Source organism: Phyllobates terribilis, unplaced genomic scaffold, assembly GCF_046119375.1.
Source record: "Phyllobates terribilis strain yellow unplaced genomic scaffold, ASM4611937v1 Scaffold_12__6_contigs__length_324123572, whole genome shotgun sequence".
In the NCBI taxonomy this organism is placed as follows: Eukaryota; Metazoa; Chordata; class Amphibia; order Anura; family Dendrobatidae; genus Phyllobates; species Phyllobates terribilis.
Genome location: NW_027362772.1, coordinates 26,666,798 through 26,738,886, shown reverse-complemented (window position 1 = coordinate 26,738,886; position 72,089 = coordinate 26,666,798). Strand labels below are relative to the sequence as shown.

At 44.5% G+C, this 72,089-nt stretch overlaps 2 long non-coding RNA genes across 2 annotated transcripts; both read right to left on the bottom strand.

The window, feature by feature from the left end:
- Nucleotides 1-26,997: 26,997 nt before the first annotated feature.
- Nucleotides 26,998-29,764, bottom strand: LOC141172971 (uncharacterized). Its single transcript, XR_012252566.1, has 4 exons — nt 29,494-29,764; nt 28,760-28,827; nt 28,329-28,512; nt 26,998-27,989 (listed from the first exon to the last, which is right to left on the bottom strand). It is a non-coding gene; the product is annotated as an uncharacterized lncRNA (long non-coding RNA).
- Nucleotides 29,765-29,961: 197 nt separating this feature from the next.
- Nucleotides 29,962-52,277, bottom strand: LOC141172970 (uncharacterized). The gene is made up of 4 exons (XR_012252565.1): nt 52,173-52,277; nt 35,372-35,472; nt 34,690-34,836; nt 29,962-32,045 (listed from the first exon to the last, which is right to left on the bottom strand). It is a non-coding gene; the product is annotated as an uncharacterized lncRNA (long non-coding RNA).
- Between the last annotated feature and the right edge of the window lie 19,812 nt (nt 52,278-72,089).

Here is a 72,089-nt window from a genome sequence, read left to right as displayed (position 1 = left end):
TGTTCACCGCTCCGGTGGCCTCACTCTGCTCTACTTGTCTACCGCATCTGTGGTTCTGTTCCTGAGTCCCAGTCTGTACTGGACCTTATCCAGCCTGTGCTCCAACCTGCTAGTGCCTCCCTGTCGGCACTCCAGCCGTGCTTGCCAGTACTCCCTACCTGCATACCAGTCGTGGTTACCAGTGCCCGCCTGTCTGCATACCTGCCGTGCCTGCCTATACCCACCAGTCAGTGTGCCAGCCTAACCTGCCTGTTCCTGTATTCTCCAGTGTGGGTCAACAGCCGTGTCCGGGGTCTGTCCTGGAGTAGCACCTGGTCCCTCTGCTCGGTTCCTCCCTGGTGCACTGGCGTCGTTAGCCGTCGTGCGACCTTGGTCGGATCGGGTAGATACTTAGTTACGCCCCTCCAGGCACTCTCCGGTTCATGGTCCAGTGGGATCACTAAACACGCACACGCCAGTCAGTCCGGGCGTGTACATAACAGTTTGCTCAGGCCATGGTTCCCGTTAAGCCCCACGGCCCTTCGCTCTCAGAGACTTTTTGAATCCGTGTCCTGCGAATCCGTGCATTAAAAAAATAAATAAATAAATAAAATTAAATAAAAAAAAATAATAATTTCTCTAGCTATGGCCCAGGCGATGTACGCACCAGTCCAAATGGAGCTATCAGCACTCTATCCTGCGGATCCGCCACGGTACTATGGGGATCCTAAACAAAGCCATGCGTTTGTGGAGCAATGCATGCTGCAGTTCTAGTTCTATGCTCACCTTTTTCCCACCGATCGGGTTAAAGTGGGATTTATGATGTCCTACATAGCGGGTGATGCCTTGAAATGGATCACTCCCCTATGGGAAGCAAGGGATCCTATCGTCACAGACCTGCAGGCCTTCCTGTTGGCCTTTCTAATGGTCTTCGACAACCCTAAACCTGGGGACTCTGCTGAAGCTGCCCTTCCCAGAGTCCCGGAGCAGCCCCGATGGGTGATGTGTGTGGTTAGCTCACCAGTTCTCCTGCCCGAAGAGACTGCTGCCCACCCAGAAGCCAGACTGAAGATGTTCCCTAAGCAGGAACTCTCCATCTTTAATGAATCTGGCGATACGTCCATCGAGGCGGAGGATACTTCCAAGTCTCTGCACCCCTCTGACAAGGTGGAGGACCTCCAGTTGCCTCCTGAATCCTCTGGGATACCACCTGATGGTAAATGGAGATAGACTTTTCTAAACCCGGTACCCAATACTTCGCCCGCTCTGTCCAGTGAGCTTGACAAAGGGTGCTTCAAAGCAGTGGTTACCCCCGAGTCCCTGCACCCCTCCAACCTGGTGGAGGACCCCCTGTTGTCTCCTGAATCCTCCGGGGTACCACCTGATGGCAAATGGAGAGAGACTTTCCTACACTCGGTAACCGATACTTCGCCCACTCCGTCCAGTGAGCTTGGCAAGGGGTACTTCAAAGCAGTGGTTACCTCCGAGTCCCTGTACCCCTCCAACCTGGTGGAGGACCCCCTGTTGTCTCCTGAACCCTCTGGGATGCTACCTGATAGCAAATGGACAAAGACTTTCTTACACCCTGTACCTGGAGCTTCGCCCACTTCATCCAGTGAGCTGGACCAAGTGCTGTCCGAAGCAATGGTTACCCCTGAGTCTCTGCACCCCTCCAACTAGCCGGAGGACCTCCAGTTGTCTCCTGAATCCACCGGGGTGCTATCTGAAAATAAATGGAGAGAGACTTTTCTGTGTGCTGTTCCCGGTACTTCACCCATTTCATCTGTTGCTGAGGAAGGCTTGATGGGGGGAAGCATCCTAGTTACCAAGATAATGAGACCAGGTTCATTTCCTCTGGTGGACAGAAGAGGTAGTCCTCTTGAAGAGAAGGATTGGCCTCCAAATTCTCTGCGGAACACCCTTGCAGGCTTGAAGAAGAGGGGGCATAAAGGGGGGGTACTGTAGCATACCTGGCGGCGTTCTTGCAAAGGGCACCATCTCCCACTATGCAAGATCGCAAACTTGTTCATCAGTCCAGTCTGGTAGCCTGGCTTCTTTCCATGCTGTCTGTTTGTCTCTGTTCTGACTGCTTAGGGCGGCAGCCCGCTCACTTCCTGTTTCTTGTAACTGCTGTGGGCACACCCCTAATGCGTCCTCAGCCTATTGCTGTCAGTCACTGGATATTTAAACCAGCTTCACCTGGTGGCTGATGCCTGAGCAACGCTATCATTCAGTGTGCTGCCTTACTCTGAATGTGCCAGGTCCTGTTCTGTTCTTGTCTGTTTCCCCCACTCTGGGGACTGTATTACCAGACTGACTCCTGTATCTCTTTCAGTATCAGTTCCTATCTGAACTGTATCCTAGCCTGTTCGTCTCGCCCTCTAGGGGCCGCATACCTAGACCTGTTGTCTGTGTTTTCTTGCCTGTCTGTCCGCCTTCCTGGAGGCTGTATTTCCAGGCCAGTCTGAACACGCTCCTAGCCTGTTTGTTCTGCCTTTTCTGGGGGCCGCATACCCAGACTCGCTCCTGTATCTCGCTGCAGTGTCATTTTCTGTCTGAACACTCAGTTCCTGTCTGAACACTCTCCTAGCCTGTTTCCTGTTTTTCTCTATGTCCTTACCTTCCCTTTTTCTGCAGAGTCTGAACCTGCACCTAACTCCTACTCATTGTCGCTGTACTTCTGTTTGTGAGTTTAGAGTCCACTCGCTACTTCATTGCAAGTATCTTGTGTGTTTCTGGTTCTGCCTTTCCCTTCCAGTCTGTTCCGTGTGAACAGAACCATGTCCCCTCTGCTCTGCCTTGCTCATCGCTCTGTCGGTTTTTGCCTGCTCTGCCTTGCTCACCGCTCCGGCGGTTCTTGCCTGCTCTGCCTTGCTCACTGCTCCGGCGGTTCTTGCCTGCTCTGCCTTTGCTCGACGTTCCTGGCGGTTCTTGCCTGCTCTGCCTTTGCTCGCCGCTCCTGGCGGTCTTGCTCTGCTCTGCCTTTGCTCACCGCTCCAGGCGGTCTCGCTCTGCCCTGCCTTTGCTCACCGCTCCAGGCGGTCTTGCTCTGCTCTGCCTTTGCTCACCGCTCCAGGCGGTCTCGCTCTGCTCTGCCTTTGCTCACTGCTCCAGACGGTCTCGCTCTGTTCTACCTTTGCTCACCGCTCCAGGCGGTCTCGCCCTGCTCTGCTCTTGTTCACCGCTCCGGTGGCCTCACTCTGCTCTACTTGTCTACCGCATCTGTGGTTCTGTTCCTGAGTCCCAGTCTATACTGGACCTTATCCAGCCTGTGCTCCAACCTGCTTGTGCCTCCCTGTCGGCACTCCAGCCGTGCTTGTCAGTACTCCCTGCCTGCATACCAGTCGTGGTTACCAGTGCCCGCCTGTCTGCATACCTGCCGTGCCTGCCTATACCCACCAGTCAGTGTGCCAGCCTAACCTGCCTGTTCCTGTATTCTCCGGTGTGGGTCAACAGCCGTGTCCGGGGTCTGTCCTGGAGTAGCACCTGGTCCCTCTGCTCGGTTCCTCCCTGGTGCACTGGCGTCGTTAGCCGTCGTGCGACCTTGGTCGGATCGGGTAGATACTTAGTTACGCCCCTCCAGGCACTCTCCGGTTCATGGTCCAGTGGGATCACTAAACACGCACACGCCAGTCAGTCCGGGCGTGTGCATAACAGTTAGCGTTGTCGGGGACCTCCAGGGTCATCGTGTCCAACCCCCGAATCAATGGAGGATTCAATAAACCATCTCAGACAGATGTCTGCCAAGCCTCTGGTTGAAGACGTCCATTGAAGGAGAACTCACCACCTCTCGTGGCCGCCTGTTCCACTCATTGATCACCTCACTGTCAAAAAGTTTTTTCTAATATCTAATCTGTATCGTCTCCCATTCAATTTCGTTCCATAGTTTCTTGTGATTCCATGTGTAAATGAGAATAACGATGATCCCTCTACACTCTGACATCCTTTCAGATATTTATAGACAGCTATTAAGGTTCATGTGAGGACACCAAGAAATGTTGGTTTAAACTTGGAAAATCACAAAAATAAATGAGTTTCTTATCCTGCTTAACCTTCATTTTTTTTCACTACAAACCATGCAAAAACTGATGCGTTTTTCCTACTTTTTTGCACTTACTCATTGCTTTCTATGACTGAAAAAAAGTTGCAAAAACGCTGAGAGATTTGACATGCTGCAGTTTAAAAAAAAAACAGTAGTTTACCATTTCAGTCAGGAAAAAGATAACATGAGATTTCTGAAATATGATAGCTTTTCTTGGTACTGTAAAAAAGCAGCTTTTAATTTGCATAAAAAAACTCAGCAAACAAAATGGAGCAAAAGCGCAACATGTGAACAGAGCCTCATTCTGCAGCCAGTATTGTGCAGGAGCAAAAAACAGCCTTAAAAAGCCAAAAGATGTAACATTTTTATTAAAATACAATTGCAAACAATTATTTTTAGCTCAAAGTAGATAAAAATTCTCACAAAGCTGTGCATCAAAGCCCATGACCAAGCATTATAAATGTACACAGCTTCATTGTTATCAAGCAGAGGTAAACACCCATCATATCCATAACAGTCAAGTAAAATTTATTAAACAAAACTGATGCACTTATTGTTATTGAAGACCTTTATGAGTCAATAATTCAAGTCATTGAGGAGTCAAGGTGGGCTTGTTGCCAATGAGTCCAGCCTTATTTATGAATCTTGCAAATCAAATGGGCAAAGAATTTAAATTCATGAGACCTGCGAATTTCTGGAAATTCTACTGAAAATTGGTCTTTCGCAGATCGATAATGCTCAACTTTACAAGTTACCAAACAGGAACTAAGAAGGCAGACAAGGAAGTCCATTCTAATATATAAAGGAGAAATCGATAATGCTCATCTTTACATGTTACCAAACAGGAACTAAGAAGGCAGACAATGAAGTCCATTCTAAGATATAAAGGAGAAATCGATAATGCTCATCTTTACATGTTACCAAACAGGAACTAAGAAGGCAGACAATGAAGTCAATTCTAAGATATAAAGGAGCAATACCTTTGTGTTAGAAATGTATCTACATGTATTCTTTACCATAAAGCTATGTTCATACATCATGTTTTTTTCTGCGTCGATTTTCTACAGCAAAACCTGATCTCTTGCCAGGAGGTTGTTCAGGATTTTTGTTGCTGTTTTATTGCTTTTGGTGCATTTTTTTCACTGTACTTTTTGTCTCTGTTATGCATGTACAGGGTGGGCCATTTATATGGATATACCTAAATTAAATGGGAATGGTTGGTGATATCAATACAAAGGAAATGTATCATCTCTAACTTTAGGCCTTTAAGAGATCATTTCATCTTCAACTTGCTTAACTGTTCACAGTACCAGTAATTTTGACCAGAGGTGTCTAAACTTTTACATGCCACTGAATATCAGATACATTTTAACATGTTTTTATAGTCCAATTTATCAACGTTATACCCAAACCCTTCAACCATATTGTTACTCTCATTTTAATTATATGAAAATAAAAAAAAATATTGGATTTTAATTTATAATCAGCAATTTGAAGTTGGACCCTCTTTGTTCCACGTTACAATGATGTTTGCCAATAGTCCTAAATGTTCTTTGTGTATAAGCTGTGAAGTTACTAAACTAGTCTTACCTGAGACAACAAGAACAGAGATCAGGCAAAGCAAAATGACCAGGTTCTTCATTGTAGATGAACTGATGTCTTCTCAGATGGTCTTCTACTTGTCCTGTTGTCTGTGCACAGGGATGATATAAATACTTTTCAGAAAGGAAAATAAACTATTGAATCATGAGATGGATGAGATCACTTACATTAACATTCCAAGTATCTCTGGCAGGACATTTTCCCCTGAGCAAAGTTAAAGGTTTTTCCAAGTACTGGGGCAATTCAACAATGAAGTGATGACTAACGTTATAGAGACTCCATCAGAATATCTGGTAATTTTCTCCTGCCAAAAGGAGAAAATATTTAAAGGGAATATGTCAGTAAGATCAATCCTCCGAAGCCATCTAATACTTGAATAATAAGATAAATTATACCTTGATACCTGCGATTTGATGTTTTATTCAAGAGAAATCCACATTTTTCTTAATATATAAACGAGTAGGGATGAGTGAGAACTTAAATTTTCAGATGCTCGTTACTTAAACCAAGCAATTTGTAATGCTCAGATGCTCATTTTGAGTAACGAGTATAAGGGGAGACAATGGGAAATCCAAGCATTTTTCAGGCAGACCCTACAAATCAAAATGTTGAAATGCATGGAAAAAGTGCTGAATTGAAGGAGTACAGCATGCGGAAGACCCCTGAAAGCATCTCTAACTCCCAGATTGCTGGTGAGAATAGTCGTGTCACACTTTTACTCCACTTTAAGGACTGACAATAAAATATTCAAAATCAAAGAGAAATTAGAGTTTACAGGAAATAAAATGTTAAGAAACATTGTTCCTGTATAATCACTTGTATATAAGGCAACATTTAAAAAGATTTTAAAAAATAATAAATTAAGTAAACTAAAATAGAAATTTTTGATTAAAGCGTTGGAAATTTCAGTGTAATTTAGGAAGGAAGCAAGAATTGCAAAAAAATTGATGAATAAAAAAAAGGAAAAAGGAGAAAAGAAATGGGGGCGCAGATCTAAGTGTAGTATTTTAGTAATATCGAATTAGAATTAAAAATTGCTCTCACCTTTGTGGTGTCTTGTTATCCAGCATGTAACCCTGTCTTTAGGGAGTGGAGTAGTCGTGTGGATCTGCTGGCCTGCAGCTCAAAAACAGGTAAAACGAGCCCCCTTGCAGGAGACTCATCAGAAAGTGCAAGAAAGAGTTTCCAGTTTGTCAGGGAGCGCTTCCAGGTGATTCATTACTTACTCCAAATCTTTCAGGAATAATCCAGTTTATTTTTATACAAACAACGCGTTTCGGCTATGCATAAAATTAGCCTTCATCAGGTAAAATCATAATTGTCTTTTGGAAGAGGGACTCAGATATACCCTGTATTAGACATAATGGAGGGCCTCATACACATTCTGTTCAAATTGTCATGTAGTGGTACTCCTAGATAGTGTTGAGCCACCCCCGTAGTGTTCGAGTTCGGTTCGGTTCGTCGAACACCCGTGTGTTCGCCGAACTGTTCCTCGAACTGTTCGTCGAACACCTTTGAACACCGTTAAAACCAATGGCAGGCAAACAAAAACACATAGAAACACATAGAAAACACCTTCAAAGGTGTCCAAAAGCTGACAAACTGCTCAGAAGACACAACTAACACATGGAAAAGTGACAAGTACATATAGTCATGCGAAAAGAAAAGAGGTGAAGGAGTAAAAGGAGGGGGAGACACAGATATAGGCATGTCATGCCCTTCTAAAATCCAAAAAGTGAGAAGCCGACACGTTCAGTCCACTCCTGCCCGTGCCACCTCCGTGTCGCCGGGTTTGTGCCAGAGCCGCGGTGGACCCTGACGGCCAGCCCCCCTCTCCCAATACTGGTGCCTGTCCGCTGGTGGGTCGAGCGAGCCCCCCTGTGGTGGAGGCAGCTCTAAGCTTTTTAATTTAAATTGTCTCTCTAATTTGAATGAATACACTTTAAATCCATTTACAAGGATCCATTGGAGGGCAAGTCTCATGCCAGCAGCCGCGTAATTACAGCTCCAGTAGCGTCCACTAAAGCTGCTGCAGTTAAAAAGCTTTTATAAGGATCGAGCTCGGCTGTCCACCGCAAGGCATCCTACTGCCAGTCCCAGCCCCTATGCCTTGGGGTGCCTCCTGATGCTCTTCACTGAGTATCCCGTGGTCCCGAAGCATTTCCTTTGAAAAAATTAAGTGTCCAAACTACAGGTGGTGTAGCTTGCTTAACAGCTGGGATAATCCGCTGACTAGCAGACACTGCTACTAGGCACAAAGTATTTCCTGGGCTAGATGCAGTTAAAAATTTGTAATTAGATACTCTCGTTGGATGCTGAGAAAGCATTCCATAGAGTCTCCTGGCACGCCATATATGATTCTCTTAAAAACCTTGGGGTAGGGGTCTAGGGGACCCTTTTATAGCCAAAATCACAGCCCTGTATTGCAATACGTCACCTAGGCTGAAGATAAATGGAACTGTAGCACCCTGAGGGCTCGGTTGCTACAGAGGTATTGCACCTCACCCAGAGGTGTGATATCTCACTCTCAGGTAAGGATGTAGTGTGGATCAGGACCCGACACCTGCATGCATTACACCACATTGCAGTGGGGCAGGGCGACCAATATGCCCCTGAGATGGGCACGACAGTCCCTGTCCCTGGCTGGAGTGGGGGGAGGGAACACTGAGGAAGGGGAACCCTGTAGTGCAGGAGCAGGGAGGAAGCAGTTCCTGGGGGCATTGAGAAGGGAGTATAAAAGGTGGGCACAATCTTAGTTCAGTGCAGAGAAGTCTGAGCAGAAGTGGCAGGGAGCAGGGGCTCTGCATGAGCTCTACTCCGGAGGCGGGCCTAGTAACAGAGGCCCAGGCCTGGAAGAGGGAGAAGGAAGGAAGAGGAGCGGAGAAGGCTCCAGGAATGAGGAACGAAGGGATCTCAGGGGTGCGGACGGGCGAGTCGCCACCGCACGCCCGAATCCACCTGCGTGGAGGGGTCAGGCCAAAGGGGGAGACCGGTCCCCGAAACTAGTGGAGGCAGGAAACGACCCTCAGCTAGAAACAGGAGGCTGTGACATTTTATGTGGCGCAGCCCCTCGCTACACCCGCTAGGAAGGCACCACATAGGGTCAGGGAAACTGACACCAAGTTTACCAAGAGGAGGCCCGAGGCAGCCAGACAGAAGGGTTGGTAAGAAAGGCCAGACAAAGGACACACAAAGGGGGTCCTGTGAAGCACTCCAAAGTTATTTGGGAGTTGTCTGAGCCCCTCACCTGGTGAGCACAGTACGACGTGGGCAGCCGTTACCTGCAGACGTGGTCTGGATAATAAGAACTGTGAGTAAAGGCCCTGGACTGCATCACTGACTCCGTGTCGTTACTGCTGCTGCCCTGCACCATCACCCCCATCCTCCGCATACACTGCCCTGAGGCTATACTCCTCCCATGGGGAGTTATGCTACTCTCTGCTGCACCCACAACACCAGCCTCAGCGGTCTGCCCTGGAGCGGCGGTTCACTCTGACCGCAATCCACGGGTGGCGTAGTCGGACATTTAAACATCAAAACCACATAAATAGTTCCGCCACTGGTTTGACCGCCCTGAGCCACGGAACCGGGTTGCCGCCACGGAGACTACAGCCACCAGCATCCACCAAAAAGGGTTCGGCTCCGGGTGTCTCAAGGCCCAGGGGGCGCGTCAGAACATTTTCATCACCTTTCACAATCACCAATGGGACAAGGCAGGGATGTTCTCTGTCCCCTCTCTTATACATCCTAGTGACGGAGCACCTGCTCTCATCAATTCGCCATAACCCCAATATTAGGTGGATTGAGGTGGGAGGCACCGAGTACAAGTGCTCTCTATTTGCTGATGATGTCCTAGTATATATCACTCAATCACATATATCCATCCATGCTGTTATGGCTGAAATAGATCACTTTGTTACATGGTCAAATTTTAAAATCAATGCAGCGAAGTCTGAGGCCCTCGATGTCTCCCTCCCCAAATCCATATAGGATTCCATCCAGTCCAACTTTCCCTTTGCCTGGCCCTCACAGGGTATCAAATACTTAGGAATTCCTATTCATAGAGACCTCTCCCATCTATGTTATCTTAATTTTGGGCCCTTTATTGAACAACTCCATACAGACCACGGTTGGCAAGTTAGAACTGTAAGATTCACTACGTGAACCACTGGTGTTTTGTGGAAAAGCACATGTACACTGTGTTCCAAATTATTATGCAAAAAGTGTTTAGGAGTGATAAGGGAAGAATTTGTTTGTTTGTCAGTTAAACTCATTGATGGTGATGTGTGTCAGGGCTCTTTATATCACTGTAAGCAATTGCAGACACCTGTGCTAATTAGTTTGGCAGGTGTGTCCAATGAAAGGCAAGACTACTTAAGAAGGCTGTCTCACATTATTAAGCAGCCTACATTTTCTGCCAAAATGGGAAAGAAAAAGGATGTGTCGGCTGCTGAGAAGCAACAAATTGTGGAGTGTTTAGGTCAAGGCATGACTACAATCAACATTGTGCGATGATCAGGATGAAGTGTCTTGGCAATCAAGAAGTATGTAGCTGATTCACAGTACACACGTGTGCGTGCTGATAAGGGCAAATTGAGGACTCTTTCCTACAGGCAATTACGTCAGGTTGAAAGAGCAGCGGCAAAAAAGCCTTGTCATAGCAGCAGACAAGTTTTTGAAGCTGCTTGTGCCTCCAACGTCCCCCGAACAACAAGATGCAGGGTCCTTCAGAGGTTTGCAGCTGTGCATACGCCATCCTGTCGACCTCCTCTATCCACTTCACACAAGCAGAAACGGCTCCAGTGGGCCAAACATTACATGAAGACTGATTTCAAAACTGTTTTGTTCACGGATGAGTGCCGTGCAGCGCTCGATGGTCCAGATGGATGGAGTGGAGGATGGCTGGTTGATGGACACCCCACGCAAACACGGCTACAGCGCCAACAAGGAGGAGGTGGAGTAATGTTTTGGGCTGGAATCATGGGGAGAGAGATTGTCGGCCCCTTTAGGATCCCTGAAGGCGCTAAAGGTGAACTCCATAATGTATGTGGATTTTCTCAAACAGCACTTCCTGCCATGGTTCAAGAAGAAGAACCGTGTATTTCACAGCAAGATCATTTTTCTGCATGATAATGCACCATCTCATGCTGCACATAAAACATCTGCATCTCTGGCTGATATGGGCATAAAAGGGTACAAACTTATGGTGTGACCCCCATGCTCCCCTGACCTCTACCCCATTCAGAACCTTTGGAGCATCATTGAAAGGAGTGTCTATGATGGCGGGAGGCAGTTCACATCTAAGCAACAGCTCTGGGAGGGTATTCTGTCCTCATGCAAAACAATTGAAGCAGAAACCATCCAAAACCTGACAAATTCAATGGACGAGAGAGTTCAGAAGCTCCTTTCGAACAAGGGGTCCTATGTGAAAATGTAACATCACCTAGAATAAAGTTTTGAGTTGAAAACTGTTTGATTTCAGTTTCTAACAACCTGCTAATGCTTATAATTTCAAAAATGACCATTTTTTTGGTCTTTATTAAAATGAAAAGGTTGATCGAAAAGTTTGGGGGATCTAAGAGTGTGGCAACCCAGTAGTCATGATTACTTCGAATTCTGACAATATGAGGGTCATGCTGCAGGTAGTGCAGCAAGAAGGCACTTATGTGTCTTGCGCATCTCGGAGCCCCAAAATTATTTTCCGGGCTAGATGCAGCTAAAAATTATTATTAATTTTAAATCTGGTGAAGCTTTAGTATAGATGGCCTAATAGGATCAGTGCTGCACACTGCTACAAAGCCCAAATTATTTTCCAGTTAAGATACAGATAAACATGATTAGTAATTTTAAATCTGGTGGAGCTTATTATAGATGGCCTAATAGAATCAGTGCTGCACACTGCTACAAAGCCCAAATTATTTTCCAGCCAAGATACAGATAAACATGATTAGTAATTTGAAAGCTTAAAACGGTTGGTAGGGTGATTTTAACCAATCATCAAGCTTTTACTCTCCCCAGGATGACCCAGGGGTAGAAAAGTCGTTTCGGATCCATGATTTGTTCATCTTTATGAACGTGAGTCTGTCTACATTATCAGTGGAGAGCCGCGTGCGCTTATCTGTCAGCACACCACCAGCAGCGCTGAACACACGTTCAGACAGAACGCTGGCTGCGGGGCATGACAAGATCTCCAAGGCGTAAGTGGCTAGCTCCGGCCATTTATCCAGATTGGAAGCCCAAAAAGAGCAAGGGTCCAGTGACACAGTCATGGCTTCAATGTTTACTTGGAGATACTCCTGTACCATCATCTCTAGGCGTTGACTATGTGTCAGACTTCTTGTCTCCTGTGGCCTTGCAAAGGATGGGCTAAAAAAGTGGTGAAATGATTCGGCAAAATTGATGTTACCAGCAGATACTGTGGTTCTGTTACGGTTTGAGTGCTGAACACTTGACGGTCCCACGGTTGGCAAGTTGGAACTGTGAGATTCACTACGTGCACCACTGGTATTTTGTGGAAAAGCACATGTAAGATTCTGCAACAGTCTCTGCTGATACTCCTGCATGCGTGCATCCCTTTCTATGGCAGGAATAATTTCTGCAAATTTACTTTTGTACCGGGGATCTAACAGTGTGGCAACCCAGTAGTCAGGATTATTTCTAATTCTCACAATTCGAGGGTCATGTTGCAGGTAGTGCAGCAAGAAGGCACTCATGTGTGTTGCGCATCCAGGAGCACCAAGTCCCTGTTGTGTTGGTGGCGAGGTAACAATCATGCTTCCTTCCTCTGTCCTCTCCCCCCAACCTCGCACAACAGAAATGTGATCAAGGTCTCCCTCATCTGATGAGTCTTCCATCAGTTCGTCCTCCACTTCTTCCTGGGCTCCTGCACCTTCCTCACTAGTTTGGCTGCTACCATGCGCCCTGGTAAAACCATCACCCCCACCCTCACATGCCTGCAGCCTTGGTGCTGCCGACCGTCTGGACCTTGCAGATGTTAGCCCTTCCGCATACAACTCCTCCTCCTCTACTTCCTCCACCTCCTCTTGTGCCACCACCTGACTCCGAATTCTGTTTAACATGTGCTCCAGCATGTAAATCACCGGAATAGTCATGCTGATAATGGCATCGTCAGCACTAAACATCTTCGTCGCCATTTCAAAACTGTGCAGAAGGGTGCATAGGTCCCTGATCTGAGACCACTCCTCCAACGTGATTTGCCCCACCTCTGGATCTCGTTGGCCCAGGCTATACGTAAGAACGTATTGCACCAGGGCTTGTCGATGCTGCCACAGTCGCTGCAACATGTGCAGAGTTGAATTCCACCGGGTAGGCACATCGCATTTTAGCCGGTGAAGTGGCAGGCCCAACGACTTCTGTAGAGATGTAAGTCGCTGAGCTGCGGGATGCGAACGGCGAAAGTGAGCACACAGCGACCGTGCCCTCTGCAGAATGCCATCTAGTCTGGGATAGTGGGCTAAAAATTGCTGGACAACCAGGTTCAACACGTGAGCCATACAAGGCACGTGTGTGACATTGCCCCGGCGAAGGGCCGCACCCAGGTTTGCAGCATTGTCGCACACGGCCTTCCCTGGTTTCAGGTCCAGTGGAGACAACCATTCATGAAATTGGTTCTCCAGAGCTGACCACAACTCCTCAGCTGTGTGACTCACATTTCCCAGACATTTCAATGTAAAAACCGCCTGATGACGTTGAGCCCTACTGCCAGCATAGTAAGGAGGTGTGCAGGATCCCTTCTGCGCAGTTAGAAAGCTTGTGGCATGACCAGACAGGCTTTGGGTGCAGGTGGAAGACCGAGAGGAGGTTGAGGAGGCAGAAGCAGTGGAGGAACTTTGAGATAAAGAGGATTGACGCACAACTCGTGGGGGCGGCAAGACTTGGACAGAAGCCCCTTGTCCTGCTGTCACCATAGTTACCCAGTGCCCAGTCAGCGACATGTAACGTCCCTGTCCATGCCTACTCGTCCAAGTGTCTGTGGTGAAATGCACCCTGTCACACACAGAGTTTCTCAAAGAAGTGGTGATGTTGTGTGCGACATTCTGGTGGAGCGCAGGCACACCTTTCTTTGAGAAGTAGTGCCGACTGCGCATCTGGTACTGGGGCACTGCGACGGACATAAGGTCTCGAAAATCCTCTGTGTCCACCAGGCGGAAAGGCAGCATTTCTGTAGCCAAGAGCTTGCAGATGGTGAAATTCAACCTCTTAGCTTTCTCATGGCTAGGAGGAAATGGTCTTTTACTTGTCCACATCTGAGGGACCGAGGGCTGGCTATTGTGCTTAGACGGGGTTGATAAGGGTGTCCCCGGCAAACTGCCGGTCTGTGAGGAAGATGCAGGCGGACATGTTAGGTTGCCTTGATCCAAAGGTGGTGCTATCGATGTCGGACAGCGCTCAACACCAGCTGGTGTTACCACCTCCAAAGAAAATGATGACCTGCCAATCACGCTGGCTGTTGTGGGTAAAGAAGTGGCAGGTCTGCGCCCCAAAACAGGTGTGACTGCTGTCCCCCCAGTCACAGAGGATGAAGAGGCCGCAGATGCCCAAGATATGGCAGACGGTGGTTGGCCCGGCCGGCTAGGCCGCATTGTAGCACACTGAGCTTCCCACTGCAACTTATGCTTCATGTCCATGTGCCGGTTCATGCATGAAGTACTCAAACTATGTATTTTTTGGCCTCTACTTAGCTTTTGCTGACAAATGTTACAGATAACACGAGTTGGGTCATCTTTATCGATCTGAAAAAATGCCCAGGCTATGCAAGGCTTAGCACCCATGCGACCTGAAGAGCCACCACGACTTGTGGTGAGAGGCAGAGTTGTGTTTGAGGATGCAGTTGTTGACGTGCTTCCAGTACTACGTCTCTGTCCAGGAAGGCGCAACCTGACCTCGTCGTCACTAGCATCTTCCTCCACCTCCTCTGCTGACCTCATCTCTTGGCTGACTGTGGGTTGACAGTAAGTGGGATCTCCAACCTCATCATCATCACCCTGTGCGTTATCACACCCGTCGTCCTCAGAGCCAACCTGTTCCTGCCCTGACAAAAAACTAAAGTTGTCGCTCCAATCAGGTATTTGAGTCTTATCATCGTCTTCCTCATTGTCTCCACCAACAGGAGTTACAGTTTGGGAATGAGGGTCTACATTATGGTCAGAACCTTCTGCGTCTGGTCCTGGATCCGACTAATAAAGATTCTGGGCATCAGTGCAGATCATTTCCTCGTCTGGATTCACAGAAGCGCTGGAGTCGACCTCTGATTCCCAGGCTATAGTATGAGTAAACAGCTCTGCAGACTCAACCATCTGTTCTACCTCATACTCAGACGGGCAGCTGGAGATTTGGGAGCTGTGAGGAAGCAAGTGCGATTGGGGTGACACCTTTGAGGACTGGAGTATTTGTGATGTTGAAGTTGATGTGGAGGAGAGCCCACTTAAAGGAGCACTTGATATCCGTTGAAGCACCTGCTGTTTTTGTGCCTCATCTGGAATTTGTAGCGATTGGCGTGGCCGTAAGAAAGGGATCTTATCACATTGTCCGCTAAAAGAAGTAGACATTTTAGTTTGGCTGGAAGATGGTCTTTCTTCTGCAGATGTTACTGTTGCTTTAACACCTACCCCACGGACACAACCTTTTTTCCCCTTTCCAACACGCCTATTCCCCTTTCCACCAGCAGCAGGCCTTTTTCCACTCATTTTGGTGGTTAACTAATTAACAACTCTGGAGTTGTTTGCACAAAAAAACAATGGATGGGAACCGAGCAGAGCTGAGTGGCCAAACTGTGGTATTAGGCCAAAACTATTGGCTGGGTTAGATGCAGAAAAAAATTATATTCAATTTGCAACCTGATGGAGGTCAGCATAGATGGACTAATAGAGAAAGTCCCACACACTGCTAGAAGGCCAAATATTTTTTCAGAGCTAGATGCAGAAAAAAAAATATTCAGTTTGCAACCTGATGGAGGTCTGTATAGATGGATTAATAGAACAAGTCCCACACACAGCTAGAAGCCCAATATTTTTTCAGAGGTAGATGCAGAAAAAAATATATTCAGTTTGCAACCTGATGGAGGTCTGTATAGATGGATTAATAGAACAAGTCCCACACACAGCTAGAAGCCCAATATTTTTTCAGAGGTAGATGCAGAAAAAAATATATTCAGTTTGCAACCTGATGGAGGTCAGTATAGATGGACTAATACAACAAGTCCCACACACAGCTAGAAGCCCAATATTTTTTCAGAGGTAGATGCAGAAAAAAATATATTCAGTTTGCAACCTGATGGAGGTCTCTATAGATAGATTAATAGAAGAAGTCCCACACACAGCTAGAAGCCCAATATTTTTTCAGAGGTAGATGCAGAAAAAAATATATTCAGTTTGCAACCTGATGGAGGTCAGTATAGATGGACTAATACAACAAGTCCCACACACAGCTAGAAGCCCAATATTTTTTCAGAGGTAGATGCAGAAAAAAATATATTCAGTTTGCAACCTGATGGAGGTCTGTATAGATGGATTAATAGAACAAGTCCCACACACAGCTAGAAGCCCAATATTTTTTCAGAGGTAGATGCAGAAAAAAATATATTCAGTTTGCAACCTGATGGAGGTCAGTATAGATGGACTAATACAACAATTCCCACACACAGCTAGAAGCCCAATATTTTTTCAGAGGTAGATGCAGAAAGAAATATATTCAGTTTGCAACCTGATGGAGGTCAGTATAGATGGACTAATACAACAAGTCCCACACACAGCTAGAAGCCCAATTTTTTTTCAGAGGTAGATGCAGAAAAAAATATATTCAGTTTGCAACCTGATGGAGGTCTGTATAGATGGATTAATAGAACAAGTCCCACACACAGCTAGAAGCCCAATATTTTTTCAGAGGTAGATGAAGAAAAAAATATATTCAGTTTGCAACCTGATGGAGGTCAGTATAGATGGACTAATACAACAAGTCCCACACACAGCTAGAAGCCCAATATTTTTTCAGAGCTAGATGCAGAAAAAAATTATATTCAATTTGCTATCTGATGGAGGTCAGTATAGATGGACTAATAAGAATGATGCTATGCCCAAAAGATTTTACTTCACTAGGTGCAGTAAAAAAATTGGTATTCTATACACAGGTGGTATATCTTGCAACACAGATAGGCTACTCCAATGACTAACACACTCTGCAATAGGCCAAAAAGGATTAGCTTTGCTAGATTCAGCCAAATGCTGTGAAACAAACTTGCACAGCACTGGCACAGACCTGCCTGGCAAAAACTGATAGGAACTGATGTAACCTAGTCCTGAAAAGGACTCCAATTACAATTAGTCTTTACTCCCACAATCTATCTATTTAAGAGCACAGACCTGCCTGATAAAAGTCGTAGGAAATGCTGTAACCTAGTCCTTAAAAGGACTGCAATCACAACTATTACCTACTCCCATGCTATCTGTAGATTTGTGCGAAAATTGGCTTGAAATGAACAAGGTATAGTGCATACAGCAACAGCGGTGCCGTCTAACACGCAGCTGCAGCAGTGAGAAAATGGTGGCGACGGGGAAAATGGCTTGGTCTTATAGGGCAAGGACATGTGACATACACTGCCAATGACACATGCCCTTGCTTGTGTGAAAAAAAGCACTTCGCTCCATGTATGCGCTGCTGATAGGCTGACAGATTGCACCTCCCCACTGTAAATGCGGGAAAGAGAAAAAAAAAATGGAGATCTTCATTGTTCCTGCAGAGATCCATCCCCTGCCCCTCCCCCCACCCCGCTGTACACTCAAACTGCGTATTAACATTAATTTTCATCATTACTGAGAAAAAATCCAGTTATGATTTTGGTGCACGAACAGTTATCGAACATAACCTCGAACAGCCGAATTTTTCTCAAATTGTTCCTGTTCGCCGAACGGCTCGAACACCGCCCAAAACAGCTCGAATTTGAGATTGGCGAACAGTTCGAGTAGAACAACGCTCATCTCTACTCCTAGACTCATAAAGGCTATGAATTAAGTGCAAAGCCTTTCAAAAATTAAAAGCAGGGTCATACATACAGTACAGACCAAAAGTTTGGACACACCTTCTCATTTAAAGATTTTTCTGTATTTTCATGACTATGATAATTGTACATTCACACTGAAGGCATCAACACTATGAATTAACACATGTGGAATTATATACTTAACAAACAAGAGTGAAACAACTGAAAATATATCTTATATTCTAGGTTCTTCAAAGTAGCCACCTTTTGCTTTGATGACTGCTTTGCACACTCTTGGCATTCTCTTGATGAGCTTCAAGCAGTAGTCACCAGAAATGGTTTTCACTTCACAAGTGTGCCCTGTCAGGTTTAATAAGTGGGATTTCTTGCCTTATAAATGGGGTTGGGACCATCAGTTGTGTTGTGCAGAAGTCTGGTGGATACACAGCTGATAGTCCTACTGAATAGACTGTTAGAATTTGTATTATGGGAAGAAAAAAGCAGCTAAGTAAAGAAAAACGAGTCGATATAATTACTTTAAGAAATGAAGGTTAGTCAGTGCGAAAAATTGGGAAAACTTTGAAAGTGTCCCCAAGTGCAGTTGCAAAAACCATCAAGCTCTACAAAGAAACTGGCTCACATGAGGACCACCCAAGGAAAGGAAGACCAAGAGTCACCTCTGCTTCTGAGGATAAGTTTATCCGAGTCACCAGTCTCAGAAATCGCAGGTTAACAGCAGTTCAGATTAGAGACCAGGTCAATGCCACACAGAGTTCTAGCAGCAGACACATCTCTTCAACAACTGTTAAGAGAAGACTTTGTGCAGCAGGCCTTCATGGTAAAATAGCTGCTAGGAAACCACTGCTAAGAACAGGCAACAAGCAGAAGAGACTTGTTTGGGCTAAAGAACGCAAGGAAAGGACATTAGTCCAGTGGAAATCTGTGCTTTGGTCTGATGAGTCCAAATTTGAGATCTTTGGTTCCAACCACCGTGTCTTTGTGCGATGCAGAAAAGGTGAACGGATGGACTCTACATGCCTGGTTCCCACCGTGAAGCATGGAGGAGGAGGTGTGATGGTGTGGGGGTGCTTTGCTGGTGACACTGTTGGGGATTTATTCAAAATTGAAGGCATACTGAACCAGCATGGCTACCAAAGCATCTTGCAGCGGCATGCTATTCCATCTGGTTTGCGTTTAGTTGGACCATCATTTATTTTTCAACAGGACAATGACCCCAAACACACCTCCAGGCTGTGTAAGGGCTATTTGACCAAGAAGGAGAGTGATGGGGTGCTACGCCAGATGACCTGGCCACCACAGTCACCAGACCTGAACCCAATCGAGATGGTTTGGGGTGAGCTGGACCGCAGAGTGAAGGCAAAAGGGCCAACAAGTGCTAAGCATCTCTGGGAACTCCTTCAAGATTGTTGGAAGACCATTTCCGGTGACTACCTCTTGAAGCTCATCAAGAGAATGCCAAGAGTATGCAAAGCAGTCATCAAAGCAAAAGGTGGCTACTTTGAAGAACCTAGAATATAAGACATATTTTCAGTTGTTTCACACTTTTTTGTTAAGTATATAATTCCACATGTGTTAATTCATAGATTTGATTCCTTGAGTGTGAATGTACAATTTTACATAGTCATGAAAATACAGAAAAATCTTTAAATGAGAAGGTGTGTCCAAGCTTTTGGTCTGTACTGTACACCCTTGAATCACCAACTGTGGTGTCCCATTCAAATATTGTGAACAAAGTGTAGTTTTGGTACTCCTACACTTATAAAAGCTCTGCACACAGTGCAAAGCCTACCAGAATTTACAATCAGGATCAGCCACACACTCTTGAAGGCATCAACTATATTGCCTCATTCAAATATTAAGAAATTGTCATTGTGGTACTCCGACACTCATAAAGGCTCTGCACACAGTGCAAAGCCAGAAAGAAATTATAAGGAGGGTCATCCATTACACCCTTGAAGACACCAAATAAAGTGCCTCATTCCAATATTAATAAAGTGTTGTTGTGGTACTCTTACACTCATGATGCCAGAAAAAAATATAATGAGGGTCATCCATACAGTGTAGACAGCGTACCCCTGCCTCTGCTGTACCTGGTGTGTCTTCCTCGCATCTCCTCCTTGTTTGGGCAAGAAAGCTTGCCCCCTGCAGCTGGCATTGTCTGATGGGAATTTTTTTCAACATATTTTCCACAATAGCCTTATGGTATAGCACCATTTTAGTAGACGTCTCCACCTCAAAAAGGAGTGATGCAAAGTTCTCCTCGTAGCGTGGGTCTAGCAGGGTGAACAACTGAGGGTCACGGGAAAGGCAACGGTACATAAAGTCTTCCATATGTGCCAAGCTCCTAACAGCCAACACTTCCCTGTCTCCACAATGATGGCTACTTTCCATCTGCTGCAGAACTGCCAGAACGGCGGCAGCTGTAGGCGACTTGCGGAAATGGGCACTAAGGTTGTTTACCTTGACCAGAAGCCTTGTCAAACCTGGGTAGGCATTCAGAAGCCACTGAACGACCAAGTTTGGCACGTGAGACAAGCATGGTATGTTTGTGAGCTTGCCAAGCTTCATGGCTGCCACCAGGTTACGGTCATTATCACGCATGACCATGTGACTCGCCCCCTGGGCCGCGGGGCACTCGGGACCGGGCTTCAGGGCAATGATGGGAGTAGTAGTGGCAACTCGATCCCGTGGCTCAGGGTGGTCAGACCAAATACAGTGGCAGTCTATTTTTAGATGTTTTAGGTTAATGTCCGACTACGCCACCTGTGGATTGCGGTCAGAGTGAACCGCCGCTGCAGGGCAGACCGCTGAGGCTGGTGTTGTGGGTGCAGCAGGGAATAGTACAACTCCCCACGGGAGGAGTGTAGCCTCAGGGCAGTGAGCATAGATGGTGGGGGTTGTGGTGCAGGGCGTCCCAGTACCGTTAGTGCTGGCGCAGAGCTTCCAGCTTCCGGGTGATGTGGACAAAGTGTTTTGAGTTAGGTGCAGGGCAAGAGGCATCTGCACCACTGCCATTGACAGGAGATTGGGAAGCATCTGTCACAGTGGAAGAGGCAGTGATGTTACCCACTGGCACCAATCGTGGACCCAGGTGTTCGGCCCACCGAGTCGAATGCTTAGATGACATGTGCCTGATCATGCTTGTGGTGGTTAGACTGTTGTATAACTCTTGCAGGTCATGTCCCTGCTGATCTTGACATGGCACAGGTTGCAAATGACCATTTTGTTGCCTCATAACTCTCCCTAAAAAGTCCCAGACTGGAAAACACCTAACTCTTTGACAGAGAAATTGACGAGTGTTGGTGCTTTGCGAAAGAGTTCCCTGCTTTTTTTCTCTGGTCACCCCACTGCCTAGAGGCTGCATTCTTGCAACTGTCCCTAAGCTAAATGAAGAATGTATCTGATACAAACAGCAAAGCACAGGATTTGCGATTTGCACTTATAAGGACTGTTATTATGATGGTTCTGAATCAGCACCAGTATCACCACTAGAGGACTCTGATTAGCTAAATTGTGCACACACAGGCCTGGATAACTGCTCTCTTCCGCCAATCACAACTGTCTCTGAACTGTGCAATTGCATCAGTGTGTCGATCGTGGTGGCGCCCGTCCTTTTATAACTTCTGATGAGGTAACGCAACCAGCCAATCACAGTAATGCCACTACCAAGATGGCTATGGCATTACAGTGACTGTCAGGCAATCCCCATATGTTTATTTGCTGTGTAACAGGTGCCAAACATGTGGGGCAGAGATTGTAGCTTCAAATGTTAGCATCAGCCAATGCTCGTCGAGTGTAGAGCACATCCGAGCACCCAAATACTCGAGTGTTATCCAAGTATCACCGAGCATTCATTCATCCCTATATATGAGTTTTTAAGATCTATGGGCCAGGCATAGATCTCCCTGAGAATCTGTCTCCAGAGCTTATTGTAAATGAAAGGAGGTATTCCAGTGTTATCATAGCTGCAGGGTATTGGGGAGACCCATGCGACAATTCAAAATGACATTAACCCTCTCTATGATGCTTCAGCAGTGCGGGAAATGATGCCAGGAATGTTTTTCATTTTTTTCTGAAAACTGTGATTAGAATTTCAAAATGTTCAAATTCGCATGAAACAACAAATTTCAGGAATTCCGACTTTAACTTGATCGATCTTGTTCTTCTCTTATCATTTGGTTTTTATGCTATATTTTCATGCCATTTTATTGCGCATATTTAGTTATATTTATTTAGCAACTACCAGCAACTATACATATTTATTGATCACCATTTTTCTACAGCTACTTTGAAAAGTGAATCTTAGCAAAGTTATTTCATTGCCACACTCACATTTTTTATTGGGTTCAGTAATTTTTTGTTCTTCTAAAATTACTTAGAATTTCCCTCCATGCAGTCACCTTGCATAGCACTCAAACTAAGTAGTCATCTATCAACATCTAGTGGCCGTTATTAGAGTTGTTAGTGCAACATCAACATGGCTTGTGCCCTATCTGTTGTACATATTATATAATGCTGTTTACTTTTCCCATATCACTTTTGTAATTGCATCAATTTCTGAAGACCAGTCTCCCTGCTCTGCTGATTGCAATTGATTTTATGTTGTAGTGTCTAGAGATTAGTGAATCTTTTGAAATTCAATTTTGCCAGTTTTGCTGAATTTTGTTAGGATATTTGATTTGTAGTGAATCAATTCACCATAAATCAAAAGTAATCGAAAGCCTTCAAATGCCCTGAACAGTCCTGTATGTGTCATTAAATTGCAGCAGCACTTTAACCACATTGATCAAGCTAAAAGTAGCTGTCAGCTGTGTGTCCCTCCCAGGCTCTGCGTCCCAGACACAGTTGCTCTACTATCTCTCTCTCTCACTCCTATCAATTAATTCTAAATTATCCTTTTTTTCATCACATATTAATCTTTTCACTGTTGTGTTGTCACGCACATCTGTACACTTTCTTCAGTGCCTTATGGCTTTCTCTCCCTTTCTTTATAGCTTTTACGTCATCTCACTATGCAGATATAGTACAAGATGACTGCTGAATTCCCTGAATCAGATTTATTACAGGCTATTTTATGCCCTCCTTATTGAAGCTACTGGAAGAAGCTGGCAATGAAACGCACGTCGGGGTGAGAAGATGCTGACCATTTCATCTCTATTTTCATCCACGTAATTCAAGCACTACAGGTACAGTGGGGGGATTTGTTTTCTCACTTTGTCTCTCATAGTTGAGGTCTACCTATGATGTCAATTACAGACCTCTCTCATCTTTTTAAGTGGGAGAACTTGCACAATTGGTGGCTGACTAAATACATTTTTTCCCCACTGTATTTTACCTCTTACACACTATGGAGTTATAAATGTATTGGTGTACTCACAGAGTTTATTGAGGTGTATGGTGTACTCCAGCACCTAGATCTATGGCATATAGTTATCTGCCTTACTGTATATTTACCTTTCATCATAGTAATATATTGTTGCATATATAGTGCACAATTTTATACATAGTATACATAAATGTCTTATATAATTGAGTACTAATTCTTTTGGGCATGCATTTACCTTGAGCACTGTCTATCCATACCCACTTGTGGTTACTCCTGATATATACTAAGTTTAATATATTTTAAATCTCTATAATTGATGGGTTTGATAATAATTGATAGGTTTTGCTGAGGCTTTAGTGTGAAGTGCCATCCCTGTTATTGTGGACATTGGTAATTAATGAATTTGCAGAAATTGAATGGCCTGTTTCTCCAAGTTTCTAAACTTTCGACTACAAATTGAGTTTCTGGTCTTGGCCTTTTATCCTAAGTCATGTGATAAGGCTCGTTAAAGGGTCACTATTGACTTCTAGGATTGCTACTTCCTGTAGGTGGTACTAGAGTTCTAGTCCTCTTTCTCTCTGAAGAGACAGTTTGCGTAAAATTTTGACTCAAATTCGATTTGCAGTAAATCAATTTGCTCATTTCTAGTGGTAACTTTTCTAATTTGAATGAACTGATCTTGTCATATACTTTACGCGGTTTTGTGCGTTTCCAATTTATAACAAGTTTTTGTAGGTTCGAATATGTGATACGAATTTGTAATTCTTCACTTTATGCATCTCCTCTCTTTCCAAGATCCAATTTTAATTATAATTTACCTTATTTCTAAAGATGTAAACTCTAACACTTTATGATATACATTAGAGATGTGTGAAACTGCCTAGTTTCGTATTTAGAAGATCAATCGAATATTGAAGAAAAATCCAAATCGAAGGTTCCTAATTATGCTTTGGGGTCTCTACAGGGTTCAGATCATAATAAACATGGGATGAGGGAAAAATAGAAAAATTCACCTTGCTTATATGTCCCATTTCAACAGCTTGCGGTTTGCGGCTCTGGACAGCCTCTTGCATCTTCTTCCGCAGTCTTTAAACAGCACTGGGACTTTCGGAGCTGAATAGGTCTCAGACATCAACACAGCATGACATAAAGTTGCATGTTGTGACATCAAGACATACAGTACAGACCAAAAGTTTGGACACACCTTCTCATTTAGAGATTTTTCTGTATTTTCATGACTTTGAAAATTGTACATTCACACTGAAGACATCAAAACTATGAATTAACACATGTGGAATTATATACTTAACAAAAAGTGTGACACAACTGAAAATATGTCTTATATTCTAGGTTCTTCAAAGTAGCCCCCTTTTGCTTTGATGACTGCTTTGCACACTCTTGGCATTCTCTTGATGAACTTCAAGAGGTAGTCACCGGAAATGGTTTTCACTTCACAGGTGTGCCCTGTCAGGTTTAATAAGTGGGATTTCATGCCTTATAAATGGGGTTGGGACCATCAGTTGTGTTGTGCACAAGTCAGGTGGATACACAGCTGATAGTCCTACTGAATAGACTGTTAGAATTTGTATTATGGAAAGAAAAAACAGCTAAATAAAGAAAAACGAGTGACCATCATTACTTTAAGAAATGAAGGTCAGTCAGTCTGAAAAATTGCCCAAACTTTGAAAGTGTCTCCAAGTGCAGTTGCAAAAACCATCAAGAGCTACAAAGAAACTGGCTCACATGAGGACCGCCAGAAAAAAAAATACAGAAAAATCTTTAAATGAGAAGGTGTGTCCAAACTTGGTCTGTATTGTACGTCTCCCAAGGTTCTGACTAGGCCTCAAGCAACGTGTGTCATGACATCATGGCACATGGCGTGATGTCCGAGGCTTACTCAGATTCCAGAAGTCCAGCGTCAAATGAAGATCACTGAATAAGTCACAAAAGGAGATGCGGACATCAGACAGCAGGATAGGTAAGCAATGAGATGAAGTTTATATTTGCCATTTTGTTCACTGCAATGTGTGCAAAACAGATGAAAAAAGTTTAAATTCTGGAGAATTCAAATTTTTGTAAAATTTGAGGTGAACAGATTCGCTCATATCTAATATTTATATTCTCATCCCATTTCTATTCCCAAGTTTTCGTGAACTTGATCCCATCAAACTTCCTTTTTTAGTTCTCCTCTTCCCATAATTCTTTTTCTCATTTACCAAATTTATTTTATTTCCAATAGACAAATTACTATTTTCTCGACACATACTGTACCTCAATTATTTGTAGTTTTAGTATACTTTTACGATGTATCTTGTATGGCTTGTGCCTTTTATTGCCTCTTGAGTCTAACAATTCGTACGTCTTATGAATTCTCCAGACTTATGTCTTCCACACCTTCTTTTAATGTTCAAATTTGTTTTGAAAATGTAAAAAGAATTACATAAAAAGGTAAATATTAAAAAAAAATGTCTTTTCCCTTTAGTTTATGTCTAAACACAGAATAAATGAAATAAAACTTTAATTGGTATAAGAAAGAAGAGAAAAGACTCAGGATATACAACCATGCACACCCAATATTAGAAAAATGAAAAAATCTTTATTACATGATTACAGACTGACAACACAGAAAAATAAAAACAATTAAAAACAGACAAAGCATAGCAATATTCATAGGGGAGGAATAATGTAGTGTTCCAAAGTAATAAATCCCCCTAAAGCCACAGGTATCATTTAATATAATATATTTACCATCTCATAATACAATAAGGCTTATTGACCAAGCTATGTCACCCTAATAAAGGGTGGCACAGTACCACTAGACCAAATAAGGATAATAAACCACGTACTCCCAAATAATCGGACCATACATAATGATAAATAGATCAAAGAATAGAGGAATGAGTGGAAGTAGTAGTCTGCTTAAACTAGGGGCCCTTGTAATATCAGCGTATGTCAAAACATATCATCCCACCTGGTATACGATATGGGATCATGAATGAAGGCCCTATATATAACCAAGCAGACACTCTTAAGTGGTCAAAGGAAAAGGTCAAAAATAATAAAGTGACATAGTTACCTGTTGGCACCAGAGACCCTACGCGTTACGCTGCTAGACCGCAGCTTCGTCAGGGGTATGTTGTCAGTGGACACATGTGTATATTAAATAGTCTATCCAATTTAGTGTGATTCCCTTCAGGTGAAAATAAATACCCTCACTAAGTCTCTCCAGTATCGTGGCGGATCGAACGATCATTTCCTGTTTCCACAACGTGCGGCCCACGTGCTATGGTATGACACAACCGGAATTGAATAAAACGTCATATCCGGTCGGCGAAGCGCCGCCCCTTCCTATCACTCATGCGTTCCACCCAGACGCCATGGTGGAACGCAACCGGAACTAGACAGGAAACATCATATCCGGTTCTAGGAGCCGCCCCCATTGGGATCGCACGGGACATGGTCCCACAGCCACAAAAAAGAAAACAAAAAACAAGGCGCAAAAAACATATATATATGTAAATAAACACCCCCGGAAGTAGCGCGTCCGCTACAAAAAATGCACCGGTACAGAGACAAGAGGGCTAGCCCTAATCAAGAAAAATGCCTGACTAGGCCAAGAACAAGATGAAAGATGTAATTAGAATCAGAAAGTCACCAAATGTGCATAAGAGTGTGACCAATCATGACAATACAAACATAGACATGAGACAAACCAACCACAAATGAACATAAAACAGACAACAATCATATACAGATTGTGGGCCATTACAAGGTGGCTGATAAAGTCTAATGACAATACATATAATATGCATATAGATGTAAGGGCATGGCATTTGCAATGATGACCAGAGATTAGCTTGTTGTAAAATTAAAATTAAAATTAAGGAGATGCACAAGCCAGCCACACGAGAGGAGATAACCAGAAAAATGGAGGAGAAAGAGAAAGGAAAAAGGAGGAAACCAGAGGGCCCTCAATCCAAAACGGGACTCTAACAGAAAGGATACCATGGGAATTTAAGCCAAGTAACCAGTAAATGAAAAGTCCTCATTTATACCCCTAGGGGCCACTGTATCAAGAACAAAAATCCACCTTGATTCAGATCTCAGTAGATCCTTAGTGTGATCCGGGTTACGTAAATTAGGCCTCATTTTTTGAAGACCCGTAACTCGCATTTTATTAGGGCTACCAGAATGGCATTGGAAAAAGTGCAGGGCCACTGATGAGATGGCTCTGCCCTTTTTCAAATCCTGTTCAGCAAGATGGATGTTAGAGACATGTTGCTGTACCCGTCTACGGAGTTCCTGCGACGTTTGGCCTACATAAACCTTCGGACAGGGACAGGTCAATGCATATACAACATTTGTAGACCTGCAATTGATAAAGTCCCTCAAAGGATATTGATGGTTGTCAGTCGGATTAGTGAAAATTTTTCCAGATGAGAAGAATGGACAAGCAGAACAGTCGCCACAAGGGAATGAACCCTTAAATTTACTACCGCCCGAAGTACTACAAGTGGGGCGTGTATAATGACTATGCATAAGTTTATCCCTTAAATTAGGGGCGCGTCTAGCCGTCAACAACGGTCTCTCTGGTACAATGCTAGAAAGACGACTATCCGTTTTAAGTATATTCCAATGTTTCCGAAACAGACTACCCACTTCATTCCATTGATTATTGAACCTAGTAAAAAATCTAATCTGTGTATCCTCCATATTAACACGCGATTGTAGCAACATCTCCCGTGGCTTGACCAAAACCTTCTGATGAGCCTTGGAGATTACCGCTTTAGGATATCCACGTTCCCGAAAGCGTGAGGTTAAATTTCTGGCCTCGGTTTTGTAGTCCTCCTGTGTTGTACAGTTCCTTTTGGCCCTTGAGAACTGTCCCACCGGTATGCTGTCTCTCAAGTTTCTAGGATGAAAACTTTGGTAGTGTAGGAGACTATTAGTAGCAGTAGATTTCCTATGTAATTTCGATACAAGTGAGTCACCCACTTTCCTGATCTCCAAATCCAAGAAGTTAACTGCAGAGGAAGATATACAGTGGGTAAGATGAATGTTAAAATCATTTACGTTCAGCCTATCAATGAATGCAAGTGCCTCAGTTTCCGTGCCCGTCCAGATAATCAGAATGTCATCTATAAAGCGTAACCATTTAAAGACCCCCCGGTTGTATGCCTGTGAGGGGTACACGTGTGTGTCCTCCCACCAACCCAAGAAAAGGTTGGCAAAGGAGGGCGCACAACGCGCCCCCATGGCGGTCCCAGAGATTTGTTGATAGAAGATATGATCAAACACAAAATAATTGTGAGTAAGAATGAAGTTCAAGAGGTCCACAATAAAAGAGTCATGTAGGCGATTACCTCCACTTGTAGCATTCAGGAAATAAAGAACTGCCGCTATGCCATCTTTATGGGCTATATTTGAATATAGCGATTCAACGTCAACAGTGATGAGTAAAAAGTGGTCAGGTAAACAAAGAGAGGTAAGAGTCCGTATCAGATGAGATGAGTCCCTGAGATAAGAGGGTAAACTGGTAACGAGGGGCTGCAAGAAAAAATCTATGTAAATACATGCCTTCTCACAAATACTTCCTATACCTGACACAATAGGTCGACCCGGTGGACATTCCAGATTTTTGTGGACTTTGGGCAAAATATATCCTGAGTCTTTTCTCTTCTTTCTTATATTATGTAACTATATCAGGTTACTATAGCACCCCATAACATTTATTATTTCATAGCAGTGCCCACCTCCTTGTTAAAGAAAACTTTAATTGGTATCGCCACTCTACCTTTAAAAGTATCACCTTATTCCATCTGTAAAATTATAATGTAAAAAATGCTTTTTCTTCATTTGCATCTAAAAAAAAAACAAAAAACATGCGTGTAGCGAGTAGTGGGGTGATTAAAGCATAACTTTTATTCACTTAAGTTATAAAATTAGTAGACTAAATATAAAACACCACACAGTATATAGATTTGCCTGATGGTGGCAACTTCAAAACATGGCCACAATACCCAATAGAAAAAGCACGCTAGGGGCACCTGTCATACCAAACAGATCAATAGTCTTAGTCAGCAGCCACAAATCAGGGCAAACATACCCAGTAAACAATGCACCACGGTGGCAGTTCTCTTGATAAAGCAGAAAGCAAAACGCGCGTTGGGGTTGCATGGGACACTTCCATCCCTTTCAAACTATGGGTAAGCCATATACTTAATAACTACTAAGTTTTTGCTGCTGACACCCGGATGTTACATATTGCACTTTTTTGTGTACATTCCACTTTACTATTGTGTATTATTTACTTCATATTAACTTATATATATGATCTTTCTTGTGCATATTTTGGTGATATTTATTTTTCTGATGCGGGTGTATTCATTAGCACTCTTGGCTGCTGTATAGTCTGGAGTTAGTCTTGGGTGGATTTCTCCCACTTCTGTTTTCCTCTTTTACTTGAGACCTCTTGTTTACAGTATGTAATGGTTTTAACAAAGTTTTCAATAAAATTTTGGCTTTTACCTGACTTGGTGGTTTATGGTTACTTCATGCTGTCTTTTGTTCAAAACTTTATGGATGTAGACAGGTTCTAGGTTCTTCCTCTTAGTCAGATGGATAACTTGCGCACCAAACATCGAGATCAATGGAGGAATATGCCAGAGTTTCTTCCAACGTGTTTCCTCTCAATGAGTCATCAGGGGAGTCAGCTGGAATAAACAGTAGCATTTCCTGCTACTGGTCAGATCAGGTAGAATTACTAAAGTTTGCGAAGTGTGAGTCCCTGCATGCAACATGTAGACACATGTTCACAATGGCCACCAATAAGACAAAATGCAAGATAAAAACAAAATAAGCAAACGAGCAAAATTTCTATCTTGAGTTTTGTCTGTTTAGTGGCCAGTGTGAACATGCCTTTACACTTTGCATGCATACCAACTTATACTCCAGTTCATCTCTTTAGATTTTTGTTTTAGGTTTTCCACTCTGTGCAAATAAGGGCTTAGCCTTCCTTTTCCTTGAGCTGGACATTATGTTTATATAGCATCCCATGGATGGGTGTCTACTAGTTGGGGGTCTCAGTCCTGCTTGGCTCTTATTCACATTTACATCATTTGACATATGGTAAGGTTTTAATACAAGAGATTAGGACCATCCTGAATAAGGTCACCATGACGAGGTAGGATGGCTTTTATGTTTTTCAGATCAAAATTATGTTAACTAAGAACCCTATGTTATTTTCATGCACTGTTGCTATTTACTAATTTTTTTACTGCAGGGTATTTTCTCATTTTGTTTATATCTTGGGTTTTGTCTGTTCAGTAACCAATGTGAACATGCGCCTACACGTTGGATGCATACCAAATTTATATTTCAAGTCATTTCTTTAGTTTTGTTAATAAACACAATCTAAAATTTACAGAAAGTTAAGGAAGATTTACAGATTCTAAAATATTAAATCCTCTGCTTCTAAAAAAAATAATTCCATAAAATTCCATTAAAACTCTATTTTATAACAGCTGTGATCTGGCCACAACTTCTAAGTAAAGTCTATGTTAGGGTGTCTCTCAGCTCACTGAGAGATCAGATTACATCTGCTGAATGAAATTTATGGAGTTGGAGAGAGAGCAGGAAGATGGAGCTGAGTGAGAAAATATGCAGGATGAGACACTGGCAGGTCTCACCCAGGAGCTACATTCACAGCTAAACTTCTAATACTTCTGTATAAGGACTTCTTTTGAACTGCTACTTTCTAGTAATTCTTTTATCTCACCCTATTGCTGGATTCAGCATTAAATTGCTTCCCACTGCTGAATAATGCATCTTATGCTGCTGCTTCTAAACATTTCCTACAAATTGAATGAGAGCAGGAATCTCTCATGTCTATGTGTGCTGTTTTTGGGAGACATTATAGCAGTCAGTCTCCACTCAGTAGCTCAGAGACAACTAAAAAATTCGAAACAGAGCCTGAAGAGGGGAAAAATAGTAAAAAATGCAACATATAAGTCATATGGTGGACAGAAATGTGTTATTCCTCATGTATACACGCAAGACAGCTGGTCACCTGAAATAATAGGTATGCTTTAAGAGTTACCCTTTTCCTCATCTCAGCACTCCAGTCATTATATATTATATATTTGCCATGAAGTCAGAAAGAGACAACACATTACTTAGTTACATAGCGAGTTTTCATTGATGTGTTCAGATAATCATAAGTTTATTTAATTCTTAAAAAATCAGTTTTTTTTCAGTAGTTTGATCAGTACATGTGTTAATAGTTTTTCAGGTAGACCCAAAAGCTGCAATTTATGGGTGCTAGAATACTACAACCCCCAGTACGACAACAACATTGATGTACTTTGATTTGACTACTCAGAAATAAGCCCCAGCTCCCAACTGAAAAGACAAAAAAATTATTTGGATGCCCCAATGGAAGGCGTTATACAATGTATCCGTCTATAGTATTTGTAAATAAGATAAAGAGCGTTAGAATTGAAGTTGGTTGATTTATTAGTGAATTGATTCATTGAAGATTCCTGGATTATACTGTAACTTCTAACACTTAAGGAGCACCCTCTTAATTTCTTCAATCCCGATATAGCTGTCAAAGTTGTTATGGCAGGCGTCAGAATTAATACAACCTTTAAAAGAATAGTCTTCCACTGTCGCATCTGTAGACACAAACCCAACAGATATCATTAGAGAAAATATCTTATGCGTTCTACATTCCTTGAATGTAGTCTTATTTTGACCGGAGCGGTACCCATTACAAATGATCAAGTGTACACTAGAGTCATATACACAAATCGGAAGACTATTCAAGACCACGTGAAGGTGATTTTTTTTTATTATTTTCCATGCATTGGAGGAAAAACATAATTTGGTTGCAAAAAATATGTACACATCTTTAAGAAAAATGTACTCACCCACATTCCTAATTCTTGCTCTATACTCCATACATCGGTCCATGGATCCAGTGCAGTTCATCTCCTGGTTACCCTTACTTTCCTCCAAAGTGCCGAGACTGAAGGTGGATGGACATATTACACCATTTGGTGTTGGATCTTCTTGAAAAACTAGAGAAACAAATTGAATTAGTGTTTAAATACTTCAACTAGGTCATGGTAAGTTGAATAAAATGATACCTTGATATCTGCTATCCAATGTTTTATTTCAGAGTATTTTACATTTTTCTTAATATGTATCTGTCTCCAGAGCTTATTTTGAGTGAAAGGGAGAGTTACAAGTGTGAGACATGAAATGAAGGACAGTCTGCTCTCCAGATCTACATGTCTCACACTGGTAACTCTCCCTTTCACTCAAAATAAACTCCGGAGACAGATTCTCAGGAGATCTGTGACCAGCCCATAGATTTTAACAGCTCATTTACATATTTAAAAAATGTGGATTTCTCTGAAAGGAGACTTTGGATCGCAGATATCAAGGTATCATTTTATTCAGCTTCCTATGACCTGCAGTGCTGGCCAAAAGTATTGGCACCCCTTCAATTCTGTCAGATAATACTCAGTTTCTTCCTGAAAATGATTGCAATCACAAATTCTTTGGTATTATTCTCTTCATTTAATTTGTCTTCAATGAAAAAAGCACAAAACGAATTGTCCTAAAGCCAAATTGGATATAATTCCACACCAAACCTAAAAAGGGGGTGGACAAAAGTATTGTCACCCTTTGAAAAATCATGTGATGCTTCTATAATTCGTGTAATTAACAGCACCTGTAACTTACCTGTGGCACCTAACAGGTGTTGGCAATAACTAAATCACACTTGCAGCCAGTTAACATGGATTAAAGTTGACTCAACCTCTGTCCTGTGTCCTTGTGTGTACCACATTGAGCATGGAGAAAAGAAAGAAGACCAAAGAACTGTCTGAGGACTTGAGAAACCAAATTGTGAGGAAGCATGAGCAATCTCAAGGCTACAAGTCCATCTCCAAAGACCTGAATGTTCCTGTGTCTTCCGTGCGCAGTGTCAGCAAGAAGTTTAAACCCCATGGCACTGTGGCTAACCTGCCTAGATGTGGACGGAAAAGAAAAATTGACGAGAGATTTCATCGCAAGATTGTGCGGATGGTGGATAAAGAACCTCGACTAACATCCAAACAAGGTCAAGCTGCCCTGCAGTCCGAGGGTACAACAGTGTCAACCCGTACTATCCGTCGACGTCTGAATGAAAAGGGACTGCATGGTAGGATACCCAGGAAGACCCCAATTCTTACCCTGAGACATAAAAAAGCCAGGCTGGAGTTTGCCAAAACTTACCTGAGAAAGCCTAAAACGTTTTGGAAGAATGTTCTCTGGTCAGATGAGACAAAAGTAGAGCTTTTTGGGAAAAAGCATCAACATAGACTGTACAGGAAAAAAAAAGAGGCATTCAAAGAAAAGAGCATGGTCCCTACAGTCAAACATGGCGGAGGTTCCCTGATGTTTTGGGGTTGCTTTGCTGCCTCTGGCACTGGACTGCTTGACCGTGTGCATGACATTATGAAGTCTGAAGACTACCAACAAATTTTGCAGCATAATGTAGGGCCCAGTGTAAGAAAGCTGGGTCTTCCTCAGAGGTCATGGGTCTTCCAGCAGGACAATGACCCAAAACACACTTCCAAAAGCACTAAAAAATGGTTTTAGAAAAAGCACTGGAGACTTCTAAGGTGGCCAGCAATGAGTCCAGACCTAAATCCCATAGAACACCTGTGGAGAGATCTCAAAATGGCAGTTTGGAGAAGGCACCCTTCAAATATCAGGGACCTGGAGCAGTTTGCCAAAGAAGAATGGTCTACAATTCCAGCAGAGCATTGTAAGAAACTCATTGATGGTTACCGGAAGCGGTTGTTCGCAGTTATTTTGGCTAAAGGTTGTGCAACCAAGTATTAGGCTGAGGGTGCCAATACTTTTGTCTGGCCCATTTTTGGAGTTTTGTGTGAAATGATCAATGATTAGATTTTTGCTTCATTCTCTTTTGTGTTTTTTCCTTGCAAGCAAATTAAATGAAGAGAATAATACCAAAGAATTTGTGATTGCAATCATTTTCAGGAAGAAACTGAGTATTATCTGATAGAACTGCAGGGGTGCCAATACTTTTGGCCAGCACTGTATATGCAAATATAGAAGATGAAGATCCTACTAACAGATTCCCTTTAAACCTTGTAAATAAAAAAATTAATACAATAAACTAAATACAATAAAAAACAATTCAAGCATTGTATGGTATAAATGAAACAACAGCTCAGCTCACAAAAAACTAGCCCTCACATGGCTAAATTAAAAGAAGAAAAATGAAAAAGCTACAAATCTCAGAAAATTGAGGCACAAGAAAATTTTTGTTTTAAAACAGCTCAGATTTCTTTTTTTAACCCCTAAAATATATAGAAAAAATATGTAAGTTTGGTATCACTGTAATTATACCAAACTGCAGAATCATGTTGCCAAGTAATATAAAAATAAAATCCAGAAAATAAAAGGTTTTTTTTTACTATTTCATCCCCCTTCGAATTTTTTTCCCATTTTCAGTATATTTTATAGTAGTTAATTTTCTAAGCCACAACAGGTCCCGCAAAAAAAACAAACTGGCATACGACCATGTTGACTTATTGTAAAGGTTACAGTTCTTGGAAAAAGAAAAGGAAAAACAGAAGTCACAAAAATAAAAAGTGAATCAGATTTTTAATGCTGTTTTACTATGAATACCATACTAACGCTTACTTTCATATCCTTGATTGTTTCAGTAGTCTCCACTGCAGCAATTTACATGAAATCGAAATTTCATTGCTTCCACCATTCCTGTGCCATTGGTTCCACACAAAGTTTCATTTGCACAGCCTTTATAAAATGACTTAAACAACTTGTCACCTGAAAAACAAGTAAAAAGACATCACAGAACCAGAGCTGAAATGTCAAACTGTACTTTGGGTGAAAAGAAGAATTAAAGAAGCACTCCCATCAAAATATTTATTCTTTTAATATATTACAGCCGAATTATTATATAGCACTGTGTACTTACAATTGCTCATTTTGCCTTTCTACCCAGCTAATTCTTCTCTGCTCTTTGTAGAAACAGGAAGTCTCTTTTCCCTGCATGAGTCATTCCCCTCTTCAACTTCTGACCAAGTCGCTCCCTCCTCCCCCTGCCAGGGACTTTTGCAATGATGACTCATGCAGGGAAAAGTGACCTCCTGTTTCTACATAGAGCTTAGAAGGATTCAGCTAGGCTGTTTTTAATCACGTGATGTCAAAGACCTAATGGAAAAGAGACGTATTAGCTGGGTAGAAAGGCAAAATGAGCAATTGTAAGTACAAAGTACTATATAATATGATGAGTGCACTATATCAAAAGGATAAAAACTTTGATGGGAGGAGGAGGAGTGCTTCATTAAGTTGTACTCACCAAAATGAAAGAATTGAGAGACGGTCATACATCGATCTCCAAGGCATGGAGTGTCAGACACCTTACATTTTGTGGAGTTAAGGCACATGCATGAATAACAGCTATATGAAAAGACGAGAAAAAATGAGACAATTCAGTGATATTATATGGAAATAATCAGAAAGAGGAATTTATGTTAAATGGGAAATATTCTGGTTGTCATTAAAATAATGTTTTACATAATCATAGCCAACGAGATTCGGACATTGGTCATTGACAACATTACTATCGTGATTCCAGGGTGACTTGACGTTTTCACTCATAATGGTCTTTATTAACCCTAAGCACCTCCCTTTTGGTTTGTTGATTCTTTTTAATTTTTGTATGAACATAGGGGTCTTGCTTCAACTAAAACATGTTTTGACCTGAAAACAATCAAGTTTTACATCATCATAGTCAACGAGATTTGGACATTGGTCATTGCCAACATTACTATCTTGACTCCACAGAGGCTTGAAGTTTTCACTCATAATGGTCTTTATTAACCCTAAGCACCTCCCATTTGGTTTTCTGATTGTTTTTAATTTTTGTATGAACATAGGGTTGTGCTTCAACTAAAACTTGTGTTTTAACCTGAAAACAAACAAGCTTCATAAACTCATAGGGGTTGATTCATTAAAGCTTTTATGCCAGAAAACTGGCATAAAATGCTTTGAAAAATTACAGAATGTTAACAGAGTTTCACAAAAATGTTGTGACTTTTGATGTTTTCACACCAATATGAAGCAGCTCTGCCAAAATAGACTACGCCTGCCCATCAAATTTATTAAAGATGTCGGCATTCCTTTCTACTCCCTGACTAGGGTAGCATTTCTGGCAAGACGGCGCACACCCCATAGATTGTACACCAAATTCATTAATTGGCATGTGCCTCATACTCCCTAGAACCCTTAATTAAGATTGGCGTATGCAATGCCATTCTTAACTGAGCCTATGGGCTTTAATTCAACACTGTTATAAATACAGGGTGGTCCAAAAGTAGGTGACCAGAAAATAATAACATTCATTTTGATTTATATATAAAATTATATTTACTAACACAAGCATAAAATTGGCAATTAAATTGTATTCTGAACAATAATACAAAAGCCCTTAAATTTTATCAACGCAGGTGCTCAAACTGTTTTCCATTACAATTTGCACAGCTTTGAAGTCTGCCTCTTATACTTCGACAAACTTTTTTGCACAAGTCTCTTTGGGTATTAATTTCTTGAAATGCATCTCTTATGTAATTTTTCAAATCACTGACACTTTTTGGTTTTCGACTATAAACTTTGTCCTTGAGTACTCCCCAAAAGAAAAAAATCTATTGGTGTCACGTCTGGTGAACATGCCGGCCAATCAAGTGGGCCTCTTTGGCCATCCATTTACCGAATTTTTCGGACTATAAGACGCACCGGACCATAAGACACACCTAGGTTTTAGAGGAGGAAAATAAAAAAGTAAAAATGTAAGCAAAAGATGTGGTCATGATGCACTTTTAAGGGGGGGGGGGTCTTCTGCTGACACTGGTATAGGGGTAATGTCCTCCAATTCTGACAATATCCACCATCCTGGTATATATGCCGCCCCCCTTCCTTTTATATGTGGTCCCCATCCCCATCCTGATATGCCTGGCATCCCTCCATCCTGGTATGCATGGCACCCCTCATCCTTATCCTGGTATGCATGGCACCCCTCATACCTATCCTGATATGCATGGCACCCATTATCCCTGTCCTGGTATGCATGGCACCCATTATCCCTGTCCTGGTATGCATGGCACCCATCATCCCTGTCCTGTTATGAATGGCACCACTCATCCCTGTCCTGGTATGCATGGCACCCCTCATCCCTATCCTGGTATGCATGGCACCCCTAATCCCTGTCCTAGTATGCATGGCACCCCTCAACCCTGTCCTGGTATGCATGGCACCCCTCATCCCTGTCCTGGTATGCATGGCACCCCTCATCCCTGTCCTAGTATGCATGGCACCCCTCATCCCTGTCCTGGTATGCAGGCATCCCTAATCCCTATCCTGGTATGCATGGCACCCCTCAACCCTGTCCTGGTATGCATGGCACCCCTCATCCCTGTCCTGATATGCATGGCACCCCTCATCCCTGTCCTGGTATGCATGGCACCCCTAATCCCTGTCCTGGTATGCATGGCACCCCTCATCCCTGTCCTAGTATGCATGGCACCCCTAATCCCTGTCCTGGTATGCATGGCACCCCTAATCCCTGTCCTGGTATGCATGGCACCCCTAATCTCTGTCCTGATATGCATGGCACCCCTCATCCCTGTCCTGGTATGCATGGCACCCCTAATCCCTGTCCTGGTATGCATGGCCCCCCTAATCCCCATCAGGCTGCACATTAACAAAAAAAATAAACACTTCTACTCACCTTTCTTCTCTCCTCCAGCGCTGCATCCTGTCTGCCTGCACCGATCTCTCCATGTGAGCCGTGCATGACGTCACTGCCATGCGCAGCTCACAAGGAGAGATCAGCTGCCGGAAGTCACTGCTCCGCACGCCGGGTCTGTGTGAGAGGGGAGCAGTGACTTCACTCTCCTTCATAGCCGGCACACAGCGCTGCAGCTGCCGGCTATCTCCTGTGCCCGCTCATTAAAGGGCATGAATATTCACCCTCTCCCCACGCCCATGGGCGTGCAGAGAGGTTGAATATTCATGCCCTGTTACACTGTATACCACTATTAAGGAGCATGAATATTCAGTGCTCCCCACACCCCATGGGCGTGGGGAGCAGTGAATATTCATTTTCTTTAGCAGCAGGGACAGTGTAGGCTGCATCGGGCGGCTGCTGCCTCCTGTGCCCCACTCCTCCACCGATACCGCTCCCCCCACACCACACATTAATATACAGCCCCCCCCAACATTCGGACCATAAGACGCACCCCCCCATTTTCCTCCAAAATTTTGGAGGAAAAAAGTGCGTCTTATGGTCCGAAAAATACGGTATTAGGAAATGTTTCATCAAGATACTCGCGGACTACTCTTGAATAATGTGGAGGGGCCCCATCTTGTTGGAAATAAAGGTCATTTGAATTAGGCTGTTGCTGTAACTGTGGAACAACTTGATTCATTAGAATTTCGAGATACTTATCTCCTTTGACTGTTCCATCAAAAAATATTGGTCCTAAAACACCAAAACTTGGAATACCACCCCAAACATTGACACCAGGCTGATTTAGTTGTTACTCTAATGTTAAATGCATGTTCTCATTATACCAGTAAATACAATTATGTCTGTTTATATGGCCGGATAATTTGAAAGAAGCTTCATCACTCCACATAATGTTATCTAAAATTACTGGATTTTCTTCAATTTCGTTAAGCATAATCTCACTAAATTGCAGCCGCCTGTCTGGATCATCCTCCAATAAACCATGAATTAGACGTGGACGATAAGCTTTCCACCCAATAGATTTCAGGATTCGCATGATAGAAGCTTGTGAAATTCCCAATTCCAAAGAGGCTCTTCTGGTGGACTTTATGGACTCTGAACAAATGTTTCAGCAACAAGTTGTTTATTATCTTCTGTACAGACTGTTTTGGGTCGACCAGTTTTTGGAGCATCAAGGATTGAGCCAGTGACATTGAATTTGTCACGAATGCAGTAAATGGTTTGTCTCTTTGGGGCTTGAGTACCAAATGCTTCAACCCAATTTGCTCTAATGGTTTAAGCATTTTGAGATTTCCAATACTCTGTTAAAATCCATTTTCTTTGATCTGTATTTAAATTATTTGCCATTATGTGTTATCTCAATTATCTGAAAAGAAAACAGATTTGGGGGAGATCTATCTGTGAAAACTAGATCTGTGAAACTGGCTCAGTTGCCCTTAGCAACCAATCAGATTCCACCTTTCATTTTCCAAAGAGTCTGTGAGGAATGAAAAGTGGAATCTGATTGGTTGCTAAGGGCAACTGAGCCAGTTTCACTTTACACCATGTTTGATAAATCTCCCCCTTCATAACCTTATTACACTTTCTGTCCACCTACTTTTGGACAACCCGGTATATGGTGCTAGCAAGACAAGGTCAGGTCTCCAGTTGTCCAATGCAAATAGGAATCCCTAAGACTAGACAGTCTTCTGTCTTCTTTTTTTCCAGCTAGAACTAGCTAGCACTAATTTAGCTCTATTGGTTATGGTGATGCTACTATTGGTGTCTGCCTGGGTTAACAGAGCTGCTGGGTACTAACAGGTTCAGATCAGATCTCCAAATACTTGGGTACCCCAAATACTGTGAAAAATTGTCCAAATAATTAAAAAAATGTTGTATTATGATTAGTCTTGAGCCACCCCCGTAGTGTTCGAGTTCGGTTCGGTTCGTCGAACACCCGTGTGTTCGCCGAACTGTTCGTCGAACTGTTCGTCGAACACCTTCGAACACCGTTAAAACCAATGGCAGGCAAACAAAAACACATAGAAACACATAGAAAACACCTTCAAAGGTGTCCAAAAGCTGACAAACTGCTCAGAAGACACAACAAACACATGGAAAAGTGACAAGTACATATAGTCATGCGAAAAGAAAAGAGGTGGAGGAGTAAAAAGAGGGGGAGACACAGATATAGGCATGTCATGCCCTTCTAAAGTCCAAAAAGTGAGAAGCCGACACGTTCAGTCCGCTACTGCCCGTGCCACCTCCGTGTCGCCGGGTTTGTGCCAGAGCCGCGGTGAACCCTGACGGCCAGCCCCCCTCTCCCAATACTGGTGCCTGTCTGCTGGTGGGTCGAGCGAGCCCCCCTGTGGTGGAGGCAGCTCTAAGCTTTTTAATTTAAATTGTCTCTCTAATTTGAATGAATACACTTTAAATCCATTTACAAGGATCTATTGAAGGGCAAGTCTCATGCCAGCAGCCGCATAATTCCAGCTCCTGTAGCGTCCACTAAAGCTGCTGCAGTTAAAAAGCTTTCATAAGGATCGAGCTCGGCTGTCCACCGCAAGGCATCCTACTGCCAATCCCAGCCCCTATGCCTTGGGGTGCCTCCTGATGCTCTTCACTGAGTATCCCGTGGTCCCGAAGCATTTCCTTTGAAAAAATTAAGTGTCCAAACTACAGGTGGTGTAGCTTGCTTAACAGCCGGGATAATCCGCTGACTAGCAGACACTGCTACTAGGCACAAAGTATTTCCTGGGCTAGATGCAGTTAAAAATTTGTAATTAGATACTCTCGTTGGATGCTGAGAAAGCATTCCATAGAGTCTCCTGGCACGCCATATATGATTCTCTTAAAAAGCTTGGGGTAGGGGTCTTGAGGACCCTTTTATAGCCAAAATCACGGCCCTGTATCACAATACGTCACCTAGGCTGAAGATAAATGGAACTGTAGCACCCTGAGGGCTCGGTTGCTACAGAGGTATTGCACCTCACCCAGAGGTGTGATATCTCACTCTCAGGTAAGGATGGAGTGTGGATCAGGACCCGACACCTGCATGCATTACATCACATTGCCGTGGGGCAGGGCGACCAATATGCCTCTGAGATGGGCACGACAGTCCCTGTCCCTGGCTGGAGTGGGGGGAGGGAACACTGAGGAAGGGGAACCCTGTAGTGCAGGAGCAGGGAGGAAGCAGTTCCTGGGTGCATTGAGAAGGGAGTATAAAAGGTGGGCACCATCTTAGCTCAGTGCAGAGAAGTCTGAGCAGAAGTGGCAGGGAGCAGGGGCTCTGCATGAGCTCTGCTCCGGAGGCAGGCCTAGTAACAGAGGCCCAGGCCTGGAAGAGGGAAAAGGAAGGAAGAGGAGCGGAGAAGGCTCCAGGAACGAGGAATGAAGGGATCCCAGGGGTGCGGACGGGCGAGTCGCCACCGCACGCCCGAATCCACCTGCGTGGAGGGGTCAGGCCAAAGGGGGAGACCGGTTCCCGAAACTAGTGGAGGCAGGAAATGACCCTCAGCTAGAAACCGGAGGCTGTGACATTTTATGTGGCGCAGCCCCTCGCTACACCCGCTAGGAAGGCACCACATAGGGTCAGGGAAACTGGCGCCAAGTTTACCAAGAGGAGGCCCGAGGCAGCCGGACAGAAGGGTTGGTAAGAAAGGCCAGACAAAGGACACACAAAGGGGGTCCTGTGAAGCGCTCCAAAGTTATCTGGGAGTTGTCTGAGCCCCTCACCTGGTGAGCACAGTACGACGTGGGCAGCCGTTACCTGCAGACGTGGACTGGATAATAAGAACTGTGAGTAAAGGCCCTGGACTGCATCACTGACTCCGTGTCGTTACTGCTGCTGCCCTGCACCATCACCCCCATCCTCCGCATACACTGCCCTGAGGCTATACTCCTCCCGTGGGGAGTTATGCTACGCTCTGCTGCACCCACAACACCAGCCTCAGCGGTCTGCCCTGCAGCGGCGGTTCACTCTGACCGCAATCCACGGGTGGCGTAGTCGGACATTTAAACATCAAAACCACATAAATAGTTCCGCCACTGGTTTGACCACCCTGAGCCACGGAACCGGGTCGCCGCCACGAAGACTACAACCACCAGCATCCACCAAAAAGGGTCCGGCTCTGGGTGTCCCAAGGCCCAGGGGGTGCATCAGAACATTTTCATCACCTTTCACAATCACCAATGGGACAAGGCAGGGATGTCCTCTGTCCCCTCTCTTATACATCCTAGTGACGGAGCACCTGCTCTCATCAATTCGCCATAACCCCAATATTAGGTGGATTGAGGTGGGAGTGCTCTCTATTTGCTGATGATGTCCTAGTATATATCACTCAATCACATATATCCATCCATGCTGTTATGGCTGAAATAGATCACTTTGTTACATGGTCAAATTTTAAAATCAACGCAGCGAAGTCTGAGGCCCTCGATGTCTCCCTCCCCAAATCCATATAGGATTCCATCCAGTCCAACTTTCCCTTTGCCTGGCCCTCACAGGGTATCAAATACTTAGGAATTCCTATTCATAGAGACCTCTCCCATCTATGTTATCTTAATTTTGGGCCCTTTATTGAACAACTCCATACAGACCATGGTTGGCAAGTTAGAACTGTAAGATTCACTACGTGAACCACTGGTGTTTTGTGGAAAAGCACATGTACACTGTGTTCCAAATTATTATGCAAAAAGTGTTTAGGAGTGATAAGGGAAGAATTTGTTTGTTTGTCAGTTAAACTCATTGATGGTGATGCGTGTCAGGGCTCTTTATATCACTGTAAGCAATTGCAGACACCTGTGCTAATTAGTTTGGCAGGTGTGTCCAATGAAAGGCAAGACTACTTAAGAAGGCTGTCTCACATTATTAAGCAGCCTACATTTTCTGCCAAAATGGGAAAGAAAAAGGATGTGTCGGCTGCTGAGAAGCAACAAATTGTGGAGTGTTTAGGTCAAGGCATGACTACAATCAACATTGTGCGATGATCAGGATGAAGTGTCTTGGCAATCAAGAAGTATGTAGCTGATTCACAGTACACACGTGTGCGTGCTGATAAGGGCAAATTGAGGACTCTTTCCTACAGGCAATTACGTCAGGTTAAAAGAGCAGCGGCAAAAAAGCCTTGTCATAGCAGCAGACAAGTTTTTGAAGCTGCTGGTGCCTCCAACGTCCCCCGAACAACAAGATGCAGGGTCCTTCAGAGGTTTGCAGCTGTGCATACGCCATCCTGTCGACCTCCTCTATCCACTTCACACAAGCAGAAACGGCTCCAGTGGGCCAAACATTACATGAAGACTGATTTCAAAACTGTTTTGTTCACGGATGAGTGCCGTGCAGCGCTCGATGGTCCAGATGGATGGAGTGGAGGATGGCTGGTTGATGGACACCTCACGCAAACCCGGCTACTGCGCCAACAAGGAGGAGGTGGAGTAATGTTTTGGGCTGGAATCATGGGGAGAGAGATTGTCGGCCCCTTTAGGATCCCTGAAGGCGCTAAAGATGAACTCCATAATGTATGTGGATTTCTCAAACAACACTTCATGACATGGTTCAAGAAGAAGAACCGTGTATTTCACAGCAAGATCATTTTTTTGCATGATAATGCACCATCTCATGCTGCACATAAAACATCTGCATCTCTGGCTGATATGGGCATAAAAGGGGACAAACTTATGGTGTGACCCCCATGCTCCCCTGACCTCTACCCCATTCAGAACCTCTGGAGCATCATCAAAAGGAGTGTCTATGATGGCGGGAGGCAGTTCACATCTAAGCAACAGCTCTGGGAGGGTATTCTGTCCTCATGCAAAACAATTGAAGCAGAAACCATCCAAAACCTGACAAATTCAATGGACGAGAGAGTTCAGAAGCTCCTTTTGAACAAGGGGTCCTATGTGAAAATGTGACATCACCTAGAATAAAGTTTTGAGTTGAAAACTGTTTGATTTCAGTTTCTAATAACCTGCTAATGCTTATAATTTAAAAAATGACCATTTTTTTGGTCTTTATTAAAATGAAAAGGTTGATCGAAAAGTTTGGGGGATCTAAGAGTGTGGCAACCCAGTAGTCATGATTACTTCGAATTCTGACAATATGAGGGTCATGTTGCAAGTAGTGCAGCAAGAAGGCACTTATGTGTCTTGCGCATCTCGGAGCCCCAAAATTATTTTCCGGGATAGATGCAGCAAAAAATTATTATTAATTTTAAATCTGGTGGAGCTTAGTATAGATGGCCTAATAGGATCAGTGCTGCACACTGCTACAAAGCCCAAATTATTTTCCAGTCAAGATACAGATAAACATGATTAGTAATTTTAAATCTGGTGGAGCTTATTATAGATGGCCTAATAGAATCAGTGCTGCACACTGCTACAAAGCCCAAATTATTTTCCAGCCAAGATACAGATAAACATGATTAGTAATTTGAAATCTTATAACGGTTGGTAGGGTGATTTTAACAAATCATCAAGCTTTTACTCTCCCCAGGATGACACAGGGGTAGAAAAGTCGTTTCGGATCCATGATTTGTTCATCTTTATGAACGTGAGTCTGTCTACATTATCAGTGGAGAGCCGCGTGCGCTTATCTGTCAGCACACCACCAGCAGCGCTGAACACACGTTCAGACAGAACGCTGGCTGCGGGGCATGACAAGATCTCCAAGGCGTAAGTGGCTAGCTCCGGCCATTTATCCAGATTGGAAGCCCAAAAAGAGCAAGGGTCCAGTGACACAGTCATGGCTTCAATGTTTACTTGGAGCTACTCCTGTACCATCGTCTCTAGGCGTTGACTATGTTTCAGACTTCTTGTCTCCTGTGGCCTTGCAAAGGATGGGCTAAAAAAGTGGTGAAATGATTCCGCAAAATTGATGTTACCAGCAGATACTGTGGTTCTGTTACGGTTTGAGTGCTGAACACTTGACGGTCCCACGGTTGGCAAGTTGGAACTGTGAGATTCACTACGTGCACCACTGGTGTTTTGTGGAAAAGCACATGTAAGATTCTGCAACAGTCTCTGCTGATACTCCTGCATGCGTGCATCCCTTTCTATGGCAGGAATAATTTCTGCAAATTTACTTTTGTACCGGGGATCTAACAGTGTGGCAACCCAGTAGTCAGGATTATTTCTAATTCTCACAATTCGAGGGTCATGTTGCAGGTAGTGAAGCAAGAAGGCACTCCTGTGTGTTGCGCATCCAGGAGCACCAAGTCCCTGTTGTGTTGGTGGCGAGGTAACAATCATGCTTCCTTCCTCTGTCCTCTCCCCCCAACCTCGCACAACAGAAATGTGATCAAGGTCTCCCTCATCTGATGAGTCTTCCATCAGTTCGTCCTCCACTTCTTCCTGGGCTCCTGCACCTTCCTCACTAGTTTGGCTGCTACCATGTGCCCTGGTAAAACCATCTCCCCCACCCTCATATGCTTGCCGCCTTGGTGCTGCCGACCGTCTGGACCTTGCAGATGTTAGCCCTTCCGCATACAACTCCTCCTCCTCTACTTCCTCCACCTCCTCTTGTGCCACCACCTGACTCCGAATTCTGTTTAACATGTGCTCCAGCATGTAAATCACCAGAATAGTCATGCTGATAATGGCATCGTCAGCACTAAACATCTTCGTCGCCATTTCAAAACTGTGCAGAAGGGTGCATAGGTCCCTGATCTGAGACCACTCCTGCAGCGTGATTTGCCCAGGCTATACGTCAGAACGTATTGCAGCAGGGCTTGTCGGTGCTGCCACAGTCGCTGCAACATGTGCAGAGTTGAATTCCACCGGGTAGGCACATCGCATTTTAGCCGGTGAAGTGGCAGGCCCAACGACTTCTGTAGAGATGTAAGTCGCTGAGCTGCGAGATGCGAACGGCGGAAGTGAGCACACAGCGACCGTGCCCTCTGCAGAAGGCCATCTAGTCTGGGATAGTGGGCTAAAAATTGCTGGACAACCAGGTTCAACACGTGAGCCATACAAGGCACGTGTGTGACATTGCCCCGGCGAAGGGCCGCACCCAGGTTTGCAGCATTGTCGCACACGGCCTTCCCTGGTTTCAGGTCCAGTGGAGACAACCATTCATGAAATTGGTTCTCCAGAGCTGACCACAACTCCTCAGCTGTGTGACTCACATTTCCCAGACATTTCAAAGTAAAAACCGCCTGATGACGTTGAGCCCTACTGCCAGCATAGTAAGGAGGTGTGCAGGATCCCTTCTGCGCAGTTAGAAAGCTTGTGGCATGACCAGACAGGCTTTGGGTGCAGGTGGAAGACCAAGAGGAGGTTGAGGAGGCAGAAGCAGTGGAGGAACTTTGACATAAAGAGGATTGACGCACAACTCGTGGGGACGGCAAGACTTGGACAGCAGCCCCTTGTCCTGCTGTCACCATAGTTACCCAGTGCGAAGTCAGCGACATGTAACGCCCCTGTCCATGCCTACTCGTCCAAGTGTCTGTGGTGAAATGCACCCTGTCACACACAGAGTTTCTCAAAGAAGCGGAGATGTTGTGTGCGACATGCTGGTGGAGCACAGGCACACCTTTCTTTGAGAAGTAGTGCCGACTGGGCATCTGGTACTGGGGCATTGCGACGGACATAAGGTCTCGAAAATCCTCTGTGTCCACCAGGCGGAAAGGCAGCATTTCTGTAGCCAAGAGCTTGCAGATGGTGAAATTCAACCTCTTAGCTTTCTCATGGCTAGGAGGAAATGGTCTTTTACTTGTCCACATCTGAAGGACCGAGGGCTGGCTATTGTGCTCAGACGGGGTTGATAAGGGTGTCCCCGGCAAACTGCCGGTCTGTGAGGAAGATGCAGGCGGACATGTTAGGTTGCCTTGATCCAAAGGTGGTGCTATCGATGTCGGACAGCGCTCAACACCAGCTGGTGTTACCACCTCCAAAGAAAATGATGACCTGCCAATCACGCTGGCTGTTGCGGGTAAAGAGGTGGCAGGTCTGCGCCCCAAAACAGGTGTGACTGCTGTCCCCCCAGTCACAGAGGATGAAGAGGCCGTGATGCACAAGATATGGCAGACGGTGGTTGGCCCGGCCGGCTAGGCCGCATTGTAGCACACTGAGCTTCCCACTGCAACTTATGCTTCATGTCCATGTGCCGGTTCATGCATGAAGTACTCAAACTATGTATTTTTTGGCCTCTACTTAGCTTTTGCTGACAAATGTCACAGATAACACGAGTTGGGTCATCTTTATCGATCTGAAAAAATGCCCAGGCTATGCAAGGCTTAGCACCCATGCGACCTGAAGAGCCACCACGACTTGTGGTGAGAGGCAGAGTTGTGTTTGAGGATGCAGTTGTTGACGTGCTTCCAGTACTACGTCTCTGTCCAGGAAGGCGCAGCCTGACCTCGTCGTCATTAGCATCTTCCACCACCTCCTCTGCTGACCTCATCTCTTGGCTGACTGTGGGTTGACAGTAAGTGGGATCTCCAACCTCATCATCATCACCCTGTGCGTTATCACACCCGTCGTCCTCAGAGCCAACCTGTTCCTGCCCTGACAAAAAACTAAAGTTGTCGCTCCAATCAGGTATTTGAGTCTCATCATCGTCTTCCTCATTGTCTCCACCAACAGGAGTTACAGTTTGGGAATGAGGGTCTACATTATGGTCAGAACCTTCTGCGTCTGGTCCTGGATCCGACTCATAAAGATTCTGGGCATCAGTGCAGATCATTTCCTCGTCTGGATTCACAGAAGCGCTGGAGTCGACCTCTGATTCCCAGGCTATAGTATGAGTAAACAGCTCTGCAGACTCAACCATCTGTTCTACCTCATACTCAGACGGGCAGCTGGAGATTTCGGAGCTGTGAGGAAGCAAGTGCGATTGGGGTGACACCTTTGAGGACTGGAGTATTTGTGATGTTGAAGTTGATGTGGAGGAGAGCCCACTTAAAGGAGCACTTGATATCCGTTGAAGCACCTGCTGTTTTTGTGCCTCATCTGGAATTTGTAGCGATTGGCGTGGCCGTAAGAAAGGGATCTTATCACATTGTCCGCTAAAAGAAGTAGACATTTTAGTTTGGCTGGAAGATGGTCTTTCTTCTGCAGATGATACTGTTGCTTTAACACCTACCCCACGGACACAACCTTTTTTCCCCTTCCCAACACGCCTATTCCCCTTTCCACCAGCAGCAGGCCTTTTTCCACTCATTTTGGTGGTTAACTAATTCACAACTCTGGAGTTGTTTGCACAAAAAAACAATGGATTGGAACCGAGCAGAGCTGAGTGGCCAAACTGTGGTATTAGGCCAAAACTATTGGCTGGGTTAGATGCAGAAAAAAATTATATTCAATTTGCAACCTGATGGAGGTCAATATAGATGGACTAATAGAACAAGTCCCACACACAGCTAGAAGCCCAAATATTTTTTCAGAGGTAGATGCAGAAAAAAAATATATTCAGTTTGCAACCTGATGGAGGTCAGTATAGATGGACTAATAGAGAAAGTCCCACACACTGCTAGAAGGCCAAATATTTTTTCAGAGCTAGATGCAGGCAAAAAATTATTTTTAATTTGCAACCTGATGGAGGTCAGTATAGATGGACTAATAGAGAAAGTCCCACACACTGCTAGAAGGCCAAATATTTTTTCAGAGCTAGATGCAGATATAAATTATTTTTAATTTGCAACCTGATGGAGGTCAGTATAGATGGACTAATTGAGAAAGTCGCACACACTGCTAGAAGGCCAAATATTTTTTCAGAGCTAGATGCAGAAAAAAATTATATTCAGTTTGCAACCTGATGAAGGTCAGTATAGATGGACTAATAGAACAAGTCCCACACACAGCTAGAAGGCCAAATATTTTTCAGAGGTAGATGCAGATAAAAATTATTTTTAATTTGTAGCCTGATGGAGGTCAGTATAGATGGACTAATAGAGAAAGTCCCACACACTGCTAGAAGGCCAAATATTTTTTCAGAGCTAGATGCAGAAAATAATTATTTTTAATTTGCAACCTGATGGAGGTCAGTATAGATGGACTAATAGAGAAAGTCCCACACACTGCTAGAAGGCCAAATATTTTTTCAGAGCTAGATGCAGAAAGAAATTATATTCAGTTTGCAACCTGATGGAGGTCAGTATAGATGGACTAATAGAACAAGTCCCACACACAGCTAGAAGCCCAAATATTTTTTCAGAGGTAGATGCAGAAAAAAATTATATTCAGTTTGCAACCTGATGGAGGTCTGTATAGATGGATTAATAGAACAAGTCCCACACACAGCTAGAAGCCCAAATATTTTTTCAGAGGTAGATGCAGAAAAAAATTATATTCAGTTTGCAACCTGATGGAGGTCTGTATAGATGGATTAATAGAACAAGTCCCACACACAGCTAGAAGCCCAATATTTTTTCAGAGGTAGATGCAGAAAAAAAATATATTCAGTTTGCAACCTGATGGAGGTCAGTATAGATGGACTAATAGAGAAAGTCCCACACACTGCTAGAAGGCCAAATATTTTTTCAGAGCTAGATGCAGACAAAAAATTATTTTTAATTTGCAAACTGATGGAGGTCAGTATAGATGGACTAATAGAGAAAGTCCCACACACTGCTAGAAGGACAAATATTTTTTCAGAGCTAGATGCAGATATAAATTATTTTTAATTTGCAACCTGATGGAGGTCAGTATAGATGGACTAATAGAGAAAGTCCCACACACTGCTAGAAGGCCAAATATTTTTTCACAGCTAGATGCAGAAAAAAATTATATTCAGTTTGCAACCTGATGGAGGTCAGTATAGATGGACTAATAGAACAAGTCCCACACACAGCTAGAAGCCCAAATATTTTTTCAGAGGTAGATGCAGAAAAAAATTATATTCAGTTTGCAACCTGATGGAGGTCAGTATAGATGGACTAATAGAACAAGTCCCACACACAGCTAGAAGCCCAATATTTTTTCAGAGGTAGATGCAGAAAAAAAATATATTCAGTTTGCAACCTGATGGAGGTCAGTATAGATGGACTAATAGAGAAAGTCCCACACACTGCTAGAAGGCCAAATATTTTTTCAGAGCTAGATGCAGACAAAAAATTATTTTTAATTTGCAACCTGATGGAGGTCAGTATAGATGGACTAATAGAGAATGTCCCACACACTGCTAGAAAGCCAAATATTTTTTCAGAGCTAGATGCGGCTATAAATTATTTTTAATTTGCAACCTGATGGAGGTCAGTATAGATGGACTAATAGAGAAAGTCCCACACACTGCTAGAAGGCCAAATATTTTTTCAGAGCTAGATGCAGAAAAAAATTATATTCAGTTTGCAACCTGATGGAGGTCAGTATAGATGGACTAATAGAACAAGTCCCACACACAGCTAGAAGGCCAAATATTTTTTCAGAGGTTGATGCAGATAAAAATTATTTTTAATTTGCAGCCTGATGGAGGTCAGTATAGATGGACTAATAGAGAAAGTCCCACACACTGCTAGAAGGCCAAATATTTTTTCAGAGCTAGATGCAGACAAAAAATTATTTTGAATTTGCAACCTGATGGAGGTCAGTATAGATGGACTAATAGAGAAAGTCCCACACACTGCTAGAAGGCCAAATATTTTTTCAGAGCTAGATGCAGACAAAAAATTATTTTTAATTTGCAACCTGATGGAGGTCAGTATAGATGGACAAATAGAACAAGTCCCACACACTGCTAGAAGGCCAAATATTTTTTCAGAGCTAGATGCAGACAAAAAATTATTTTGAATTTGCAGCGTGATGGAGGTCAGTATAGATGGACTAATAGAACAAGTCCCACACACTACTAGAAGGCCAAATATTTTTTCAGAGCTAGATGCAGAAAAAAATTATATTCAGTTTGCAACCTGATGGAGGTCAGTATAGATGGACTAATAGAATGATGCTATGCCCAAAAGATTTTACTTCACTAGGTGCAGTAAAAAAATTGGTATTCTATACACAGGTGGTATATCTTGCAACACAGATAGGCTACTCCACTGACTAACACACTCTGCAATAGGCCAAAAAGGATTAGCTTTGCTAGATTCAGCCAAATGCTGTGAAAAAAACTTGCACAGCACTGGCACAGACCTGCCTGGCAAAAACTGATAGGAACTGATGTAACCTAGTCCTGAAAAGGACTGCAATTACAATTAGTCTTTACTCCCACAATCTATCTATTTAAGAGCACAGACCTGCCTGATAAAAGTCGTAGGAAATGCTGTAACCTAGTCCTTAAAAGGACTGCAATCACAACTATTCCCTACTCCCAAGCTATCTGTAGATTTGTGCGAAAATTGGCTTGAAATTAACAAGGTATAGCGCACACAGCAACAGCGGTGCCATCTAACACGCAGCTGCAGCAGTGAGAAAATGGTGGCGACGGGGAAAATGGCTTGGTCTTATAGGGCAAGGACATGTGACATACACTGCCAATGACACATGCCCTTGCTTGTGTGAAAAAAAGCACTTCGCTCCGTGTGTGCGCTGCTGATAGGCTGACAGATTGCACCTCCCCACTGTAAATGTGGGAAAGAGAAAAAAAAATGGAGATCTTCATTATTCCTGCAGAGATCCATCCCCTGCCCCTCCCCCCACCCCGCTGTACACTCAAACTGCGTATTAACATTAATTTTCATCATTACTGAGAAAAAATCCAGTTATGATTTTGGTGCACGAACAGTTATCGAACATAACCTCGAACAGCCAAATTTTTCTCAAATCGTTCGTGTTCGCCGAACGGCTCGAACACCGCCCAAAACAGCTCGAATTTGAGATTGGCGAACAGTTCGAGTCGAACAACGCTCATCTCTAATTATGATCTTTTGGGGACACATTTTGTAAAATATATACATCGAGTGAAATAAGGATGGGATGGGTTGTTCCCGAATATGGTTGGAATTTCATGTCAATAGCATCTTTAGAAATATATTTACTTAGAAAATTAGTGATATGTTCATTACTTATTTCTTCAAAAAAACAAACATTTGATTCCATATGCTCTATATGCAGATACATAAAACAAATAAGGCAAATAACTCGAAAAATTAGTTCAAATGGTTAGTTGGTATAAAATTTAAAAAGTAAAAAAAAACAAATGAAACAAATAGAAATATAATTTTTTTGTGTATTTGTGTCACAAAAATATTGATAAATTACTGTTATATATATGCTTCTCCAAAAAAATTGTCTTGCATAAAACAAGACTTTCTACTGCCAAGTCAGCTTAAAAAAAAATTAAAATTTGGACTAATGTCAGCGCATTTCTGAGAAAATGCAAGATCTACACGACTTTGAATTTAACAGTATTGAAGACCTGTCAATAAATGTGTTAATGAATTTACTGACACTTCTTAGTGCACTTTGTGTATACGATGTGAAGTGACTAAACCAATCTTACCTGAGCCAACAAGAGCAGAGATCAAGACAAGGAAAGCGACCAGGTTCTTCATTGTGGATGATTTGGTGGCTTCTCGTATTCTCTTCTGCTCATCCTGTTCTCTGTACACCGGGATCATATAAATGCTCTTTAGAAAGGTAAGAAAATGATCATATCATTGGATGGATAAGATCTCTTCCATCACCCTATGGCACCCAAGACATTCCAAGTTTTCTTAGCAGGACATTTTTCTCCCAGTAAGGTTTACGATTCTGGCACAACACAACTATGACGTGATGGTTTATACTATGAGGCGTTAACACTATTTGTTGATTTAATCAATCCAAAAAGAAAACATTTAACTGTCTTAAAGTATCTCAAGAAAATATATTTACCTTCCCTGAGGAATTTTGGGTGGATCCATGTTGTTGGTGTGCACAAGATTCTTATCGTTTGCGTCTCTACTCGAATGGCTAAAATAAATTTCCAACTCTAAATGCCATTTTTAATTCAACGTCTGATTTATTAATAATATATCTTTGTATGGTTTGGATCTCAATGTTTCTCATAAACCCCTGCACTGAAATATAGTAAAAAATGGTGCCCAAATCTATGTGAAGCTAAACAGATATACACCTGAAGTATAAAATGTAAAAAAAAAAATTAAAAAAATCACCTTTTCCCTTTTTTTCATTGTTTGTTTTTAGAATAGATTACAACAATAAAAATATATAATTGGTATCGCACCTTCATCTATAAAAGTATGATGTCCAATGATAAATTCATATGCACCATTGGCCAATTGTGCTGAATTCGGTTGGGCCTCCCATCAGGTCCAAGAGCAATTTAAAGGTTTAGGAAAGCCGAGGCACCAAAACAGCAGATTCTTGGTAAAAAAAAACTTGTTCTTTATTCCATATCAATTAAAAATCAAAAACAAGAAGACACAGCAGGCAACGTTTCGGCCATAATTTGCCTTTATCAAGCAAAGAGCTGTATGAATTTTTCTCTTGGCTTAATAAAGGCCAATTATGGCCGAAACATTGCCTGTTGTGTCTTTCTGTTTTTGCTTTTTAAATTGTCATGGAATAATGAACAAGATTTTTTTAACCAAGAATCTGCTGTTTTCGTGCCTTGTAGTGATGAGTGAGCATGCTCGTTACTCAAGATCTACAAGCATGCTTGGGTGTTTTCCGAGTATCTTCAGCGTGCTCGGGTGTTATGTTTTAGTCACGCCGTGCACGTGATTTGCAACTGTTTGACAGCTTTAATACATGTGAGGAATGCCCTTTTCTTAGGCATTCCTCATATGTATTAAAGATGTCAAACAGTCGCAAATCATGTGCACGGCATGACTAAAACATAACACCCGAGCACGCTGTAGATACTCGGCGAGCACCCAAGCGTGCTCGACGAAAGTGTTAACAGAACATACTCGCTCATCACTAGTGCCTTGGGTTTCCTGAATCTCTAGAAAACGATGGTGTGTTAAAAAAGCTTGCTCTCATCAAAACGCCGCCCAAAAAATAATAATTGAATAAATAAAAAGCAAAAAATATGTACAGTACAAACCAAAAGTTTGGACACACCTTCTCATTTAAAGATTTTCCTGTATTTTCATGACTATGAAACTTGTACATTCACACTGAAGGCATCAAAACTATGAATTAACACATGTGGAATTATATGCTTAACAAAAAAGTGTGAAACAACTGAAAATATGTCTTATATTCTAGGTTCTTCAAAGTAACCACCTTTTGCTTTGATGACTGCTTTGCACACTCTTGGCATTCTCTTGATGAGCTTCAAGAGGTAGTCACCGGAAATGGTTTTCACTTCACAGGTGTGCCCTGTCAGGTTTAATAAGTGGGATTTCTTGCCTTATAAATGGGGTTGGGACCATCAGTTGTGTTGTGCAGAAGTCTGGTGGATACACAGCTGATAAGTCCTACTGAATAGACTGTTAGAATTTGTATTATTGCAAGAAAAAAAGCAGCTAAGTAAAGTAAAACAAGTGGCCATCATTACTTTAAGAAATGAAGGTCAGTCAGTGCGAAAAATTGGGCAAACTTTGAAAGTGTCCCCAAGTGCAGTTGCAAAAACCATCAAGCGCTACAAAGAAACTGGCTCACATGAGGACCGCCCCAGGTAAGGAAGACCAAGAATCACCTGAGGATAAGTTTATCCGAGTCACCAGCCTCAGAAATCGCAGGTTAACAGCAGCTCAGATTAGAGACCAGGTCAATGCCACACAGAGTTCTAGCAGCAGACACATCTCTACAACAACTGTTAAAAGGAGACTTTGTGCAGCAGGCCTTCATGGTAAAGTAGCTGCTAGGAAACCACTGCTAAGGACGGGCAACAAGCAGAAGAGACTTGTTTGGGCTAAATAACACAAGGAATGGACATCAGACCAGTGGAAATCTGTGCTTTGGTCTGATGAGTCCAAATTTGAGATCTTTGGTTCCAACCACCGTGTCTTTGTGCGACGTTGAAAAGATGAACGGATGGACTCTACATGCCTGGTTCCCACCGTGAAGCATGGAGGAGGAGGTGTGATGGTGTGGGGGTGCTTTGCTGATGACACTATTGGGGATTTATTCAAAATTGAAGGCATACTGAACCAGCATGGCTACCACAGCATTTTGCAGCCGCATACTATTCCATCCGGTTTGTGTTTAGTTGGACCATCATTTATTTTTCAACAGGACAATGACCCCAAACACACCTCCAGGCTGTGTAAGGGCTATTTGACCAAGAAGGAAAGTGATGGGGTGCTACGCCAGATGATCTGGCCTCCACAGTCACCAGACCTGAATCCAATCGAGCTGGACCGCAGAGTGAAGGCAAAAGGGCCAACAAGTGCTAAGCATAAGACATGAGCGTTGTTCTACTCGAACTGTTCGCCAATCTCAAATTCGAGCTGTTTTGGGCGGTGTTCGAGCCGGTCGGCGAACACGAACAATTTGAGAAAAATTCGGCTGTTCGAGGTTATGTTCGATAACTGTTCGTGCACCAAAATCATAACTGGATTTTTTCTCAGTAATGATGAAAATTAATGTTAATACGCAGTTTAAGTGTACAGTGGGGCGGGGGGAGGGGCAGGGGATGGATCTCTGCAGGAACAATGAAGATCTCCATTTTTTTTTCTCTTTCCCGCATTTGCAGTGGGGAGGTGCAATCTGTCAGCCTATCAGCAGCGCACACACGGAGCGAAGTGCTTTTTTTCACACAAGCAAGGGCATGTGTGATTGGCAGTGTATGTCACATGTCCTTGCCCTATAAGACCAAGCCATTTTCCCCGTCGCCACCATTTTCTCACTGCTGCAGCTGCGTGTTAGACGGCACCGCTGTTGCTGTGTGCGCTATACCTTGTTAATTTCAAGCCAATTTTCGCACAAATATACAGATAGCTTGGGAGTAGGGAATAGTTGTGATTGCAGTCCTTTTAAGGACTAGGTTACAGCATTTCCTACGACTTTTATCAAGCAGGTCTGTGCTCTTAAATAGATAGATTGTGGGAGTAAAGACTAATTGTAATTGGAGTCCTTTTCAGGACTAGGTTACATCAGTTCCTATCAGTTTTTGCCAGGCAGGTCTGTGCCAGTGCTGTGCAAGTTTTTTTCACAGCATTTGGCTGAATCTAGCAAAGCTAATCCTTTTTGGCCTATTGCAGAGTGTGTTAGTCAGTGGAGTAGCCTATCTGTGTTGCAAGATATACCACCTGTGTATAGAATACCAATTTTTTTACTGCACCTAGTGAAGTAAAATCTTTTGGGCATAGCATCATTCTATTAGTCCATCTATACTGACCTCCATCAGGTTGCAAACTGAATATAATTTTTTTCTGCATCTAGCTCTGAAAAAATATTTGGGCTTCTAGCAGTGTGTGGGACTTGGTCTATTAGTCCATCTATACTGACCTCCATCAGGTTGCAAATTAAAAATAATTTTTTTCTTCATTTAGCTCTGAAAAAATATTTGGGCTTCTAGCAGTGTGTGGGACTTGTTCTATTAGTCCTTCTATACTGACCTCCAGCAGGTTGCAAATTGAATAAAAAATTTTTCTGCATCTAGCTCTGAAAAAATATTTGGGCTTCTAGCGGTGTGTGGGACTTGGTCTATTAGTCCATCTATACTGACCTCCATCAGGTTGCAAATTAAAAATAATTTTTTTCTGCATCTAGCTCTGAAAAAATATTTGGCCTTCTAGCAGTGTGTGGGACTTGGTCTATTAGTCCATCTATACTGACCTCCATCAGGTTGCAAATTAAAAATAATTTTTTTCTACATTTATCTCTGAAAAAATATTTGGGCTTCTAGCAGCGTGTGGGACTTGTTCTATTAGTCCATCTATACTGACCTCCATCAGGTTGCAAATTAAAAATATTTTTTTTCTGCATCTAGCTCTGAAAAAATATTTGGGCTTCTAGCAGTGTGTGGGACTTGGTCTATTAGTCCATCTATACTGACCTCCATCAGGTTGCAAATTAAAAATATTTTTTTTCTGCATCTAGCTCTGAAAAAATATTTGGGCTTCTAGCAGTGTGTGGGACTTGGTCTATTAGTCCATCGATACTGACCTCCATCAGGTTGCAAATTGAATAAAAAAAATTTCTGCATCTAGCTCTGAAAAAATATTTGGGCTTCTAGCGGTGTGTGGGACTTGGTCTATTAGTCCATCTATACTGACCTCCATCAGGTTGCAAATTAAAAATAATTTTTTTCTGCATCTAGCTCTGAAAAAATATTTGGGCTTCTAGCAGTGTGTGGGACTTGGTCTATTAGTCCATCTATACTGACCTCCATCAGGTTGCAAATTAAAAATAATTTTTTTCTTCATTTAGCTCTGAAAAAATATTTGGGCTTCTAGCAGTGTGTGGGACTTGTTCTATTAGTCCTTCTATACTGACCTCCAGCAGGTTGCAAATTGAATATAATTTTTTTCTGCATCTAGCTCTGAAAAAATATTTGGGCTTCTAGCGGTGTGTGGGACTTGGTCTATTAGTCCATCTATACTGACCTCCATCAGGTTGCAAATTAAAAATAATTTTTTTCTGCATCTAGCTCTGAAAAAATATTTGGGCTTCTAGCAGTGTGTGGGACTTGGTCTATTAGTCCATCTATACTGACCTCCATCAGGTTGCAAATTAAAAATAATTTTTTTCTGCATCTACCTCTGAAAAAATATTTGGACTTCTAGCAGTGTGTGGGACTTGGTCTATTAGTCCATCTATACTGACCTCCATCAGGTTGCAAATTAAAAATAATTTTTTTCTGCATCTAACCCAGCCAATAGTTTTGGCCTAATACCACAGTTTGGCCACTCAGCTCTGCTCGGTTACCATCCATTGTTTTTTTGTGCAAACAACTCCAGAGTTGTGAATTAGTTAACCACCAAAATGAGTGGAAAAAGGCCTGCTGCTGGTGGAAAGGGGAATAGGCGTGTTGGGAAGGGGAAAAAAGGTTGTGTCCGTGGGGTAGGTGCAGAAGAAAGACCATCTTCCAGCCAAACTAAAATGTCTACTTCTTTTAGCGGACAATGTGATAAGATCCCTTTCTTACGGCCACGCCAATCGCTACAAATTCCAGATGAGGCACAAAAACAGCAGGTGCTTCAACGGATATCAAGTGCTCCTTTAAGTGGGCTCTCCTCCACATCAACTTCAACATCACAAATACTCCAGTCCTCAAAGGTGTCACCCAAATCGCACTTGCTTCCTCACAGCTCCCAAATCTCCAGCTGCCCGTCTGAGTATGAGGTAGAACAGATGGTTGAGTCTGCAGAGCTGTTTACTCATACTAAAGCCTGGGAATCAGAGGTCGACTCCAGCGCTTCTGTGAATCCAGACGAGGAAATGATCTGCACTGATGCCCAGAATCTTTATGAGTCGGATCCAGGACCAGACGCAGAAGGTTCTGACCATAATGTAGACCCTCATTCCCAAACTGTAACTCCTGTTGGTGGAGACAATGAGGAAGACGATGATAAGACTCAAATACCTGATTGGAGCGACAACTTTAGTTTTTTGTCAGGGCAGGAACAGGTTGGCTCTGAAGACGACGGGTGTGATAACGCACAGGGTGATGATGATGAGGTCGGAGATCCCACTTACTGTCAACCCACAGTCAGCCAAGAGATGAGGTCAGCAGAGGAGGTGGAGGAAGATGCTAGTGACGACGAGGTCAGGTTGCGCCTTCCTGCACAGAGACGTAGTACTGGAAGCACGTCAACAACTGCATCCTCAAACACAACTCTGCCTCTCACCACAAGTCGTGGTGGCTCTTCAGGTCGCATGGGTGCTAAGCCTTGCATAGCCTGGGCATTTTTTCAGATCGATAAAGATGACCCAACTCGTGTTATCTGTAACATTTGTCAGCAAAAGCTAAGTAGAGGCCAAAAAATACATAGTTTGAGTACTTCATGCATGAACCGGCACATGGACATGAAGCATAAGTTGCAGTGGGAAGCTCAGTGTGCTACAATGCGGCCTAGCTGGCCGGGCCAACCACCGTCTGCCATATCTTGTGCATCCGCGGCCTCTTCATCCTCTGTGACTGGGGGGACAGCAGTCACACCTGTTTTGGGGCGCAGACCTGCCACCTCTTTACCCGCAACAGCCAGCGTGATTGGCAGGTCATCATTTTCTTTGGAGGTGGTAACACCAGCTGGTCTTGAGCGCTGTCCGACATCGATAGCACCACCTTTGGATCAAGGCAACCTAACATGTCCGCCTGCATCTTCCTCACAGACCGGCAGTTTGCCGGGGACACCCTTATCAACCCCGTCTAAGCACAATAGCCAGCCCTCGGTCCCTCAGATGTGGACAAGTAAAAGACCATTTCCTCCTAGCCATGAGAAAGCTAAGAGGTTGAATTTCACCATCTGCAAGCTCTTGGCTACAGAAATGCTGCCTTTCCGCCTGGTGGACACAGAGGATTTTCGAGACCTTATGTCCGTCGCAGTGCCCCAGTACCAGATGCCCAGTCGGCACTACTTCTCAAAGAAAGGTGTGCCTGCGCTCCACCAGCATGTCGCACACAACATCACCGCTTCTTTGAGAAACTCTGTGTGTGACAGGGTGCATTTCACCACAGACACTTGGACGAGTAGGCATGGACAGTGGCGTTACATGTCGCTGACTGGGCACTGGGTAACTATGGTGACAGCAGGACAAGGGGCTGCTGTCCAAGTCTTGCCATCCCCACGAGTTGTGCGTCAATCCTCTTTATGTCAAAGTTCCTCCACTGCTTCTGCCTCCTCAACCTCCTCTCGGTCTTCCACCTGCACCCAAAGCCTGTCTGGTCATGCCACAAGCTTTCTAACTGCGCAGAAGGGATCCTGCACACCTCCTTACTATGCTGGCAGTAGGGCTCAACGTCATCAGGCGGTTTTTACATTGAAATGTCTGGGAAATGTGAGTCACACAGCTGAGGAGTTGTGGTCAGCTCTGGAGAACCAATTTCATGAATGGTTGTCTCCACTGGACCTGAAACCAGGGAAGGCCGTGTGCGACAATGCTGCAAACCTGGGTGCGGCCCTTCGCCGGGGCAATGTCACACACGTGCCTTGTATGGCTCACGTGTTGAACCTGGTTGTCCAGCAATTTTTAGCCCACTATCCCAGACTAGATGGCCTTCTGCAGAGGGCACGGTCGCTGTGTGCTCACTTCCGCCGTTCGCATCCCGCAGCTCAGCGACTTACATCTCTACAGAAGTCGTTGGGCCTGCCACTTCACCGGCTAAAATGCGATGTGCCTACCCGTTGGAATTCAACTCTGCACATGTTGCAGCGACTGTGGCAGCACCGACAAGCCCTGGTGCAATACGTTCTGACGTATAGCCTGGGCCAACGAGATTCAGAGGTGGGGCAAATCACGCTGGAGGAGTGGTCTCAGATCAGGGACCTATGCACCCTTCTGCACAGTTTGAAATGGCGACGAAGATGTTTAGTGCTGACGATGCCATTATCAGCATGACTATTCCGGTGATTTACATGCTGGAGCACATGTTAAACAGAATTCGGAGTCAGGTGGTGGCACAAGAGGAGGTGGAGGAAGTAGAGGAGGTGGAGTTGTATGCGGAAGGGCTAACATCTGCAAGGTCCAGACGGTCGGCAGCACCAAGGCGGCAGGCATGTGAGGGTGGGGGAGATGATTTTACCAGGGCGCATGGTAGCAGCCAAACTAGTGAGGAAGGTGCAGGAGCCCAGGAAGAAGTGGAGGACGAACTGATGGAAGACTCATCAGATGAGGGAGACCTTGATCACATTTCTGTTGTGCGAGGTTGGGGGGAGAGGACAGAGGAAGGAAGCATGATTGTTACCTCGCCACCAACACAACAGGGACTTGGTGCTCCTGGATGCGCAACACACATGAGTGCCTTCTTGCTGCACTACCTGCAACATGACCCTCGAATTGTGAGAATTAGAAATAATCCTGACTACTGGGTTGCCACACTGTTAGATCCCCGGTACAAAAGTAAATTTGCAGAAATTATTCCTGCCATAGAAAGGGATGCACGCATGCAGGAGTATCAGCAGAGACTGTTGCAGAATCTTACATGTGCTTTTCCACAAAATACCAGTGGTGCACGTAGTGAATCTCACAGTTCCAACTTGCCAACCGTGGGACCGTCAAGTGTTCAGCACTCAAACCGTAACAGAACCACAGTATCTGCTGGTAACATCAATTTTGCGGAATCATTTCACCACTTTTTTAGCCCATCCTTTGCAAGGCCACAGGAGACAAGAAGTCTGACACATAGTCAACGCCTAGAGACGATGGTACAGGAGTATCTCCAAGTAAACATTGAAGCCACGACTGTGTCACTGGACCCTTGCTCTTTTTGGGCTTCCAATCTGGATAAATGGCCGGAGCTAGCCACTTACGCCTTGGAGATCTTGTCATGCCCCGCAGCCAGCGTTCTGTCTGAACGTGTGTTCAGCGCTGCTGGTGGTGTGCTGACAGATAAGCGCACGCGGCTCTCCACTGATAATGTAGACAGACTCACGTTCATAAAGATGAACAAATCATGGATCCGAAACGACTTTTCTACCCCTGTGTCATCCTGGGGAGAGTAAAAGCTTGATGATTGGTTAAAATCACCCTACCAACCGTTTTAAGCTTTCAAATTACTAATCATGTTTATCTGTATCTTGACTGGAAAATAATTTGGGCTTTGTAGCAGTGTGCAGCACTGATCCTATTAGGCCATCTATAATAAGCTTCACCAGATTTAAAATTAAAAATAATTTTTAGCTGCATCTAGCCCGGAAAATAATTTTGGGGCTCCGAGATGCGCAAGACACATAAGTGCCTTCTTGCTGCACTACCTGCAGCATGACCCTCATATTGTCAGAATTCGAAGTAATCATGACTACTGGGTTGCCACACTCTTAGATCCCCCAAACTTTTCGATCAACCTTTTCATTTTAATAAAGACCAAAAAAATGGTCATTTTTGAAATTATAAGCATTAGCAGGTTGTTAGAAACTGAAATCAAACAGTTTTCAACTCAAAACTTTATTCTAGGTGATGTTACATTTTCACATAGGACCCCTTGTTCGAAAGGAGCTTCTGAACTCTCTCGTCCATTGAATTTGTCAGGTTTTGGATGGTTTCTGCTTCAATTGTTTTGCATGAGGACAGAATACCCTCCCAGAGCTGTTGCTTAGATGTGAACTGCCTCCCGCCATCATAGACACTCCTTTTAATGATGCTCCAAAGGTTCTGAATGGGGTAGAGGTCAGGGGAGCATGGGGGTCACACCATAAGTTTGTCCCCTTTTATGCCCATATCAGCCAGAGATGCAGATGTTTTATGTGCAGCATGAGATGGTGCATTATCATGCAGAAAAATGATCTTGCTGTGAAATACACGGTTCTTCTTCTTGAACCATGGCAGGAAGTGCTGTTTGAGAAAATCCACATACATTATGGAGTTCATCTTTAGCGCTTTTAGGGATCCTAAAGGGGCCGACAATCTCTCTCCCCATGATTCCAGCCCAAAACATTACTCCACCTCCTCCTTGTTGGCGCTGTAGCCGTGTTTGCGTGGGGTGTCCATCAACCAGCCGTCCTCCACTCCATTCATCTGGACCATCGAGCGCTGCACGGCACTCATCCGTGAACAAAACAGTTTTGAAATCAGTCTTCATGTAATGTTTGGCCCACTGGAGCCGTTTCTGCTTGTGTGAAGTGGATAGAGGAGGTCGACAGGATGGCGTATGCACAGCTGCAAACCTCTGAAGGACCCTGCATCTTGTTGTTCGGGGGACGTTGGAGGCACAAGCAGCTTCAAAAACTTGTCTGCTGCTATGACAAGGCTTTTTTGCCGCTGCTCTTTCAACCTGACGTAATTGCCTGTAGGAAAGAGTCCTCAATTTGCCCTTATCAGCACGCACACGTGTGTACTGTGAATCAGCTACATACTTCTTGATTGCCAAGACACTTCATCCTGATCATCGCACAATGTTGATTGTAGTCATGCCTTGACCTAAACACTCCACAATTTGTTGCTTCTCAGCAGCCGACACATCCTTTTTCTTTCCCATTTTGGCAGAAAATGTAGGCTGCTTAATAATGTGAGAGAGCCTTCTTAAGTAGTCTTGCCTTTCATTGGACACACCTGCCAAACTAATTAGCACAGGTGTCTGCAATTGCTTACAGTGATATAAAGAGCCCTGACACACATCACCATCAATGAGTTTAACTGACAAACAAACAAATTCTTCCCTTATCACTCCTAAACACTTTTTGCATAATAATTTGGAACGCGGTGTACATGTGCTTTTCCACAAAACACCAGTGGTTCACGTAGTGAATCTTACAGTTCTAACTTGCCAACCGTGGTCTGTATGGAATTGTTCAATAAAGGGCCCAAAATTAAGATAACATAGATGGGAGAGGTCTCTATGAATAGGAATTCCTAAGTATTTGATACCCTGTGAGGGCCAGGCAAAGGGAAAGTTGGACTGGATGGAATCCTATATGGATTTAGGGAGGGAGACATCGAGGGCCTCAGACTTCGCTGCATTGATTTTAAAATTTTACCATGTAACAAAGTGATCTATTTCAGCCATAACAGCAGGGATGGATATATGTGATTGAGTGATATATACTAGGACATCATCAGCAAATAGAGAGCACTTGTACTCGGTGCCTCCCACCTCAATCCACCTAATATTGGGGTTATGGCGAATTGATGAGAGCAGGTGCTCCGTCACTAGGATGTATAAGAGAGGGGACAGAGGACATCCCTGCCTTGTCCCATTGGTGATTGTGAAAGGTGATGAAAATGTTCTGACGCACCCCCTGGGCCTTGGGACACCCGGAGCCGGACCCTTTTTGGTGGATGCTGGTGGTTGTAGTCTTCGTGGCGGCGATCCGGTTCCGTGGCTCAGGGCGGTCAAACCAGTGGCGGAACTATTTATGTGGTTTTGATGTTTAAATGTCCGACTACGCCACCCGTGGATTGCGGTCAGAGTGAACCGTCGCTACAGGGCAGACCGCTAAGGCTGGTGTTGTGGGTGCAGCAGAGCGTAGCATAACTCCCCACGGGAGGAGTATAGCCTCAGGGCAGTGTATGCGGAGGATGGGGGTGATGGTGCAGGGCAGCAGCAGTAACGACACGGAGTCAGTGATGCAGTTCAGGGCCTTTACTCACAGTTCTTATTATCCAGACCACGTCTGCAGGTAACGGCTGCCCACGTCGTACTGTGCTCACCAGGTGAGGGGCTCAGACAACTCCCAGATAACTTTGGAGCGCTTCACAGGACCCCCTTTGTGTGTCCTTTGTCTGGCCTTTCTTACCAACACTTCTGTCCGGCTGCCTCGGGCCTCCTCTTGGTAAACTTGGCGCCAGTTTCCCTGACCCTATGTGGTGCCTTCCTAGCGGGTGGAGCAAGGGGCTGCGCCACATAAAATGTCAGAGCCTCCGGTTTCTAGCTGAGGGTCGTTTCCTGCCTCCACTAGTTCGGGGACCGGTCTCCCCCTTTGGCCTGACCCCTCCACGCAGGTGGATTCGGGCGTGCGGTGGCGACTCGCCCGTCCGCACCCCTGGGATCCCTTCATTCCTCATTCCTGGAGCCTTCTCCGCTCCTCTTCCTTCCTTCTTCCTCTTGCAGGCCTGGGCCTCTGTTACTAGGCCCGCCTCCGGAGCAGAGCTCATGCAGAGCCCCTGCTCCCTGCCACTTCTGCTCAGACTTCTCTGCACTGAACTAAGATGGTGCCCACCTTTTATACTCCCTTCTCAATGCACCCAGGAACTGCTTCCTCCCTGCTCCTGCACTGCAGGGTTCCCCTTCCTCAGTGTTCCCTCCTCCCACTCCAGCCAGGGACAGGGACTGTCGTGCCCATCTCAGGGGCATATTGGTCGCCCTGCCCCACGGCAATGTGGTGTAATGCATGCAGGTGTCGGGTCCTGATCCACACTCCATCCTTATCTGAGAGTGAGATATCACACCTCTGGGTGAGGTGCAATACGTCTGTAGCAACCGAGCCCTCGGTGCTACAGTTCCATTTATCTTCAGCCTAGGTGACGTATTGTGATACAGGGCCGTGATTTTGGCTATAAAAGGGTCCCCTAGACCCCTACCCCAAGCTTTTTAAGAGAATCATATATGGCGTGCCAGGAGACTCTATGGAATGCTTTCTCAGCATCCAACGAGAGTATCTACTTACAAATTTTTAACTGCATCTAGCCCAGGAAATACTTTGTGCCTAGTAGCAGTGTCTGCTAGTCAGCGGATTATCCCGGCTGTTAAGCAAGCTACACCACCTGTAGTTTGGACACTTAATTTTTTCAAAGGAAATGCTTCGGGACCACGGGATACTCAGTGAAGAGCATCAGGAGGCACCCCAAGGCATAGGGGCTGGGACTGGCACTAGGATGCCTTGCGGTGGACAGCCGAGCTCGATCCTTATAAAAGCTTTTTAACTGCAGCAGCTTTAGTGGACGCTACTGGAGCTGGAATTACGCAGCTGCTGGCATGAGACTTGCCCTCCAATAGATCCTTGTAAATGGATTTAAAGTGTATTCATTCAAATTAGAGGGACAATTTAAATTAAAAAGCTTAGAGCTGCCTCCACCACAGGGGGGCTCTCTCGACCCACCAGCGGACAGGCACCAGTATTGGGAGAGGGGGGCTGGCCGTCAGGGTTCACCGCGGCTCTGGCACAAACCCGGCGACACGGAGGTGGCACGGGCAGGAGCGGACTGGCCATCTCGGCTTCTCACTTTTTGGATTTTAGAAGGGCATGACATGCCTATATCTGTGTCTCCCCCTCCTTTTACTCCTCCACCTCTTTTCTTTTCGCATGACTATATGTACTTGTCACTTTTCCATGTGTTAGTTGTGTCTTCTGAGCAGTTTGTCAGCTTTTGGACACCTTTGAATGTGTTTTCTATGTGTTTCTATGTGTTTTTGTTTGCCTGCCATTGGTTTTAACGGTGTTCGAAGGTGTTCGACGAACAGTTCGACGAACAGTTCGGCGAACACACGGGTGTTCGACGAACCGAACCGAACTCGAACACTACGGGGGTGGCTCAACACTACTAAGCATCTCTGGGAACTCCTTCAAGATTGTTGGAAGACCATTTCCGGTGACTACATCTTGAAGCTCATCAAGAGAATGCCAAGAGTGTGCAAAGCAGTCATCAAAGCAAAAGGTGGCTACTTTGAAGAACCTAGAATATAAGACATATTTTCAGTTGTTTCACACTTTTTTGTTAAGTATATAATTCCACATGTGTTAATTCATAGTTTTGATGCCTTCAGTGTGAATGTACAAGTTTCATAGTCATGAAAATACAGGAAAATCTTTCAATGAGAGGGTGTGTCCAAACTTTTGGTCTGTACTGTAAATGCTAAAATAATAATAAATTAATAAATAATAACAATAACATAAAATAATAAAAAATAAAAAAATAATTAAAAATGCCACCCAAAATAAGAACATTGAGAGCTTCAACTTATTTGACAAAAAACAAGCCTTCACACTGCTGTATCATCCGAAAATGAAAAATTAAGTTTTGGATGTCTGAATATAGTGATAGAAAAACAATTTTTTTAAATGATTCTATTGTGCAAAATTAACAAAATATTAAATATATGTTTGTTATCACTGCAATCATTTTAACCCCTTTCCAACCACATCACTAATAATACGTAGCTGTGCCCTGGGATTTATGGACCAGCTACGTACTATTACGCATAATGCGATCGGGCCCGCACACCAGCGGTGCGGGGCAATCGCCTCCCAATGTCAACTGATTGTCACAGCTGACACCCGGTGCTATGTGCAGGTCCCGCACCACTCCCTGCACATTATCCCCCGCAATGATGCGATCGAAGTCAAAGTTGCGGGGGCAAGAGGGGAGGTAAGTGACGCGCCCCCGACTATGCCACCTGTGGAATGCAGTCAATAGGAACCGCCGCTGCGGAACAGTCCTCTGAAGCCGGAGGTATAGCAGCGAGGGTGGTATAACTCCCCACAAGAAGAGTGCAGCCTCAAGGCAGTGTAGGTGGCTGATGGTGGTAGTAGTGCAGGGAGTCAGTAACAAACACGGAGTCAATGGGATGCAGTCTCAGGTCCTTTACCCACAGTTGTTTCATTCCAAGTCATCACTGCAGATCACAACTTCCGACGTCGTCCTGTGTTTACTCAGTGAGGGGTTCAGCCCACCCCCAGGTAACTCCGGAGCATTTAGCAGGACCCCCTTCTGTGTGTCCTTTCTCTGGCCTTCTCCCTGCACCTCACACCCAGTGACACTTCTATCCGGTATCCTCGGGCCTTGGCGGGCGACGTGTGCTTCGTCCCCTGGGTCTTATGTGGCTACCTTATTAGTGTACTGGTGTGGACTTGTGGCCTGCGGTACTTGAAGTGCTGCAGCCTCCGGTTTTCTAGTTGAACCTTGTAGTTCTTGCTAGTTGAGGAACCGGTTGCCTTTATCTGGCCTGACCCCCCTACTCTCTAGGAGCGGCGGGCGTACGGGTGGCTTGCTGCACGGCCCGTACCCCTAGGGTCCCTTCTCTCCTCGTTCCTGGAGCCTTTCCTGTTCCCTCTCCTCTCTTCTCTCCTTCCAGGCTCAGGCCTCCTGGCTAGGCCCGCCTGTGGAGCAGAGCTCATACAGAGCCTCTTCTCCTGTCACTTCTTCTCAGTCTGTCTGACTGGAACTCCACTCTGACTGAACTAAGATGGTGTCCTGTTTTATACTCCTACTCCAGTGCTCCCAGGATCTACATCCTCCACCCATCCACTACATAGTTCCCCCTCTCTAGGTGGTTCCTCCCCACTACAGCCAGGGATCAGGGACTGTGCTCTCCCGTAGGAGCAATCTCGCCCTGTCCCCCGGAAATGTGGTGTAATGGATGTAGTGTTAGGGTCCTGAGCCATACTCCTTCCTTACCTGAGAGTGAGATACCACACCTCTGGGTGAGATGCAATACCTCTGTGGCGACCGAACCCTAAGGGGCGCCACACACCCCCCTGCTAAAACACAGCACGTAAGCGGGCTGGAACAGAGTAAAAGACAATTTTAAAGACATGCAAAATTTTTAGAATGCATTCGCATAGAAGATTACAAACACAACATTTCTTCCCTTTATGGGAGGCTCTTTTTCTTTAACGTTACTGGTTACGTTTTCTTTTTCAAAAAATATTATAATACTTTCTTCACATATATGACATTATAAAACTCTTTTCACTTGCATAAACACATTTGTCACATATAAAACATTTTTCTTCAAAAACATTCTTCATATAACACTTTTATCAACTGGTCACAGTGCACTTTGCAACCAGGTGTCCATTTTTCTATAAAGTGCAAACTTGCAAACACGAACATGAGGGACCCATCCCAAACCCTCAACGTAGGCCCTGGGGTGGCTGCAGGGCATAGATGATCTACGTGTTGGACCACGTCTTCGGCCACCTCCAACCGGTTTGTTCTGAGGTCATAGGTTGTATTAACATTAACCAAAAGGGGGCACTTTAATAAGTGCAATTATTTACAAGGAAAGTTTTTCGGGAGATCACCGTCCTCTTCCCTATTGTCTCTATACCCAAAACCGGTCAAACTTGCAAAGTTTCCTGCACCCTTACGGGTAACTTATTTACAGTTTCTGTAGAGACTTATTCAACAGCGGGGTTCCCGCCGGGGGAACTCCTCATTCTTACCGACTGGCTTAGCCGGGTACTGCGGGGGTAGGTCCTTGGCTTCTCTTGCTATCATGTGGATGTGAAGGACTTACCACCCGCGCTCTCCCTTATGACGGGTGAAAGTGACATGGTCACTGGGATAGAGGTCGCGTCCGGGGTGCCCCTGCTGGAGGTGGGGTTCCACGTCCCACCGGTTGACGAAGACGTCTCTATCGGTCTGTGACTCCCGGATGAAGTCCCACCCGGCGTCTAAGTCAAATTTGACTATGATCCCCTCCAGACGGGGACTTGGGGTTGTTGGTCTTTCCTAGCGGACCCGAGTCTTGGCCACCATATTTCGGGCCTCCATACGTTCCCATTTCACCTGCCGGTCATACCGCTCTTTCTCCATCTGCAGGAGCTGACTCCTGCAGTACTCTTCCCTCCGGAGGGCCTGAGCCTGCGTCTCCTGCGGGAACCCGATGAGATCCCCCTCATGGTTGTCCCATCGAAATTCCTCTCCATCCGCGCAGGCCATCGGGGGCGCAGGTGTGGGAGCCAGGGGGGCTCTCTGCTGGCCTTCATTCCTGGTGGACCTGTCAAGGGCAGAGGCCCCGGAGTCGCACCCAGATGCGGGGGTAGGCAGTTCTGGTAACGGGCCCAGGAGCAGGTTAGCTGAGCTGGCGTCCGGATGATGCGGGGAGTCCGCCTGGGGATTGCGGAGCTGGTCGACGGAGCTGGTCAGGTGGTAGGGGGATTCCGCCTGGGGATTGCGGAGCTGGTCGGCGGTGGAGGCGCTCGGTGCCGTGGTGGATTCTGGGCCTGGAGGTAAGCTTGGAGCGTGCACGCCCGGGTATGGAGGTGCCACCAGGGGGCCCAAGAGCAGGTCAGCGCGGTCTGCGCCCAGGACAGGGAAACTCTTCCTACCTGCTCCCGTGGCCGCTCCTTGGCTGCTCTCTGCCTCCTGGTCCTGGTCTGGCTCCGCCGGGGCTGGGGCACTGCCGGTGTTCTCCGGTCCTGGCTGCCGTCTCACACCTATCTTCTCCAGCACTTCCCTCTTCCAGCTGGCGATGGCGTTTCTCTCGGCCTCTCCTACCCGCCGGCTGAGCTCACGCATCTCTGCCTGGAGGTACTCCGCATCCTCCAAGGTCAGTTTGTAGATCACCTCTGTCAGGGTAGGAGGTGTCTCGTCTAGCTGCAGGCCGCAGACTGGGGTTTCAGGCTCACTTCGCTCACTTCCCTCCATCTTGCCTGCCGGGGGTGTTCTCTCTGGTCTGCTGGAGACCACCCCCTGTCTCTCTGTTTTCTTTCCTCCTCTCCCCTTTCTGGGGCTGTCCCATTGCTGCTGACTGTCGGCCACACCTAGGGGCGTCCCCCCAACCTTCATGGACACATCCATGTGTATGGCCACAGTTGCAGGGGGCTGGTTGCACTTTTGGCGCCATTCTGGGACCCGGCCCACGATGCGAGGTTCTGTATTGTTGTCTTTGATCACGCACATAATGGCGCCCATTTTTCTGGGGCGGGCGCCACATTCAGTATAGAACACAGTCTCTAGGCGCGCGATACCTGGTGATAATGGGTGGGCTCATATCCTGCCGACTACGCCAAAGTTGACGCGCCCCCTGGGCCGTGGGGTACCCGGAGCTGGGCCAGTAGATGCTGGGGGTTGTAGTCACCGTGGCGGTTACCCGGTCCGTGACCCAAGTGATCAAACCAAAGGGGTAGTATTTGTGTATAAGTATTAATGTCCGACTATGCCACCTGTGGAATGCGGTCAATAGGAACCGCCGCTGCGGAACAGTCCTCTGAAGCCGGTGGTATAGCAGCGAGGGTGGTATAACTCCCCACAGGAAGAGTGCAGCCTCAGGGCAGTGTAGGTGGCTGATGGTGGTTGTAGTGCAGGGAGTCAGTAATAAACACGGAGTCAATGGGATGCAGTCTCAGGTCCTTTACTCACAGTTGTTTCATTCCAAGTCATCACTGCAGATCACAACTTCCCACGTTGTCCTATGTTTCTCAGTGAGGGGTTCAGCCCACCCCCAGGTAACTCCGGAGCATTTAGCAGGACCCCCTTCTGTGTGTTCTTTCTCTGGCCTTCTCCCTGCACCTCACACCCAGTGACACTTCTATCCGGTATCCTCGGGCCTTGGCGGGCGACGTGTGCTTCGTCCCCTGGGTCCTATGTGGCTACCTTATTAGTGTACTGGTGTGGACTTGTGGCCTGTGGTACTTGAAGTGCTGCAGCCTCCGGTTTTCTAGTTGAACCTTGTAGTTCTTGCTAGTTGAGGAACCGGTTGCCTTTATCTGGCCTGACCCCCCTACTCTCTAGTAGCGGCGGGCGTACGGGTGGCTTGCTGCATGGCCCGTACCACTAGGATCCCTTCTCTCTTCATTACTGGAGCCTTTCCTGTTCTCTCTCCTCTCTTTTCTCATTCAAGGCTCAGGCCTCCTGACTAGGCCCGCCTGTGGAGCAGAGCTCATACAGAGCCTCTGCTCCTGTCACTTCTTCTCAGTCTGTCTGACTGGAACTCCACTCTGACTGAACTAAGATGGTGTCCTGTTTTATACTCCTACTCCAGTTCTCCCAGGATCTATGTCCTCCACCCATCCACTACATAGTTCCCCCTCTCTAGGTGGTTCCTCCCCACTCCAGCCAGGGATCAGGGACTGTGCTCTCCCGTAGGAGCAATCTCGCCCTGTCCCCCGGAAATGTGGTGTAGTGGATGTAGTGTTAGGGTCCTGAGCCATACTCCTTCCTTACCTGAGAGTGAGATACCACACCTCTGAGTGAGATGCAATACCTCTGTGGCGACCGAACCCTCAGGGGCGCCACATAAGCACCGGTACTCACCTCCTCTCTGGAGCTCCCGGATGTTGTCATGATGACCCGATGTCATCATGACACCCGATGTCATCATGACAACATCCGGGTCACCAGGAGGCTGGACGTTACTTTGGTCATGCCTCCCTGTGTGCAGCGCTGACAGGCTGCATAGCACAGGAAGCTGCTGCTCTCTAAGCTATACAGCCTATCGGGCTGCACAAAGTGAAAGTCCCATAGTGGGACAAAGTGTAAAAGTAAAAAAAAGGGTAGGAAAGAAAAAAATAATTAAAAAAAATTGTAAAAATATAAAAAAAATGAAAAAAATAATCCCCAAAAAATAAAAATATGTTATACCCATAATATTTATTTATTATTAAAAAAAAAATAAACCAATAAAAATACACATCTTTATCATCATACCGCCCAAAAAAAATGGAATAACACACGATCAAAAAGACGAATGTAAATAAAATTGATACTGCTAAAAATGTCATCTTGTCCCACAAAAAACAAGCCGCCATACAGCTCCATCATCCGAAAAATAAAAAAGTTATAGCTCTCAGAATAAAGCAATACAAAAAAATTATTTTTTTTATAAAATAGTTTTTATTGTGTAAAAGCACCAAAACATAAAAAAGATATAAATGCGGTACCGCTGTAAACATTCTAACCCGAAGAACAAATCTGCCTTATGAATCTTACCACACGCAGAGCGGCATAAAAAAAAAAAAAAAATTCTGGAAATGCTGGTTTTTGTTTATTCTGCCTCCCAAAAATCAGAATAGAAAGTGATCAAAAAATGTCACATGCCTGAAAATGGTAACAATAAAAACGTCAACTTGTCCTGCAAAAAACAAGCTGTCACATGACTATGTCAGCCAAAATATGGAAAAATTATAGCTCTCAAAATATGGCTATGCAAAAACTAGTCTATGCAAAAAAAAGCGTCTTTTAGTGTGTGACCCAATAT